Source organism: Labeo rohita, chromosome 3 (assembly GCF_022985175.1).
Source record: "Labeo rohita strain BAU-BD-2019 chromosome 3, IGBB_LRoh.1.0, whole genome shotgun sequence".
Lineage (NCBI taxonomy): Eukaryota > Metazoa > Chordata > Actinopteri > Cypriniformes > Cyprinidae > Labeo > Labeo rohita.
In genome coordinates, this window is record NC_066871.1 from 38,780,169 (window position 1) to 38,852,257 (window position 72,089).

General features: G+C 34.6%; 4 protein-coding genes across 10 annotated transcripts in view; 2 read left to right on the forward strand and 2 right to left on the reverse strand.

Annotated features, from left to right (window-relative positions):
- Positions 1-4,668, forward strand: part of LOC127163409 (GTPase IMAP family member 9) — an 11,345-nt gene extending 6,677 nt beyond the window's left edge. For 5 of the 6 annotated variants that reach the window (XM_051106627.1, XM_051106629.1, XM_051106630.1 and 2 more), the window contains 2 exons: positions 340-1,898; positions 2,062-4,668. In XM_051106627.1, the coding sequence (XP_050962584.1) occupies positions 340-1,271 (932 nt within the window). In that variant the 3' untranslated portion in view covers positions 1,272-1,898; positions 2,062-4,668. Of the gene's footprint in view, positions 1-339; positions 1,899-2,061 lie in introns of those variants that run through there. The other variant, XM_051106626.1, reaches the window with a different exon arrangement.
- Positions 4,669-8,713: 4,045 nt separating this feature from the next.
- ubn2b (ubinuclein 2b) lies at positions 8,714-28,802 on the forward strand. The gene is given in 16 exon segments (XM_051106581.1): positions 8,714-9,132; positions 9,134-9,275; positions 10,407-10,523; positions 10,689-10,790; positions 11,339-11,470; positions 12,350-12,447; positions 14,842-15,307; positions 17,323-17,393; positions 17,480-17,716; positions 18,910-19,020; positions 20,171-20,314; positions 20,436-20,486; positions 22,569-23,724; positions 25,499-25,694; positions 28,070-28,138; positions 28,267-28,802. Coding segments are annotated over 16 exon segments (3,270 nt in total). The 5' UTR covers positions 8,714-9,001; the 3' UTR covers positions 28,314-28,802.
- A 1,259-nt stretch (positions 28,803-30,061) lies between these two features.
- Positions 30,062-33,663, reverse strand: trir (telomerase RNA component interacting RNase). Of its 2 annotated transcripts, none has more exons than XM_051106658.1 (3): positions 32,952-33,663; positions 32,696-32,773; positions 30,062-30,440 (listed from the first exon to the last, which is right to left on the reverse strand). In XM_051106658.1, the coding sequence occupies exons 1-3, from the start codon at positions 33,243-33,245 to the stop codon at positions 30,333-30,335; spliced, it is 480 nt and encodes a 159-aa protein (XP_050962615.1). In that variant the 5' UTR covers positions 33,246-33,663; the 3' UTR covers positions 30,062-30,332. The 2 variants fall into 2 exon arrangements, with proteins under 2 accessions (XP_050962615.1, XP_050962614.1); XM_051106657.1 differs by having other exon boundaries at positions 32,940-33,660.
- Positions 33,664-35,677: 2,014 nt separating this feature from the next.
- hook2 (hook microtubule-tethering protein 2) lies at positions 35,678-54,529 on the reverse strand. Its single transcript, XM_051106594.1, has 22 exons — positions 54,421-54,529; positions 52,326-52,408; positions 51,957-52,029; positions 51,805-51,855; positions 50,483-50,615; positions 48,732-48,799; positions 46,374-46,436; positions 46,211-46,291; positions 45,966-46,129; positions 44,565-44,705; positions 44,279-44,480; positions 43,127-43,237; positions 42,961-43,042; positions 42,803-42,869; positions 40,590-40,727; positions 40,414-40,501; positions 38,802-38,836; positions 38,646-38,728; positions 37,481-37,584; positions 37,295-37,402; positions 37,124-37,195; positions 35,678-36,411 (listed from the first exon to the last, which is right to left on the reverse strand). Exons 1-22 carry the CDS (start codon positions 54,463-54,465, stop codon positions 36,280-36,282), a joined length of 2,124 nt encoding a protein of 707 aa, XP_050962551.1. The 5' UTR covers positions 54,466-54,529; the 3' UTR covers positions 35,678-36,279.
- Between the last annotated feature and the right edge of the window lie 17,560 nt (positions 54,530-72,089).

Below are 72,089 nucleotides of genomic sequence, written 5' to 3' on the forward strand. Positions count from 1 at the left end.
ATATAACAAATGAAAGGATTACAGTTTAAACGATTATTATTGTGTATATAAATATAAAATGCCAACATGTCATAATCTATAGTCAATCGCTTTCTTATGCGAGCTGATTTTTGTTTTCACTTTCGCTTTAGAAAATGATCACGTTCAGCAAGTGGTCCATGAATGCCCAGCCCCAAACCCCGCGTCTGCCTGTTTGTAATACATAAAAAATGATCACATAAATAGTTATTAGGTCAAAAGACATGATATCTTTAGTGTAAACACTCATTGGTCCTGATCTGTCTACTGCTCTAAAACAAGACTTTTAAAACGTTTTAAGACTGATGCACTTTTTTTTAGGTTCAGTAGAGACTAAAGATGAAGTGAGGATTGTGCTGCTGGGAAAAACTGGAGTTTGGAAAAGTGCAACAGGAAACACAATCTTAGGAAGAAATGCATTTAAAGCAGAAGAATCTTTTCATTCAGTGACCAATGAGACTCAGAGAGAAACTGCTGAAATCAATGGCCGTCTTATTACTTTGATTGACACTCCAGGACTGTTTGATACTGAACTTACTAATGAGGAGATACAGAGGGAAATCACCAGCTGTATCTCCATGATCCTGCCTGGACCACACGTGTTTCTCTTACTGATACCACTGGGACGATTCACTCCAGAAGAAGCAAAATCAGTGAAGATCATCCAAGAAACATTTGGTGAAAACTCCTTAATGTACACCATGGTGCTCTTCACCAGAGGAGATGGTCTGAAGAACAAATCCATTGAACAGTGTTTGGGAAAACCTGGTTCTGCTTTAATGAATACAATTGAGGCATGTGGAAACAGATACCATGTGTTCAATAATAATCAGACTGAAGACCGAACACAGGTGTTTGATCTACTGGAGAAGATTGACGCCATGGTGAAAGCAAATGGTGGGAGTTTCTACTCATGTAAAATGTTCAGAAAGATGGAAAGAGAAAAACAAGCACAACAAATTAAGTTCCTGATGGAGACAGTGGAGCAACTGAACAGAGAAAGAGAAGAGCTGATGAAGAAACATAAAGAAGAGATTAAAAGAGAACGAGAGACATTTACAACTGAAATTGAGCAAATGAAACAAGAAAATGTAACACTTCAGATTGAATACCACACAGAAATAGACAGACTGATGAACAGTGTCGAGAATGATAGGAAGAAAAGAGAAGATGAATATACAGAAAGAGAAGAACAATATAGAGCACAAATAAAAGAGAAAAAGATAAAGACAGAGAGATTTGTAAGGAGATGAAGAGAGAACGAGAGGAATGGGAGAGACAAACTAAATATGAGAAGAGAAATAGAGGATGAGAAAAGAAAAGAACAGATGATTTGTGATGAATTTAATGAGAGAATGAAACAAGAATTAGAGAGACTAAAACGAGAGAAAGAAGATCTTCAATTAAAATTTGATGCAGAAAAAGAGAGATTGATGAAGATTATAGAAGAAAAACAAAATTATGACATAGGTGAAATCTGTGAGAGAGAAGAAAAATATGAAATAAAGGTCAAAGAGACAGAGGCAAAAGAGAGAAAGATCTGTGGAGATATGAGGAGAGAACAAGGGGAATGGGAGAAACAGAAAGTAGAGGAAAGACAAAGAAAAAAAGATGATGAAAGTAGAGAGAAAGAAAAACATGTTTCTGATGAACCATATCAGAGAGAGAAAAGTACAATTCATGAAATAATCGAAACAGAGAAACAGCCGGAGAATTCAAATAAGAAGCTGAAAGAAGAAGTAAACATTAGAGAAGACTCAGCTTCTGAAGATGAACTAAAGAGAGGACCTGTGGAGTGGAATGAGGGATATGAAAGAAAGAAGACAGAGATGTACCACAGATCTACTATGATCTCCTACAAAACTGATGATTCACTACAGGTGAGTGTTTATGACTTTTGATCTTTCAAAGAATGTTAGTATAAGAATATCCGCTAATACTAATTACCCATGAAAACCTACCAAACTCAGAAAATGAAGGTCTTAAGTTTTTCCTATGTCTTTGCTTACACTGAATGATTTGTGTTGGTTTCAACTCCAACAGGTCACAGCTTACAGAGAACTGATGTCACAGTACAACAAATGGTCTTGGAGTCTTTGCAGCGCCATGATGGAAACTGAGAACAAACTACACAACCAAATAGAGAACGAAGAAATCAATGAGGTTAAGGAATCTGATCTTCAAAGAGAACTGAATGAGATAAGTAAAGAAGTGAACAAATCAATGTCTCAAATCTTTGAGAAAGACGAGTATAAAGATATACTGATTCAGTGCAAAACATTTAAAATAAAAATCAAAGAGCTGCAGGAAAACATTGTGAGAGAAACAAACAGGAAATTAAATGAGATTCTTCAGCAGCGACACCTGAAGAAAAAGATTGACGCTCAGAGGACACATCATGAAAACACTCTCTATGAAAAGAGTAAAGAACTTGCTTTAAAACTCAAAGACAAAACAAATGATGAAGGAAAACTGAAGAAAGAGTTTGGCCTGCTTTGGGAACAGAGTGTGAAGAAGATCAGCAAAGACACTCCTGCAATCAAAGACACTGATATAATGAAGGATGTGAAACTCCTCCTCAGTAATGTCTATGAAACTCACTGGAAGGATAGGAAGAATATTTTCTCTATGCAGAGCTTTTTAGATTATGTAAAGACAGTCTCGGTTACACTCTGTCAAAACAGGATGACATCCAAATAAGATCATTAGTCACAGATGTTGTTCAGCAGACAGACAAAATGATTAAATCATTTAACATTTCAAAGATGGGCTACAACATCAGCTACATACAACAACTGACAGATTATATCAAGAAGAGAGTAACAGATCATGAGGACGGAGTTAAATATAAGCTCAAGAATGAATTCTTCAGGGATGTACTTGTTTTCATCTGTAAGAGAGCAAACAAAATAATTAATGACCAAAACAAACTATTTAGGGAAGCCAGTGATCCTGCGATATATGTTAAGAAAAAGAGAAAAGAGTACTATAGTATTTTCCAGAAATGCTGTAATGGAGCAACATCAGCTGCCATCTGGGGTCACATCATCTGTCAAAAACTTAAAGAGCCCATTGAACAGAGTGTCTACAAGAAGACTGCCAGAGATCTGACAGATGAAATGAGATCAAACTGTGAATCACTGAATGGAAACCGATCAAATCTGGAAAAACACATCCTGAAGAAACTGGCAGAAGAGGAGGATTTTGACAAATACATGAACTACATTTATAATCCCAGAGATCACTTCAAGAGCTTCATCAGAGATGAAGTCAGTCAGTACATCACTGATAAGTTCAGTGTCAGTGTTTTACCCAAGGTGGAGGAAAACATTGAACTCCTGCAGCAGAAGATCATTAAAGCAGCAAATGAATCTACTGAACATGTTCAAGTCAACAGAGAAGATGCTGGTTTGTGGTTGAAGAGTTTCACACAGCAGCTCTCAGATGAGCTGATCTTCTCTGAAAAAGACCTCAGTGGAGTCAATCATGATGATGTTCATGATTTCAACCTCCTACAAGATGTGATAAAAAAAGAACTTGTTCATATAATGCATGACATCAGGAGTGAATTTAACACAGAGACATTTCTTTTGAAGCTGGACTATAAGTTCAGACCAGATGAGCTTCTGATTGATCACTTCTGTCAGTGCTGTTGGGTTCAGTGTGTGTTCTGTGGAGCCACCTGCACCAACGCTATAGAAAACCATGTTGGAGATCACAGTGTTGACTTCCACAGAGTGAGAGGAATTATTGGAGCTAATTATTATTTAACACAGAATCTCTGTGCTGATATTTGCACAAATGTAGTGGCAAGTGATCTGCATTTTTATATACAAGATGAATGGTTTAAATATAGAGAATACAGAAGAGCAGGAGGAGTTTATGCTCAGTGGAGCATCACCCCTGATGTCTCTGAACTGCCACACTGGAAGTGGTTTGTGTGTAGATTCCAGAAGAATCTGGAAAAATACTACAACAAAACATTTGAGGACAGTGGTAAGATTCCAGATGAATGGAGAAAATACTCAAAACAGGAAGCTATTATGAGTTTAAATGAATTTTTCTAGAGAAACAGACAGAGACTCTCACACCCTCTCTTAACTAGCACATAATTAAAGGCATGTTATGTTAAATAGATTTTTTTTTTTTTGCCCAACCAGCTGCTATAGTGGTATGCGGCCAGTGATTCTATTTTAGAATTGGTTTCTATTTCTGTAATGTCATGGCTGGAACAACAGCATACAAACTATGACAAGGATAATCTCAACTACAGATTATGTGCTGTATTTAATGTTAAAAGGGTCTCGTGTTAGTTGAACTTTTTTAATTGGATGATCTGGGTAAATTTTGTCTTCTGGGAAACATCGAAGTATTTTATGAAGCTTCAGAAAGGGCAGTACTAAATGGGGGGGTTGATCTAAAATATTTTTGCAGAACACACATTTTTATAAACTCATTTATTACTCACTTAATGGAGTATATGTAAACATATGTTATGTGAGATTGCTTATTGAGGGCAGTACTAAGTAAATAAAAATAACATGCAATTTATTATTATTAATATTTTTTATATCATTTTGCCTGTAATAGGGCCCCTATTATGGATTTTTGAAAACTGCCTTGAATGTAAATAGTCTGCAAAGTTGTAAAGCTGAAAGTGCATCATAATAAAGTTATTGTGTCTCAAAAAAAACAAAAAAAAAACTGTTGAATTTTTAATCAACTCGTTACAACAGCTTGATCTTGTGGATAATGAAATGTCAAGATGATGCTGTGCTCTGTGCTGTGAAAGTAACTTCTGTTTATTTACAATGTTTTTGTTTGTTTGTTTGTTTGTTTTTTATTTGTTTTTCTCTGTGGATTCCCTGGTTTCTCATACTGTTAATTATCTATTTCATACCTTTGAAGGACTTACGTGCCTCTGTGACGAACTGTTTGTTTGAGTTCTGGATGTTATTGCTGAACAGTGTTGGGGAAAATTACTTTTAAAAGTAATGCATTACAATATTGAGTTACTCCCTAGAAAAGTAACTAATTACGTTACTTAGTTACTCTTTATGGAAAGCAATGCGTTACTTTACTTTTGCGTTACTTTTTAAATCTGGCCAGGGCTTGTTTCTTTTTATTATAAAAAGTTATATTTTTGGCAAATGTAAAAGCCTTTTTTTACACCAGAAGCCTCAGGCTTTGAGAAAAGTAAATTCACATCTGTACAGTAGACCACAGAAGAAAAAAATGTCAACTCTTCAGCAATAAAAAAAAGAAAACATGTTAGATTATCTTGAGTAATTTTTGCTTATTACTATGGTTGAATTGGATCGTCGAAGGTCGGCAGCAAAGACATCGGTTAATAAAATGGGATGAAATGCATAAAGGATATTTGTATTATTTAACATATATTCTGAGTTGAATTTCACTGATTTTATTCGTTTTGAGGAATACTAAATCTGTTTTTTTGTGAGTGAGATGAATTGCATGTTCACATTTATTCTAGAACAAACATCTTACTCCCGATTTCTCTCAACATGGAGACATGAGAGAGAAGTAACATGAGGGGGAAGTAACTCAGATATTTTCTTGTCAATTAAAAAGTAATGCGTTACTTTACTAGTTACTTGGAAAAAGTAATAATATTACAGAACTCGCGTTACTTGTACGTTACCCCCAACACTGTTGCTGAACAGTTTCTGAGGGACATTTTAGTACTGGTATTCATTACTGCTTCTGATCTCAGCACACATCACAGAGCCTTTAAGTTAAGTATAACTGTTATGTTCTTATACTTTACTTGTTATACTAATTTGAGGTCTTGGTGTAAATATTTGCCTGACAGAGACAACTCTGTGAATGTCCTTGAGTGGCCCAGCCACAGCCTGGACTTGAACACAGTCAAACATTTCTGGAGAAACCTGAAAATGTGTGTCTGCCCCCATCCAAGCTGACACAATACATTTAAAAAGTTGTGACAATTCTTTGTCATTATGGTGTATGAAGTATAGACTGACGTGCGTGGAAAAAAGTAATTTAAAGCAATTTATATTAAAAACATAAGGCAGCAGCATAAAACATGAAAAAATGAAGGAGTATGAATACTTTCGCAAGACACTGTAAACCTCTAAAGCGGGCCTGGCTCACCCAATCAGAAGCTTGGCCCACCCTGGGCCCATACTACATAACAGCCAATCACAAAATTGGTGTGATTCGATTTAATTTGAGCTCAATATATTTTTCTTGTTTATTTTCTTACTGCCGCTCCCATGACGTGTGTGTTCCACTCCTACCTACATATGCAAATGTGCTAATATTGTATACAATTTTCATGCTATCAATATGCGTGGCATTGAAATCACTTTTGAATGAGCAGATGCACCATTCACTTTTACTTTCGATTTCACAATCACACGCACTGTGTGTAAAGGGAGCACATCTTACAAATTTGGATATTTTGTCAATGAGCTCAGGATTTGTTGAGCAGCAAATCCAGCAAAACCATGGTCTTGTCAGTCATCTCTTTTTACTCTTGACCTGTGATCAGTCAAATCTGACTCCTGCTGCTCATGCCAAGTCTGCATTTTTTTCCCACTTAAGTGGGCTACTTTAAAATTATTGCCTTGGGTTGATTTTTTGGGTTTGAAATAGGCCTATTGCATGAATTCTGAAATGCTTGTTTTGAAATATTTGATTATATATATTGAATTCTATTTTTTTTATTATTCATTCATTTATTTATTTTTTTTTACTTTTTTTGCCGGATCCGAATCCCAGTGCAGCCCTCTCTTGACCGTGGAATATTACCTAAAGCATTCATTTATTCATTTATAATCATTCATCATTTCATCATTTCATTATTCCATTTAATTTAATAATCATTTATAATAATCATTATTATATAATCATATATTATTATATTATATTATATTATTATAATAATCATTATAGTCATTTATAATATTCTCTAGAGAGCTGAGTTTTGAATGAAAGGTTTTTGCTAATCCACAAAGTAGTGCATGAAACGTAAATATAAAATTAGTACAGAAATACTTGTGTTAGATTGCTGTCTCCATGCCTAGACAATTAAGATCCAGCCCCGGACGCCAGATCACGTCAGAAAATATCAGTTTGTCCAGTATCAGAACAACTCATCAGCAGAGAGGTCTAATACCCAAACCCTGTTAACAGGAGGGTTGTTGTTCTATCAGCCAAGAAGTTGACTGAGGAAAAAGCCAGTGAAAGTGAAGATCAGAAGCAGGAGACGAAGTAATGATGTTAAAAAGGAGCAGAGTTTATTGAACAGTCTTTGCGTATGTCTCAATGCTCAGACTTCGTCTGGAGAACACAAATCCAACAAGTATTGTTATACCAAACTGGTTCACAACAACATCCCATAAACCTTGAGTTTCTATAAACATTCCCTTGTATCTCTTATTCATGAAGACAAACAGCCCTTGAAACCACACAGTCATAAGACTAAACAACAACGGAAAATATATATATAAAAAACAACTATAATATAATATAAATGACTAATCAATCAATTAATCAATAAAATGAATATATAAATGACTATAATGATTATAATAAATGATTATATTATTAAATGGAATAATGAAATGATTAATGATTATAAATGAATGAAGAATAAATGAACACAACACAAATGTATGATTGCTCTGAGGCAAAACACACACAGTTTGCATTTGAGGACTGTCAGATCCTTCACTTGATACAGCTGTTATCTCTCTGTCTCTCTCTCACACACGCAGATGCGTGTTTATGTGCATTTTTGTGTGTTTTATGTGTGTAAAAGGAAAGGGTATGGACATGATAAATTGTCTTTAAATCATGGAAATTATCTAGAATGTTTTTGGTACTGGGCAAAATAGTAAAAACGCTATTTTTCTTTTTTAATGATACAAATAGGATCAAATGAACCTAAAAACAAATGTGATCACTGAATAAAAAAATGTAACACAAAAAAACTGAACTTGCGTATTTAAAATCAATCAGGGCTCCAGGAGTGGAAACTGAATTTGAAAAAGTTTTCAATAGTAAATGTAGTATTTTATAGAAATCCACTTTTAACAATTTAGACAATTAAAGAAAGACATGCAGCCCAATATTCTTAATTTAAGAGAGGTAAGAATAACAATAAAATACCTATAGATGAAAAGAAAATGAACTTGCCTCCGCCCCAATGTGCCACCCTAAATTTTATGTGATAATAGTAAATTTCAATACTATTTAGGGTAGATAGGGTGCATAGTGTGCACATTGGGATTCAAAAGACAGCCACTGGTTGCCACCTGCTGGTGTAATTACTAAAATTACAGAAAGAGTACATATTTACAGTTTCAATTGTTAACATACAATGTTGCTAAACCACCAACGCCCACAATAAAAGCGGTGACGAGGAAAGAGAAAATAAGGTGGGAGAAATTAATAATTAAAAAAAAAAACTATATACAAACACTGAACTGCATCTCTGAATGAGTCTTTTCTGTAAACTGAATCAAAAGATTCGACTCACTGGATGAATCAAACTGCTGTGCGGTTCTGAAACTCCCGCGGTCAGCGTGCACGGAAGTGGCTCCGCCCTCTCCCGCTGGAGTATTGGAAGTGGGCGGGTCTTATGGCGCTGTGAGGTTTCTGATTGGCCACGTTCCAGCCTCGCGCGTATTGCGCATGCTCAGTGACCCCACCGCCTCATCCTGTATTTACTGCTAGTGAAAATGGCCGCTACAGATGCTGCCGAGATTTCACACAGACAAACAAAAACTACTTTCACACTCGACTAAATGAAACGGATGCGACGCGAACGCCGTGAGGGAATATTATATAACGCAAAACGGAGTTCATTTCATCCCGAGCCATCACTGAAGTGTTGTTTAACAGTGTAAGCGCTAATTTTAGCTCAAGCTAACAGTCAGGAGTGCGCGCGTGCACGCGCCCGTGTGTTCGGGCTCGAGCAGAACCGGAGAGTCCAATGGCTGACCCGAGAAAAGTCCCGTTCGTCACGCTCGCCTCGTTCAGCAGCACCACACCGGCGGCGCCCGAGTCGAAGAAACGCCGGCGTGAGGACGAAGAGAATGAACCGAGTCCCGGTGTCACCGGCGGGGGGGCTGTTCGGTACCGGGAAACCGGCATCGGATCCCGGCGAACCCAAACCGACCGTCCGCCTCAACCTGAGCCTGTCAGAACCGAGTGAACAGAGATCAGCCGAGTTCAACTACAGCGAGCTGGTCCAGTCCAACCTGCAGGTGAGTGAACGGTTAAAGATCGGTCTGGAAACGGTTGAGGGCTCGAAACAAGCGAACCGAACCTGTAGTAAAAATACTGAAAGACACTTTGGATGAAACTTTTTACAATTCAATACCTACCGTTAACAACAACAATATCACAGACTAATGTACGTGACGTGTGTGGCTTAGTGGTTATTAAATATCTGAGTTGGAAAGGTTTTAGGTTCAAACCCGGTTTCTCCATTATAACTGAATCTGTCATAAATGTAAACAAAATGCATCAGTTAATTTAGTGTGTAATAGTCATCACAGCAATAGTAATAATGACTGGTGTAATATTTGCATGCTATAGATGCATAATGCTTTCTTTACAATTTTTCTTAGTTTTTAGGTTAAAAACACAAGATAATTTACAAGTTATAACTGTACATTTATTTGTCAGGTGATATTTGTTTATTATCAATATCAGCTTGTCACATCTAGTATTTTTCAGTGCTAAATGTAGTTGCAGCCCTGTCATTATATGTTTTCAGTTTTCAGTTTTTGGTATGTGTTGTGTGAAACAAGTGTTAGCAATTTTGTGAAGATTATTGCATGCACAAAAACTACAATTAGTATGGTAACTTTCACAAAGTAACATAAAACTCTTATATATTACACATGAAATAAGTAGTTTAAACGTTAACCCCCGGTTTCACAGATTAGGTTTTAAACCTAGTCCCAGACTAAAATGTAAGTCTGAGCGGTTTCATCTGAAATAAACTTGCACAGACTAATTGTAAAATATATCAGTGCCTTTGTTTTATTTCAAGATGGACCTGTAGTGTTTTTTTCCCCCAAGGCATATTTTAAAAATTAAATGTCCTAATTGAAATATGGCCTAATCCTGACTTTGTCTAATCCTTGTCTGTGAAACCAGGTCTAAGATTTTAAAAATGGTGAGCTAATAAAAAAATAAAAAGCACACCTAGCCTATATTGCACTTGATAACTGAAACAATTGCTTATATATAAAATTGAACATTAGTGTTACTTAAATATATAAGCTGACTTTATTTGGAATGAATAAACTAAATTGCAGTATCTGTTCACATTGGGACTTTAAATGAGTTGATTGGTTTTATCTAAAATGTTTTATTTGCTCCTAAAGGTGAGGAAGGTTCCTCAGGGTCTCACTCCAGCTCTGGACCCCAGCGACCCGTTTGCAGATGAAGACAAAGAGCGGCAAGAAGTTGAGGCTCTCGCCAGGAAATTTGAAAGCAAATATGTAAGTAATCTTTTACTGACTTCTCATACAAATGCACATCCACCCGCAACCCCCCGTGTTTTTATTTATACAGAAAACTCTTAATCCTAATCATGATATGTTAAAGTAATGTTATAGTTTGTGGGTTGTTTTATTGACTTTACATTGAGTGTGTTATCATTACAGGGAACCACTGTTAAGAAGAAACGACGAGACCGGATGCAGGATCTCATCGATATCGGTTACGGCTATGATGAAACGGATCCGTTTATCGACAACTCTGAGGCCGTGAGTATGAGGGGGAGCTTCACTGATCCTCACCAAGAAATTCATTGCTGAATGTGTCCCGAAATGCTCTCAATTGTCATTGAATGCATAATGAACCTCATGGGAGACAATAAGCAAGTGAATTCAGACATAGCTGTAGATTTGCTTTGTGTTTGATCACATGCACATCATCTCCTAAAATGACGAAAAACGACTTTGAAGTCCACTCTGATGCATCATTCGTCATTTTAGGAGACGACGTGCATGTGATCAAACACAAAGCAAATCTACAGCTGTGTCTGAATTATGCATATGTACAAATATGTATTGTGTTTTTCTGATAAATTTATGACTCTAGATTACATATTTCACTCCACACATTGACGTAGGTCCACTTTAGTGTGTAATTTGGACTAAAAATGATGTAAGTTTTGTAAATTGCATTTAAAAATGTTCCAAAATGATGCATGTTTGCTTAATGTGCATACAGCATAATTTTGTATTTAGAAAAGTTTCTCTGATAAATATATGAATGTATAGATGTCCTTATTTCTGTTGTGTCTCTGCAGTATGATGAGCTTGTTCCTGCGTCTCTGACCACTAAACTGGGCGGTTTCTACATCAACACCGGCACACTGCAGTTCAGGGCCGCGTCTGAATCAGAGGGAGAGGACGGAGGAAAAGACGCCAACCACTTTAAGGTGATCATCTTCTTCATATGCAGCCTCATCCTCACTGTTCCAGCAGGCTGGGCACATGATATGGAGAGCCAGAGTTATGATGGTGTTGTGCATTTAATGAAAAAATCGAATTACAGTGTGACCTGATTATTGAACCACCAAATAATTAAATAGACATACAGTCTTCATGCAGTATTTGCACACATTCTGTTGAGCATGTTTTGATGACATCTTTTAGCTTTAATATCTAAGCAGCAGCAACTGAACTGATTTTTGTTGATTTCTTATTTATTTTATTTATTTATTTTGAGCTGCTGCACCGTATTTCTGGATTTACAAACATTTTCAGTATTTGGTGTGGACGTCTCTCGTCTTTTTGCGAGTCTGATTTCATGCAATAATCACAATAATTAATAGCCGTAGCAATTAGGGATGCACCATTAATTGGTGCAATATCAGTTATTGGCACTTTATTCAGCAATACTGGACATTTAATAATTGGATATTTAATCGACTCATTTTAAGATTCATCTAGCACTAATTTATAAACAGCGGTTTACCCATGAAAAGTGGAAAACCTTTTAATGTGTGCATCTTACAGTAGTGTTTAGTGTTTAAACTAGTTGTTTAACAAAGTATTTTGGACTTGTCCTATTTATTGATTATCTGCTATAATATACATTATCATAGTTTTTTTTTTTGTAATCATATCACAGTTAAAACTGTAGTTTTAGTTGTAGTAATCACAATATGACTTGTTTGACCAAATTATGCTGTAGTCCTTATTACTGGTCAGCAGTTTCTCTCTTTACCAGGTGATTTTTGTGTGATCTCTGAACAGTTTTCTAAATCTGTGATGGTTCGATTGACTGAGATGATGTTCTTGACTCTGACTGACAGAAAGATGGAGAGGAGCGGGTGATAAAGAGAAGGAAGAAGAAGCAGGACGGCGGCTTGGAGGAGAAGAAACCCAGGAAATTTAAAGTACCGAAACCGGGGTGAGTTCAGTCGTGCTTTTGTGTTTCACTGTGTGATTTTGAGTCTGTTTTTTAAGCACTAGATGAACTACTTTGACCGCTATGCTGCGTCTCACTGACAAATTTGTTCAAAGTTTAAGTTTTAAGTTAAGTTTGTTTAAAGAATGTAGGAAATATGTGACCCTGGGTCACATATAATCACATATGTGAAAATTTGCTGAATTTTAGAACTTTTTAAAGGTCAGGGTAAATGTGACTTATTTTGTCTTCTAGGAAACATTCAAGTATATTCTGTAGCCTCTGAAGGGCAGTACTAAATGAAAAAATATGATATTTAGGCAAAATAAGAAAAGTATACACATCTTCATTCTGTTCAAAAGTTTTCTCCCCCAGCTCTTAATGCATTATTTTTGAATGTCACAGAATTTGTCAAAGTTTAAATTATTCAAAAGTAGGTCATTACACTTAAATCAAACCGCAATATGGACTAGTATCTGTAAATGGAGCAGACGAGCAATTTTGTTTACTACACACACTGAAGCGCACTGACAGCTCGTGGTGATTTCAGCGTCTGTCGTCTCACTAAATGGGGACATAAATACATGAACAATATCTGCTGAGAGTCACTTCATGAGCATGTGACCGTTCCATTTTAGAAAAACTAGCGTTATATTAGGGCTGGGCGGTATATCGAGTTCTGGGGATATATCGATATGATTCCCCAACGCGATGCGGGATTATCCAATATCTTTCATATCGATATGGTTTGAGGCCACACATGCTCATGCGCACGCGACATGGAGGAACACGCAGCGCCGGTCAACACAGAAAACGTACTGGGGCCGGTTGCACCAGCTAGACGTAAAAAAGCTGGGTGTAAGCCATACGCTGGGCTTTGGAACGTCCAACTTTACGATAAATATTTACACCTGTTGCACCAGACTACAACCAGGCGCAACTACGCCCGGCGTAGACGATGCGCATCCATGCAAACACATTGTCCTGCAGTGACAGCTGAGACGACACCCACGCTGCAATGCCTACAACTACTAATATAAGACTGAATTGCTCAAGACATCATAACAAGTGAAGCCACCGCGAAATAATTTTATTAACTTAATATATTCTAATGTCCGCGTTTTTGTATCTGAGGTCTCCCTCCACATTCCCATGATATAATTTTTCAGACTAACACTAAAAATAAAGGCGACAGGTTAATATAATGAATGTAATACAAAGCTTCTTTCTATATCTTTTTTTCTTGCTATCGAGTTTATGTACAACGAATCTTTCCTGAGGTAAATGTGAATTTACGTGAAAGTTGTACATTTTAGCCTCTTGACATCTTTCTGTGGCTGAAAAACCACATTTATATATAGTAGAGTTTGTGATAGAATTGACAGAATTTGAAAGCTGATACTTTATTTCTGATTAAAAAGTAAGCACAAAACTTACTGCAGTTATTGGATGGCAGGCACGCGGCAAATGATGAGAGGAATTAATTTGATGAGAGAATTTGATAACAATAAAACACGGTGAGAAAAAATAAAACATTTCATAGGGCCCTAAACATGTCATTTTTGTAAACCTTTATTAAATTGATGTGAAATTGTATAAGTTTCATGATTTTAATTAATTAGACATGCTCTTTGATTAATAAAATTAATTTAACCACTAAAAAGTAGTTGATAAAAATTAAAACAGGGAAAAATGGAATTGGGAAAAAAATAAAACTGATTTCATAGGGCCCTAACTTTTTTAATGATTCTGAAAGGAGGATGCAGACTTTTGACCTCAACTGTATGGCTATTTTAATTTCTTCGTTTTCATAAAATCAGACTTCAAATAAACAATTTCAGTTTTACACCAATTAATCGTGTAGTGCAACTGCGTGAAATGAGCATAACGTGTCTGAAGAAAATTTAGTTTAATAGAAGTTGTATATATTTGTTGATTATTTGTTTTTGGTTGATTTAATTTTTGTTTTGAAATTATTTTGCTCACCAAGGCTGCATTTATTTAATCAAGATACAGTAAAAACAGTAAAAATTGTGAAATATTATTATAACTTAAAATAGCTGTTTTGTATGTGAATACATATTTAAGTGTAATTTATTCCTGTGATGCAAAGCTGAATTTTCAGTGTCACATGATCCTTCAGAAATCATTCAAATATGCTGATTTGCTGCTCAAGAAACATGTTGAAAACAGTGCTGATTTATATTTTTGTAGAAACCATGGTGCATTTTATTTTTAGAGATTCTTTGATGAATAGAAAGTTCAAAAGAACCGCTTTTATTTGAAATCTTTTGTAACATTATAAATGTCTTCACTGTCACTTTTGACAATTTTTATTCTCACCCCAAACTTTTGAGTGGCTGTGTATATGATAACTTTTGTTTCTCTTTCTGATAGTGTTTCGGCTCTGAACCGGCCGGAGAAGAAGAAGAGGAAGAAGCTGATGAAGGACTCTCTGTCTCTGGCCGCCATGATCCGCCGCTTCACCCGCGAGAAAGAGGAGATCCGCAAGAAGAACCCGGCGACCACCGTCAAGCTCGTCCGCGCTCCGCCCAACGCCACCGCCGCCGTCGCCCCCAGCAACGACCTGTCCATGGCTGACTTGACCTCTGACCCGGCGGTGATGTCACTGCTTGGCGGAGCCACGGAGAACGACATGCTGCAGGAGCTGATGGGCGATCTGGACTTCGGTCTACTGGACTCTCCTGGGCCGTCCAGTCCCGGGCAGGGCGAGAACGGCACTGTGGCGGCCCAGAAAGCGGGAGCCGCGGGTCGAGTGCAGAAGACGGGGCTGATGCCACCGCCACCTCTTCCCAACAGCCTTCCTGCTCCACTTATCAAACGAATCGAGGACCTGCGCGCGGTGAGTGCTGACCTTTACATACACGTCATAGGATCTGCATTTAGTTTCATTAAATCGAATTCATTGGCCGTCTTTATTCAAATTCTCATGGGATTATTTCAGAAACGGGAACGTCGTGGAGCAGAGGGCTTGTGAGATGCAGTTTGTGAAGCTGAACTGTTTTTTATTTTTCTGCAGGTGTACATAATTTAATAGTAATACAGCCAAAACAGCACTTGTGTAACACATCCACTGCCTTTCATAATATATTTGTAGATAAAAACTGCTTTAAACTAGGGCTGCACAATTTAGGGAGAAATCGGATTTTGGATTATATCGGTCTAACAATAAGATTATTAGAAAAATAATTATTTACTGTTATACTGTATGTTAATTAACAATAATATTAATAACAGCAATAATAATACATGTAATAATAATAGTAATTATTGAAATAATTATTTTTATAGTGTATTACATAAATGTTACAGTCGTATGGATTTTTTGATTATATTGTTAAAATTTTAAGCAATTGAACAACTGAGTATTTAATAATAATGACAATAGTAATAGTAATGTTTAAAAAGAAAAAAAAAGTTGTGGTTTTTTTGTATGGGTGCATAATTTGTCTAAAAATGGTTGCTATATATCAGTATGACTACAAAAAAAATCATATTTCATTATGAATGCATGTCTACTACTAATAATAAATGTTAATAATAATAGTAAATTATTGTAGTTATTATTGTAGTAATAATTTTTAGTGTATTATATAAAAATTGTATTGTATTATTTATTCATTACATTTTTTAAAAAGCGAAAAGGTTTTTTTTTTGTATGGGTGCATCATTTGACATTATGAATGTATGTTAATTAAAAAGAATAACAATAATAATAATAATAATAATAAATGTTAATAATAATTAAATTAATAATTAATAATAATTATAAAGCTGAGTATTGAATAATAATGGTAACTTAAAAACAAAACAGAAAAATCAAATAGCAATTTTCCAGATTTTGTATGTATGTATATATATATATATATATATATATATATATATATATATATATATATATATATATATATATATATACACACATCTCAATATGCCTATAAAATGATAATCATATTTCATTCTGAATGTATGTTAATATAATAATAATAATAATAATAATAATAATAATATTGTTTTGTTGTTGTTGAAATAGTCATTTTTAATTTTTATTTTATATTTTATAAAATTATTATAATAATAGTGAATGTACAATGTTTAATTGTAGGTAAATATAATTAAATTATTGTATATTGTTTAATTATGATGTATAATTATTATTTTTTAAAAATATAAGCAAATAAAATAAAGTATTTAATAAGATATTAGCAATATTAATACTAATAATGCTAATAATTTATAGCTGTCCTAATTTTTTTTTTTTTTTTAAATATATTCTGTTTGTTTAATTAACTTGCAGTCTTTGTGATGTGATAAACTATACCATATTACAATTTTGTATTTATTTTGATTAATTGTGCAGCCCTACTGTTGATTATCTGCTTTTAATTGACTTTTTTTTTTTTCAAAATTAATTTCAGCATTTTATTTAAAAAAGCACAGACCTGATTGATCACTAATGACTGTCGTTCTCAACCGTTTTCCTCGTTAATCTTTAATCTAGTAATGTTATGAATGTGTAGTTGCTCTGTGTGTGTGTGTATGTCGTCTTTTCTTTCCAGGCAGATTGTGAAGGAGAGAGAGGAGGAAACGAGGTAGAGAGAGGTGTAGGAGGAGCAGGCGATCATGATAGAGAGAGAGAATAGACAGAAAACAGTGAGAGCAGGAGGAGGGAGAGGTTAGAAAGATGGAAAACAGGGTAAAATAGTGTCAGTAAATCAAATCACAAAACTATGGTATCAGTTAACACAGTGAGTAATTATAGCAGACAGGCTTGAAATGCTGCAATATACATGTTTACAAACATAATGGGAACACATTGAAAACAGAGCTGTTGTTAAATGCTTGTTTTCCTCTCAGGCGTCTCGTCAGTTCGATATGGAGGGCAGGAAGAAGTTTTTCACGCTGGACATGAACAACATCCTGCTGGAGTGAGTTCATTCGGCCGTTGTTTTCATTTCTAGAGGCACTCTTTCTCTGGTGTTTATCATCTCACTGGTTCTCTGTGTGTCTGTAGTATCGAGCTGCAGGTGCAGGAACAGCCTGCGACGGTGCGATCGGCCGTCTACTCTCATCTGGAGGCGTTTGTGCCGTGCAATAAAGAGGCTCTGCTGAAGCGGCTGAAGAAACTCAGTCTGAACATTCAGGACGACCGGCTGCGGACGCCGCTGCTCAAGCTCAAGCTGGCCGTGTGCAGCGTCATGCCGGAGCAGATCGCGCGATACAACATGGACTGCATGGCCAAAGTCGCCAAGTAAGAGCCTGGACTGACATAATTATGATTGAAATTAACACCTACATTTCAGGATTGTACAAGTTTTAAGAGCTCGTTATTTTTATGGATTTTTAATGATTTAAAAAGTGATTAGTCAAAGAGCTCACAATATTTAATTTTAATTCAGAATTTTTTTATTTATTTTTTCTCCCCAATCTTTTTTCTTAATTTTTTCTTTGTTTTTAATATGCTTAATATAGATATAAATTTTGTATTTAAATATTTATTCAATTTTTATAATTTACAATTTCATAACTGTAAAGTTATGTACTGTAAAGCTTGATATACTTAGAAAAGAAGAATTTTAAAAAATAATAATTTAAGAAATATAGAATTTAAAATGATTTATTTATAAAAAAAATGACAAATCAGTTTTAAGTTTTATTTTTGTTTATTTGTTAAAATTGTCTAGATTTTTTTTTAAATGCATTTAGCTTTTATCCAAAATTTTAATTTAAAGTCTAGAAATCATATTTTTAAATGAATTTTCCAGTTGTGTATCATTTTAAATTATATATTTATACATTTAGCAAATAATTATTATTACAAAAAGGAACAAAAACGATTAGTCAAAGAACTAACAATATTCATAATATTTATTTGTAATTCAGAACTTTTATTTTTTTTTTTTTTTTTCTCCAACATTTTTTTCTTAATTTTTGTCTTGAAGTTTTTAATAAAATAATAATTTAAGAATTTAAAATTATTTAATTATAAAAATGTCCATTCGGTTTTAAGGTTTATAAATTTGCATGACTTTTCAATGTCTAGAATTTATATATTTAAAAAAAAATATATATATATATATATATATATAATTTTTTTTAAATCAGTTTCTAATGTTTAAATCATTTTTCTTTAATATACATATCATTTTGTTTAATATACAGAATTTTTTTTTTTTTTTTTTTTTTAATTTACAATTTCTACCAGAAAGAAAATTGTAGAGCTTGGCATAAGTAGATAAAAAAAAAGTTTGGAGATCTCATTTAAATGAACTTTTTAGTTGTTTGTGTTTTAAATTTATTTATTTATTTATTTATTTATTAAATAAGGCTTCCTCATATATCTAAGTTTTTCAAGACTGTGAAAATCCTGGTTCTTCAGAGAGAAAAAAATAATAGAAATAAGAAATATCTTGATTTTGTCTTATTTTATTGCTTGTTTCTCAGGCAGCAGACGGAGGACGGTGACAGAAACGGCTCAGAGGACGATGATGAAGAAAAGCCAGGAAAAAGAGTGATGGGACCCAGGAAGAAATTTTTGTGGGATGACAAACTCAGGTGAAGCTCAGAGATCACACCCAGATCAGGAACGGTCAGTAATGCGAGACTCAGGATCGTCCTCAGGGAACATCTCGAGACAAACCAACAGTTCAAGGATGTGGCACTGACAGGCATTCTCAACCTTTTTGACTCCAAGATGGTTTTCAAAGACAAAAGTTCTTGTTTTATAGACTCAAAGAGCAGCAATATATTCATGTGATTAGTTGAAATTATTCAAACAAATTTAATTCCATAATTGCAGATGTTTCAAGAATTAAATGTTCTTCAGGATTCATACCAGGGTTATTATCTTTAACTAGAATGAAAACTGTATTTTTAACCATTTTCATTCTAACTTCAAAATGAAGTGCTAAAACTAAAATTAAAATTATAAAACAAAACAAAAATTATAAAATTTTAAAAGGAATCAAAAAATTCAAAATAATATTGAATTGTTTAAATTAATAAAATGTAGTATTACATAATTTAATATTTATAGTATAATATAAATAATTTAATAGAATTTAATATACTTTTCTAGTTTAGGGTTAGGGTTTTTTAATACATGATTGTAAGATAAGGGTTTTTTAATACCTGCTAAAATATTTTAGAGCTCAATATAAAATGAAAAAAAAAAATATATTTTCAAAAAACATTTTAAGATTTTAGAAATTACACTTACATTCAGAAGTTTTAGATTTAGAAATTACCATTTTCCTCATATGTGACCCTGGACCACAAAACCAGTCATAAGGGTAATTTTTTAAAAATTGAGATTTATACATCACGAATAAATAAGCTTTCCATTGATGTGTGGTTAGGATATGAAAATATTTGGCTATACAACAATTTGAAAATATGGAATCTGAGGGTGCAAAAAAATCTAAATATTCAGAAAAACGCCTTTAAAGTTGTCCAAATGAAGTTCTTAGCAATGCATATTACTAATCAGAAATTCTGTTTTGATATATTTACAGTAGGAAATTTACAAAATATCTTCATGGAACATGATGTTTACATAAAATGATTTTTGGCATAAAATAAAAATCTATGATTTTGTCCTATACAATGCATTTTTGGCTATTGCTACAAATATCCAGGGTCACATATGTCATCTAGGGGTTGACTGCAGCTGATGTGAGATGTGGTTGTGTGTTTGTTTGCGCAGGTCTCTGCTGTGTAATCTGGTGCGGGTGAAGCTGGGCTGTTATGAGCTGGAGGGTCAGGGTGCAGTCTCCCCTGAAGATTACCTGAAGGTCTTCATGGAGACGGAGGTCAAACCGCTCTGGCCCAAAGGATGGATGCAGGCCAGGTGGGTTTCAGCACCAAAACACCAGCACTGCTGATGTCTGTGCTGGTAAATAATGTTGAGATGTACAGAATCGCCAAACATCCTGTGTGATTGACTTTCAGTTTCTCTCTCTGTTTTTCAGGATGTTGATTAAAGAGAGCCGTATGGCTCACAGTCACCTCACAGGAAATACGTGAGTATTTTCCCCTTGGTTATTTTTAAACACAAACAAGCTGCTTTGACCTATTTACTTTGCTCAGATCTAATTATGAGCACTGTTCATTTACTCACCCTCATGTCTTCCAATATATAAGTGGCTCTTTTTCTTCAGTAGAACAGTAAAGAAGATGTTTAGCTGATGGCTTGGTGCTTGGTGGTTCAATAAATGCAAGTCAATGGGTGCTGTCACTTTAAGAGTCAAAAAATATATCGTCAGAGCCGCAGGTATTCATTTTGTCTTGCCTGTGTATGCTTTTTAGCTCTTAAAGGGATGGCACCCAAGGACCACAGTTTCTGCCATAAATCTACAGTTCTACTGAAGAAACAAGTCACCAACAGTTTGGATGGCCTGAGAGTGCCTAAATTTAAAGCTAAATTTTCAGTTTTGAGTGAACTGTCCCTTTACATTTTTCTTTTTCAAATTCTCCAATTGAAGAATGACCTAAATATTGGTTTATTCGTTGTTTTCATTTGCAGTTATATATACTACAACTCAGAGGTGTTTTTTTTTTTTAAGATTTTTAATTTTTTTTTTTTTTGTTTGTTTGTTTTTTTTTAAGTATCTTCTGCTCACCAAGCCTGCATTTATTTCACCAAATGTGCAGCAAAAACAGTACATTTTGCAATATGAATGCCCCTTTTAAGTTTGAGATTTGGGCTTTTTGGTTTTTCATAAAGTGTTTTTTCACATTATTTGAAAAATGTCCAAATAACACTGTTAAGTGTTTCTTTTATAGCACTTTGTCCATTTGTGTCAATAGATTTTAATTACAATACATATTTTTTTAAAGGGGTGCAATTATGCTTTTGCACTTTTTGAACTTCAGTCAGTGTGTGGTGGTGTATCTTTGGGCATAAAAAAAGATCTACAAAGTTGCAAATCTCAAAGTCCACTCCAAAAGGTGATATTTCATTTTTAAAAAATCTCTTTTCAAGAACTACAATGAACAGCACCTTTGGACTACAACATTTTTTTTCCGCATGCAATGATGTCACAACGCGATCCATTAGTATATAATTAAAATATATCCAGCATATGGAAATTCAAATTGTTGGGGGGTGGGTAGGGATGAGGTGGGGGATTAGCCTGACTTTAGTGATGCAGTGCAGAGGCACATTTCAATGAACAGCAGCGCAGCGGGTATAAACACAAGCATTGACTAAAGTGGCCACTTTAGAGCTGTAACACGCCGCAGACGTGTGCAGTACAGGGGGTTGAAACACATGCCGAAACCACAATCTACTCCGGTTGCTGCGTCGGAGCCGTAACATGCTGCAGAGGCGTGCAGTGTGTGGTAAGAGCTTTATTCATCATACAGTGCAGATAACGTTAGCTTCACTTATAACGCAAGTTTTTTTTTTTTAAAATGCATAAACTTGCACTAGAATAGGCCAGGCTAATTGCAACGCAGTGGGACAGCTAACAATCATAACACATTTCCTTTTTTTGGAAGACGGTTCTTCATTCAACCCGGAACTAATCGAGCCTTTAGTGCCAGGCTGGGAGAAATGTATTGTAATAATGTAAATTGTGTGGAAAAATAATGCGTTTTTGAACCACCAAACTTGAAAGCGTGTTCTAGTACACCTTCAAAACAAAATCAAGACTTTGAAAAGAGTATAATTTAAAGGCCATTTTCTCAAAATGAGGTTTGTTTGTTTGTTTTTGTTTGTTTTTTTACCCATGCACCTGCAGTGTCTCTCCTTAAAATATATTCAAATAGAAAGCAGTTATTTTAAATGGTAAAAATATTTCAAAATTTTACTGTTTCTGCTGTACTTTGGATCAAATAAATGCAGGCTTGGTGAGCAGAAGTGACTTATTTATTTAAAAATCTTATGTCCAAAAACTTTTGACTGGTAGTGTATGTCTGCATTATTTTTTGCATTTAATTGTGTTTGTTGTTGAATATTGTCATGTTACAGATACAGATAGCCTTAGATGCTGAAGTGGCAATAAAAAAATGGCTACTACTACCATTGTCACATTACAGAAATAAACCGGCTGATGGTGTTTCATGTTCTTCTTGATTAAACTGCACCTTTCTGTTTCCAGAGTAAAGAAAAGGATGTTACCAACTCCGAAAGCGAAGCCCAAGCCTCAGGACAGCGGTGTGCTCCAGCGAACATCCGTCTCAGTGGACTCCACACCACCTCCAGCCATCCAGCGTCCGGCCGTCTCAGTGGAGGCCACGCCTACTGCTACTGTCCAGCGAACGCTGTCCCCACCGGAGCCCATCTGCCTGTCGGACTCTCTAGATGAGGACCTGACGGCCCCGTCGCTGGACTCCATCTCTCACGCTCTGGCAATGCTGAGCAGTGCTGCGAAAGACCTGGTCCAGTCCGACAGCCCGCCGACTGTCGAAGCACCCAAACCGTCGCAATCACTGCACGCGTCTCCACACTTGGCCAAAAAGAGCACTAGCACCCCACCTCCTCCTGCTCCTGCTAGCATCCTCAGCTCCTCGACCTCGTCTCCGGCAGTTAAAAGCGTGAGCGTCTTGTCGCCGGTTCAGAGACACTCGGTTATTCCTGCTCAGAGACCAGCCGTGACTCCGGCCACCAAAATGGGCGTGTCTCCGGCAAAGCCCCGCCCTCCACCGACAGCGTCGCCTCTTCACGCCCCTCAGAAGATTCCGGCGGGAAAAACGGTGGTTGCCATGCCAACAGGCCTCATCAAAACCAGCAATAACAGCTCGTCTCCGGCGCAGTCGCGCACGCTTCCCACCGCTTCCTCGCCGTCGCTTTTAAACGTCAAATCCGCGCAGTCTTTCCACGTGACGCCGCAAGTCAAAAACCACGAGTCGCCCAAACCCGGCTTCATCACGCCCATGCAGGCCACGCTCACCAAATCGCCACACAACCCCAGCTCGCCCATTATTAAGCTCACGCCCACCGCCTCGCCTGTCGTCTCCAGAACGCCTACGATACCCAGCATGCACCAGCACGCCTCTAAGAGCCCGGGCTTCCACACGGGGTTCGTCGCCGGGGGTTACAGCTCCCCCGTGGGGCAGAAAAATTCGTCTCAGGGCAACAGCATCTCCGGACTCGCCACGACAACCGCATCTGTCGCCAAGCAAACGGCCACTAGTGTATCACCAGTGGTGGGGACGGCCAATCACAGTCAGAGACACAGACAAGTGGGTGGAGCTAATCAGGGGGTGAAGACAATCACATCTGTGTCCACGGCCACAGCGTCTCCACTCGCACAGGTCTGTTTTTGGCTTTTTAGATTTACAGTTAATCTTTATTACAAGAATTTACTTCAAATTATTTTGCAGTGCTTTACATTAAGGTTCCATTAAATATATTGTTCCATTTATATATTAACTAACATGAACAAGCAATGATTAGTATATTTATTACACTCTATTAATCTTTGTTAACGTTAGGTAATAAAAATACAGTCGTTCATTGCTAGTTCATGTCAGTTTAATTATTTTTATTTTGTTTATTATAATAATAATAGTATTATAATAGTAAAAATATTATTATTACTATTATTATTATTTTGATTAAACATTTATTTATGTTTACTACATTCACACTCTAGGCCAATTTTTAGCACCAAATCTCTTCACTTTCTCAGAGAAGTTTATTAGCATAATTATAATTTTATTTGTCGAAACATCTTAGTCCTTGGTTACAAAAAACAAAAACAAACAAAAAAAACAATATCATCTGATTTAAATATTACATTTTTAATTCAGCAGTGGAATTATTTTTAATATTTTAAAATGTGCATTAAATAATTATAATTGTAGTAATGTTTAGTTTATTATTTTTTAAAAAAGTTAATTAACAGATTTAAATTAGTTAAATTAGAATAAAATGAAAATAATTGTAATGTTTAATGAACATTTTAAAATAATTTAAATGTTATTACAAAAATGAAAATAATGAAATATAATAATGAAATATTTTATTTCATTTAAACATTTTTTTTAATTACAAAAAAATGAAAGCAGTTGTTAAATATAATAATAATAATAATAATAATAATAATAATAATAATAATAATTTTTTAATTTAATTTAAACATTTGAATTCTTTCTAAATTCTAATTTTAAAAATTAGTGTTTTCTTTTAATATTTTCAAAATGTGTAATATTTTTATTTTAAAATTTTAATTAACTTAAGGCTGTCAATTAATTTAAATTCTTTTTTTCCCCTAAAATTAATCACGATTAATCCCACCTAACATTAAAATTTTTAAATATACTTTTATTTTGCGATAATTCCACATTTGATCAGATTAATGTAGAAACAATATAAAGACAGTATATTTTTAATATTTGTTAATTTTTTAATTAAACCTCACTGATACCAGTACTACAGATATCGCTAAGAAAAATGTAATTTTTTTTCCCCAATATTTAATCACTGACTATAGCTATTCAGCATTACAGTATAATTGAGATTTAACATTTATTAGGCTTTAAAAAATAATCTAATTCAAGTGAATTTATCAAGTGAACAATCTTCACAAAAACCCAAACCACCTGTGCCCTTCAGCAAGTAGAAAATATACAGAAATTAAGTAAATTTGTCAAACACTAAATACTAAATTAAATATAAATGAATCCGTAAAGCTACAAAAGTTATTGATTTCTTCTTTTGTTCTTTGATTAATAGACAGCAGCTGGGTTATTACCTTATTTGGCTGCTATTACTTTAAGAGCTGCCACTGCTGAACGTGACATGGATATTTATAATGCTGTTAAACTGGAAACAATGAATCACCTGTGTTAATGCACTTATGTTGACAGTACTGTTTTTATTATTCTTATTATCATTATTATTAATTCTTTTTTTTTGACTTATTTTATTAGTATTTTATTAGTTTACAAAACAAAGTCATCAGACTCTATAGGGATGAGTTGCTTTACCACATGAGGAGGCCTTTATAAATGTCTGCTGTGTGCTTTTGGCTCTGATGATGATGATGATGATGATGATGATGATGATTTTCTTCCTCGTCTACAGGTGTCGTCCTCCAGCGCTCTGCTGGGCTCGGCCGGTCCATCTCTGCCGCTGGGTTACGGGATGTTGGGTGGTCTGGTTCCCGTCTCTCTCCCGTTCCAGTTTCCAAACCTGCTGAATCTTCCTTCCTCTGTGGTTTCCACGGCGACCACCGGCGTCTCGACCAATCCCAGCAGCTCAGGGTTCAACCTTTCCCAGAGTGAGTCCATGTGATCCGTAAATATGGAGTCATTTATAATTCTTGTTTACTTATTTATCTATGGAAAAGTGAATTCTGCATAATCTTGCATTTTTAAATTCCCCAACATATTTAGCACTGCTGTGATGTTCCTGATACACATTTGTGCCACAAGCATTTATTGGTGGACTTAATATATGTGACCCTGGACCACAAAACCAGTCATAAGCAGCAGGGTTTTTTTAGCAGTAGCCAACAAAACATTGTATGGGTCAAAATGATCAATTTTTCTTTAATGCCAAAAATCATTAGGATATTAAGTAAAGATCATGTCCTAAAATTTCCTGTCATAAATATATCAAAACTTAGTAATATGCATTGCTAAGAACTTCATTTGGACAACTTTAAAGGTGATATTTCTCAAAATATATATATTTTTTTGCACCCTTCAGATTTTGTAATAGTTGTATTACAGCGATCAATGCTGATTTATTCGCAGTGTATAAATCTCAATTTGAAAAAATTGACCCTTATGACTGGTTTTGTGGTCCAGGGTCACATATGTGTGTATTTATTGAAACATGAAGACTATAAATCAGATTTATGTTTTTACTGTATTTTAATGATTTTAATGATATTAAGCAACAGATCCATAGATGGATTCATAAATCTCATTAGTGGACATTTAAAAAATGAATATATACATATTTCTCCGGGAATTTCTTTAAGATGTTCAATCAAATAGCAAACTGCTTAAAAGCTTTTATAATTTCTATATATTATAGAATTATTGTGAGAAAATGTTGTTGAATTATTTTCTTTATTTATTGAAGTTTTATTGTTGTTATGATCATTATAATTTTTCTACTTAGTTTGCCATGAAAAAAAAACCTTTCTGCTATGACATTAAATAATAAACAGAAAATAATAGTTTATAAAATATTATAAAATTTAATTTGTAAGTTATTTATATTAATTTATAAAATTATAAAAATGCAATTTTCTGCTCACCAAGTCTGCATTTATTTGATCCAAAGTACAGCAAAAACAGTAAAAAAAAAAAAAAAAAATATTTAGCTATTTAAAATAACTGTTTTCTATTTGAATATATTTTAAATTGTAATTTGTTCCTTTGATCAAACTGATTTTTCAGCGTCATTACTCCAGTCACATACTGCTTCAGAAATCATTCTAATATTCTGATTTGATGAAAAAACATTATTATTATCAACATTTAAAACAGTTTTTTTAAGGATTCAATCAATAGAAAGATACAAAAATCACCATTTATCTGAAATAAAAAGCTTTTGTAACATTATGCACTATACCATTCAAAAAAATATACTTTTTTCTTTTTTGGGAAAGAAATGATAGAAATTAGTACTTTTTATTTAGCAAGGATGCTTTAAATTGATCAAAAGTGATGATAAACATTTATAATGGTACAAAATATTTCTATTCTATTTCTGTTCTTCAAAGAAACCTGAAAAAATTCTACTCAGCTATTTAATAATATTATTAACAATACTGTTTTGAGCATCAAATCAGCATATTATAATGATTTCTGAAGGATCATGTGACACTGAAGACTGGAGTATTGATGCTGAAAATGTATCTTTGATCACAGGAATAAATCGCATTTTAAAACATATTCACAGAAAACAGTTATTTTAAATAGTAAAAATATTTCAAAATTTTACGTTTTTTTTCTGTACTTCAGATCAAATAAATACAGGCTTGGTGAGCAGAAAAAAACATTAACAATCTTACTGTTAAACGTTTGACTGGTAGTGTATATAAATAATTTTTTATTAAATGAAATTAAAGAAAGTATAAATGTGCATTAGTGGACTTTAAGTGACAAATGTGTATCAGGAATAATCTGGAATATTTCTAAATATGTATTATAATAAAGGAATGAGAATATAGGAATAATTCTAAATGTTCAGAAGCAAAACTTTTATTACTATTATTTTTTTAGTCAGCTGATTATCAAGAGTTTCTTTAGACTGTAAATGTAAAGTTTTATCTTCAGTTTGGTCCTTCAGTCATTTACATGCACTTGTGTGCTTAAAATGGATAAAATGTCTATCTTTCAGATTTATTTTAAATGATTTCTTAGGCTTTCTACTCGACAGGCCCTCATTATCTGCTGTCATGTGTGTTTTTGTGTGTGTGTACGGCTGCAGTAACTTATTAGTATTTACTTTAGCACATAATTTAGTATTGAAATCATGAAACTTATTAAACATTGTTGCAGCTGTGTGTGTTTTGTTACTCATCTTCTGCTCTTCATCACATGGCTCATCATGAATCTGCTTCCTCTCATGAATCTGTGAGTCTCATGTGGCGTCTCATGCGTGTGGTGTGTGTCTCTCTGTCCCGTCTCTCCTCAGATGTGTTAAAGGGTCTCATGTCAGGGGCTCAGGCCGCTCTGCCGCCACACTTACAGCTGGCTTTCTCAGGTAATCGCTGAGCGAGCGACGCTGCCTGCATGCGTGCGTTTGCTGCTTTCTTCATCATCTTCAGTCGAGACGAGTCGCTGAGCTTCGTTACTCACACACTTTCTCTTTCTTTCTCTCTCTGTGTGCAGATGTCAATCAAACGCAGGGCGGAGACATAAAGAGGAAGACCTTATGACATCACGGACTGACCCCGCCCACTTTTATGCATGATCTGCTGGCCGTCCAATGAGACGGAACCATTTTTATACGCATTTGAATATTGATGCTGATGAATAATGTTATTTGTTTAAATGATGATCCGTAGGTTGTACATATGTATCAATGTTTACACAGACAGACCTGATCACTGTGACGGGGAGGGAAACACTTGCGTGCGTGCGTGTGTGTGTGTTTGCATGTCAATTAGCGCGCAGCTTCTGTAAATGATTTTTTTAAAGTGTGTGTGAATATTGGTGAGCGGGCGAGTGAAGGTGTTCCTCCCTCTCTGGTGTGGGTCGGTGTCTCCGGTGCTGTTCACCAACAAACGCCCCTTTAAAATGATGAAATAAACTGAAAACCAAATGACGAAGGGCAGGAGGGCGGCCATTGTAATATACTTGAACTTTCAGGATTTGTTTACTTGCGTTTCAGGACACGAGCAAAATAAAAATGCAGAAGCCTTAGTCAAAACTTTGTGTCTGTGATGATTCTGCTGTTTGTTCACAGAATTCCCGGTAAAAAATTAACAATTTAGAATAAGGAACGACCTTTCTTTCAGAGCAAATTTTTTTTGTAGCGTATACAAACATGTTAATTTTGTTACACTACCAGTCAAAAGTTTTTGAACAGCAAGATTTTCAATGCACACCAAGCCTGCATTTATTTGATCCAAAATACAGCAAAAACAGTATAATTTTGAAATATTTTTGCTATTTAAAGTAACACTTTTCTGTTTGAATATATTTTAAAATTTTATATATTTTTGAAATCAAACCTGAATTATAGAAATTAATTTTTTATTTAGCAAGGATGCTTTACATTGATCAAAAGTGATAAAGACATTCATAATGCTACAAAAGATTTTTATTTCAGAAAATGCTGCTCTTCTGAACTTTCTATTCATCAAAGAAACTTGAAAAAATTCTATGCGGCTGATTTCATTATGACATCAGCAAATCTATTAGATTAGATGCTAAAAATTTTGCTTTAAAATCACAGGAATAAATTACATTTAGCATATATTCAGTTAAAAAGTGGTTATTTTAAATAGTAAAAATATTTCAAAACTTGCATTGTTTTTGCTGTATTGTGGATCAAATAAATAAATCTTACTGTTCAAAAACTTTTGATGGGTAGTGCATTTACTTAATTTTTATTATGCTCCAAGTATAAATATATTTCACAGTTTATGGGTTTTTTTTTTTTTTAATGCAGATCATAAATCCAAATTATCACCCCCTTAAATTTAACCCACAACTCAAAAAAAAAATCATACATAAAGTAGTCAACGTTTGAAGTGGATCAAAAAAAGTTAAAGTTGTCCTAAGACAACTGGTTTTAAGACAAATTTAATGAAGGGTTTTGATCCACTTCAAATGTTGATACATTAATATATATATATATACATACACACATTTTATTTTTCATTTCTCCTGCTTTAAAATTAAGTATAACAAAAGCTTGAAATGCTGGGAAAGGTTGCATCTTGAGTCAAATATGGAGAGTCATTCAGAATGAATGAGAACCATGAAGAGTTAAAGCACACTATTAAACTACTGCAAGCCATTTGAAAAATATGCAATGTTTTTAATAAAGCAGTATGTAAAGACAAAGCATGGCATCCTAACTGAGGTAAAGTGTGTAACATGAAAGCTGACAAATGAATTTTTAATCTCAGAAACATGGGATCTTGTGCGATACGTTCAAACAACACAGCAGGACAGATAGTGTGGTACTGTGAGTTTAATTCATCATCGTCAATCTTCATCAGGTGACATTCAAGTACCAAACATGTCGAGTACAAAATATCAACAAGGTGAACGAGATGGGGTCTAATGCCACGGACTAAATCATAGCGTCTCAAAAAGAACCAGAATCCAACAAACGGGCAAATACGGCGCACAGGATAAAACTCAACCTGGAAACAAAGAGCTGAAGGAGAAGAACAGACAGCGTGAATGGCAGTGACGCCCGTCTCCACAGGAAGCAGTTCAGTCTATTTGACCAGTGGTCTGGTTTTATCGTCGTCGCCACACTGATGCGCTTTATACTTTTTCACTTCTGCCATGTATTTAGTCCAGGCGTCTCCTTTCCCAGCCTCCCCCTGCATTCACACACACAAAGACATGTGTCATGGTTTCCACAAAAAATGTTTTTGACAATGATAATCATAAATGTTTCTTGAGCAGCAAATCAGCATATTAAAATGAAGGATCATGTGACACTGAGAAATGGAGGAATGATGCTAAAAATACATCTTTGATCACAGGAATAAATTACATTTTAAAATATATTTATATAGAAAAGAGTTATTTTAAATTGTAATAATATTTCACTGTTTTTACTGTATTTTTGATTAAATAAATGCAGCCCTGGTAAGCAGAAGAGAATTTATACCAAAACCTGAAAAAAGGTCTTCCAAAAATTTGAACACTAGTGTACATGTAAATTCATCTTGATTTACATATAGATGTCTTAAAGGGAAAGTTGCAACAGTAGAAAATGATAAATGGGGTATTGGGGATTATAATTCATTATTTTTTGGAAATGGGTTCTTTAATACTGTTAGACTGATGAAATAATATGTTTTAAAAAAATTTAATTGAAATTAACAAAAGCTACGTTTGTACAGTATTATAAAACATATGGAAAATTTTAAAACGCCTCAAGGAATATTGCTATGGAGAAAATGCGATACACAAAGAGCAAATTATTTCTCAATGCTTTGTTCGCCAACAAACATTTGCTCGTTGGGGAACGAGAATATTTTTCAATGAACATTAACTCAGCTCTCATGTTTTAGTGTAGCTTTTCATTCAGTTTTTTATGTTTTTTTTTTTTTTCTGTATTGGGATGCACAATTTTCGCCATCCCTGAGAAACTTGCAAAACTTTTCGCAAGTCAATGCAAAAACAGCGAATTTTTCCCATAAAAGCAGTCATGAATATTTGTACATTTTTTGCGTCTGGCTTCCGGGCTCATCCACGTCCAACTATTTTTAGCTGTACAAAATAGAAAATAGATGAGGTGGATAGAAGCCTATTTGCACTACCAAGTAAAAATAAAATAGGTAATTGTGGCCAATTCCAAAGGAAAATAAAAAGCTATTTTTCTTTAGAAATGGACTTATAACTTGCAATTGCAATTTTATAGCCAGCAATTCTGACTTTTCAACTCACAATTGTGAGTTTATATCTCAAAATTCTGAGGGAATAAAGTCTGATTTGAGAAATAAAAAGCCTTTTATTACTTTCATTACTTTTTATTCAGGAGCTGAAACAGTCTCCAACTTCAACAGAACAGCAATTCTGACTTTTTAACTCACAATTGTGAGTTTATATCTCAAAATTCTAAGCGGGGGAAAAGCTAGAATTGCAGGCAAAAAGACTTTTATTAACTTTCACACTTTTTATTTATTCAGTAGCGGAAACGGTCTTCCATTAAACACTCCGCTGACCGTTGGTTTGTTGTGTAGCAACTGCCTTTTAAATCCAGAGCCCTCAAAAGATTTAAATCCGCAGAATAAAGTTAGCATTTGCGATTTTATAGTCAGCAATTCGGACTTTTCATCTCACAATTACGTTTATATCTCCAAATTCTGAGGGGAAAGTCAGAATTGCGAGATAAAAACCCTTCCATTACTTTCATTAATTTTATTGAGTAGCGGGAACGACCTTACATAAAATACAAAGCTGACCGTTGGTTTGTCGCATAGCAACAGCCTTTTAAATTCAGAGCCGTTAAAAGATTTAAATCCGTAGAAAGTAACTGGCAATTGCGATTTTATAGGCAGCAATTCCGGCTTTTCATCTCACAATTACGAGTTTATATCTCGAAATTCTGAGGGGAAAGTCAGAATTGCCAGATAAAAACCCTTCTATTACTTTCATTAATTTTTATTGAGTAGCCGAAACGATCTTACATAAAATACAAAGCTGACCGTTGGTTTGTGCATAGCAACAGCCTTTTAAATGCAGAGCCGTTAAAAGATTTAAATCCGCAGAATGTAACTCGCAATTGCGATTTTATAGGCAGCAATTCGGACATTTCAACTCACAGTTAACGTACGATTTTATATTTTGAAATTCTGAGGGGAAAGTCAGAATTGCGAGATAAAAACCCTTCTATTACTTTCATTACTTTTTATTCAATAGCAGAATCGCCTTCCATAAAATACTGACCGTTGGTTTGTTGCATAGCAACAGCCTTTTAAATCCAGAGCCGTTAAAAGCAGCGAATAGGTATTTTGGCGGAGTTATGACGGATGTTGTACGAATTTGATTAATGAAATAAAAATTACAATGATTTTTTCCTCCTCATTATTACATTATGTATAGTATATAATAGCATTTGTCTCACCTCAGAGTCGAGTTTCTGTTTTTTGGCCACCATCCCGGTCTTGAGGGCCAGTCTCGCGCCTCCTCTCCGCTTGCCCACCTGAGTTAAACAGGAACAGACTGACAGCGTTACACGGGCTTTAGGAAGCGGCAGGGACCCGAACAGAGCCCGAATCTACTGACACCCCTCTTTCTCTGTCTATATGTAAGTGTGTGTGTGTGAGTGTGAACGTTACGCTAAAGTAAAGCGCGTCCACTGTTCTTACAAAGCTGCTCACGCTTAACGGCTTCTTGTCCTGAGCCGCTTGACCTGCTGCAGCAGAACTCTTCGTCTTCTCCTCCTCCTCGGTCTCTCTCTTCCTCCTCTCCTCCTCCTCCATCTTCTTCTTGAACAGCTCCATGAAGCTGCCGTCGTTGGCGAAGGCGTTGGCCGCTTTGGGCGCCCCGTGAGCCGGGCTGCTGCCGCCGGACTCCCCGCTGCTGCTGCTGGAGGACTGGTGGTGGTGATGATGATGATGGTGGTGGTGATGATGGCGGTGATGTTTGTCTGATTTATGCTGCTTTTTCTCCATCGTTCGGTGAAATAATAAATAAAGCCTTTACATTCACTTCTGCGGTGTTTTGATTTCTGCACTGGCCTGACGATTTGTCGGCACACACGGTTTATGAACAGTCAATCGTATTTAAATGCGTATAAACGCAATAAAGGTAAAAAATGAAAGAAAAATACGTTAGTTTGTCTTGTTATGAGACCGTAAAGTGTCGCGGGATCTCGCGACGAAACAAAAACACCGTCAACAACAGACATAAAAAGTGCGATTATCGAGCCGCCGGTCCGTTTGTGATTATAATCGCAGATCGGCCGGACTGTGAGATGAATCGGCAGGATTTCGGGGCTTTATCCCGATGTTTTCCGCACAGGTTTGTTGTATTTCAACGTCGCTCCGCCATACTGGTTTTCATCTGCAGTCAGTGCTCGTGCGCGTGAGAGGCGCCCCGCTGCCGCCTGCAGGCCGGAGGAAGAACCGCAGCGCCTTCAGTGTACATACTCTGTGAAAAATAAAACGAACAAATAAATAAAACAAAGAATTATTTTATTAGTTTGTTTGTTTGAGCGCGTTTTACAAGAAAATGCTGCTTTAGTGTTTCTGCTTCAAAATTTCACGTTTAATTCAATGTTACTTGCAATGTTACTCGTTTGTAATCACTTGCGACATTTTCTGAGTGAAAAGTGTTTATGCAACCATTTTTTTAGTGAAGTTGTTTATTTTACTTATTTCAATTTTATTATCCATGAAAACATACAATAATTACCACAGCAAAAGACGTATGTTTAAAAAAAATGGTAAGTATATATGATATGATGTTATATTATATAAACCACTAATGTGATTTTCTCATTGAATGAGATTTTAAGCCCTCACATTTAATAGATGAAAAGATTTGTTCAATATGTTAAAATATATAAATGATAAAATGAGATTTAACTAACCAATAACCAATCTAACTTAGTTACAAAAATAATTAAAAATATGAACTAAAATAAATACAATTTGATTTTTTAGCTTATTATACATATATATATATCTATATATATATATTGTATCTTATGTTAGATTAGTAAAAGTTTACTTACATTTCAGGTAGACATTTTTTAATCCTCATTTAACAGATGAAAAGATTTGTTTAAAGAAAAAGTGCAAAAGATGTAACAACATTAATGATAAAATAATATTTAACTAATATAATTAAATTTCATTAAAATAAATAAATAAAAATAATAAAAAAATATTAAATAAAATAAATACAATTTGATTAAAATAAAAAAATAAATTCCGTTAAAATAGATAATTATAATTATTTAAACAAAATTAGGTAGAGGTAGAGATTTTTTAATCCTCACATTTAACAGATGAAAAGATTTGTTTAGAGGAAAAGTGTAAAAGATGTAAAAATATATAAATGATAAAATAAGATTTAATTTTACACTTTGTTTTACTTGCATCTCAGGTAAATAAATAAATTTAGATCAAATAAATAGACAAACTATAAATGATAAAATTAGGTTACATTAACTCATCTTACTAAATTTGATTAAAATAAATAAAAAATGATTAAAATAATTACAAATAATAATAATATATATATATATATATATATATATATAATTTATATTTAAATCAAACTGTACTTAAAATTAAATAGATTAAATTATAAAATCACATTAATACAGTTCAATGCTATAAACGATAAAATAAGACACTCATCTAGCTAAATCTGATAAAGAAGAAATAAAATTTGATCAAAATAATATATACAATTTGATGTAAATAATGTTCAAATTAATAATTAAAATAAACTGATTTAAATAATACATCTGACAATACAGTGCTATAGTGAACAAAATAGTGTAATAATTGAAATTTTGTATTTTCTACAGACACATTTATAATACTAATTTAACAACAATGCAATATTTTATGCGTTAGCCGTCTTGCGTGATTACTTTTATTTGGCATCTGAAATAATAAAACAGTCATTAGCATCTTTTTCCATATTTGTCAGCAAATATTTCATTTCTCATTTATAAATTCTACAATTTCAGCATTAAGGCAAACACTGAGTCACTACAAATCTAACAATAAAATTACTTATCGGACTGATTTCAAGTAGTGAATATGGATTATGTTCAATAATAATACACCGTTTCTCAGTGGTGTCACATCATTTATTGCAACACAAACCCAGCTCTGATATTTCGTACCAATAACGTCTTTTATTGTAGTGCAAAGAGAAGAACAGTGAGACTAAAGTGATTTATTTCCGTACCGACCCCATCAGTCCAGACCGAACGACGCAAACACTGTGAGCAAACACACGAACGTAACTCATGAACATCAGCACAGTGAAAAAAAAAAAAAAAAAAACTAAAACGAACGAACAAACCCAGCGTCCGGACTGACGAGGGCCAGAACACAGTGACTCGTGTTCACAGTCAGTAGTGTTTCCACATCTATAAATACCAGCCACAGACTTTGGTGACGCTACATCAAAACAACAACCGTATGAAAACGGTCCAGCAGCAGCCGGCGGAAAATCCTCTTCCAGCAGTTCATCCATGATTAGTGTCATAAAAACAGCAGCTCTTGTTTAATCCCATTTGGAAAAATGATTAAAATAGCACTTCACTTGTTCGTCGCTATTAAAGGCTTCCAGCATTCAGAGTTTGGTTTGTGTACAGCAGACGACTGACGGATGGCTGAAGGCACCGAGTGTGTAAAGTGCGTTCACATGCACCGTAACCCTGATCAACACCCCTATAACATACAGCATTTAAAAAAAAAAAAAAAACATTAAAACAATTAGTTTGATCAACAAAGGTTGATCGATTTCATTAAACACAATGATTTCTTGTGACTCTCTGTCGCTAATTAATGCTAAACTAAAACTGAACTACATACGGATGCTCTGCTCAACTAAAAATAACACAAACTTCATCTAAAAGACATTGATAAAACACATCCTCTCTCCGTTCTCAGCAGGACGATCACAGACAGACAGAAAGTGCTGAAAGTAAAGCATTTGTCCAGGGCTGTGAGTGTGGCTTTATCTGGGCTGCAGGCGGGACAGTCCTCTGCGGGCTTGTGTCCACTGTCTCTGCTGGGCCAGGAAAGACTGAGCCGGACCAGAACCGGATCCCGATCTCTCTCCGGCGACCTTCTGATGAAGAGCCATTCCCTGAGACACACACACACAGAGACTCAAATCCAGCTCTACATGTTGATTTTACAGAAAATCACCTTAACTCAGCCCTCAGTTTGTATAAACGAATTTAAAATTACATATAAAACATTAACAATTTATAATAATTTGCATTCATAATTGTCCCTTCTGGATTCTGTCTTCTTCTACTCTTATTTTTTTCCATTCCATTTTAACGGATAATTTAAAATCAGTAAAATCAGCAACAGCATGTCTAATTAACTGTAGTTATGAAACTAGAATTTAAATATATAATATAATTTTTAGAGCTCTATGAAATACATAGTTTTATTAATTAACTTTTTTTTTTTTTTTGGTATTCCATTTTAATGGTTATAATAAATTTTAGCAATCAAACAGCATGTATAATTAACTAATTATGAAACTTGGGAAACTAGAATTTAATTATAATTTATTTGAAAGAGCCTTATGAAATACACTTAATTTTTCTTAATTTTTTGTATTATTCCATTTTAATGTTTGAATTAAATTTTAGCAATTAAAAAAAAAAAAATCAAATTAATTATCATTCTAAAATAAATATAATTTAATTATTATTTAATTATTATTATTTAGTAGTAGTAGTAGTAGTAGTAGTAGTAGTATTAGTATTATTAGTATTAGTATTAGTATTGGTATTACAGCATGTAGTTCAGGCTGATCTGACATGTTCCTGTGGTTTTCTTACCATGTTGTACCAGGCTGAGATGATGAGTTTCTCCTCCTGGTCGTGTCTGGAGCGCGTTCTCTCGAAATCATGCTGAAACACACAGAGATGAGCACAAGATCATCATCAGCACAGTCAGACAGTCACAGACAAACACCAGCCTGTGTGTGTGTGTTAGTGTGTGTTTCTGACCTCCATATGCTGAATCTTTCTGTCCTTCTCCGTCAGCTGGTTCTTCAGCGCCTGAACCTCAGCAGGAACAACATTAGACTTCTGCTTCGGGTCCAGAGTCTTTATGACCTGAAACACACATGTGATGTTCATGCAGGACTGTTGTATGACTGTATATCTATAGATCTGTCTGCAGTCTGTACTGACGGTGCGAGCTTTCTCCACGTATCTCTTGTATCTCTCCTCCATTCGTCTCATGTCTTCATCCTTCTTCTTCAGGATCCCCTGCAGCTCGTCGATCTTCTTCGCCACTGACACACACAGGCAGACAGAGTAAGTCTTTACTACTCACTAGTATAGTATAGGACTAGTTTTCACTGTAACAACCAGACTCTTCCAGTTCAATTCATCTGAAAGAACTGTTTCATTTAAATGAATCATATATATATATATATATATATATATATATATATATATATATATATATTTATATATTTTAATTATAAAATATTAAAATGTTCTTGTTACTGATAAGTAAATGAACAGGTACTAATAATATTTAATAAATAATTTAAATAATTAAATTTTAATAAATAGTGTACTTACAGTTAACTTGAAATAGCTCAAATAACCCACAAAAAAAAAAAAAATTGAAAAAAAGAAAAAGAAAAAAAAAAAAAAAAAATATATATATATATATATATATATATATATATATATATATATAATTGAATTAACTAAGCTGAAATTAAAAATAAATTAAATCTAAATAGAATTTTTTTTTTTTTTTACAAATGACAAACATATTACTAAAACTAATACTTAACACTTAATGTTATATAATAAATAAATAAGAATATATAAATAAAATAAATACATATACAAAATCATAATTATAAACTAAAATTACTAATACTAAAGAAAAAGCAAAAAATAAAGCTAAAAAGGAAGAAAAAAAAAAGCTAATAAAATTTACAAAAGCACTTAAAAAAAAAAAAAAAAAAAAAAAAAACACTAAAAAAAATCCTAAAATTACAATAAAACTGGAAACTGAAAATATAATTAATATTACATTATACAAATCTGATGAATGTTTTAATTTACATAAAAAGCACAAGACAAAATATTGTGCTTTTTTTTTTTTTGTTACCAAAAAGCATTTGAAATTACTAAAATTGAAATAAAAAAAAAATTAAAGCTAAATAGAAAAAAAAACTATTACAAATGACAAAAACTTAAAATATAAAAAGAAAATTTAATATTAATACTTACTATAACAGCACATAATACATAAATGAAATAATTGTCTGTGGAATCAGAATGACCTTTGACCTGCGGCTGGTCTTGTGTGTGTGTGTGTGTTGTGACTCACTGTTACTGTCCACAGGCGGCTCTAGATCATCAATCACCTCCCGTTTCTTTTGAAGGTCAGAATGAGCCTCATGGAGTTTCTCTCTGAACAAACACATACAACATTAACATCACTTCTAATGAACATACTGGTTCAGAGAGACAGAGAGACACTCACAGATGCTCCTCCAGCTTCTTCTTTAACAGCGACGACTGTCGGAAAAGAAACAGAGCAGTGAGACGCTGACAGATCAGACTTTGTGTTCATCACACACCATCAGTGATCACAACACATTAACAATCACTGTCCAATCAGAAAGCAGACAGGCCGGTGGGCGGTACTTACAATGACCTGAGGCGGCAGATGATTGGTCGATTAGGAGAGGTGGGCGGATAAAAACAGACGAGCAGGCGTTAATTTCAGCACCGCAAACAAAACAGTTACAGATTTCACACATCAATCAACCAGACAGAGACAGAGAGATCGTTTATGAGATATTGTGTGGTTTAACACCACGATCAGATGATCAGGTGAGTCATATTAAATCAATCACAAACACATGGAAATCACTCAGTCGCTGCTGTCTGAGGAGATATACCATTCACTACACATTTAACATCCAATTTAATTCAGATTTGACTGGAATTGACTGGAATATGCATGATATGAATCTCACAACAATAGCCCAAATTTCACTCCAAAATGAAAGTAAAAACAATTACATGATCTAAAAAAAAATAAATAAATAAAAATAAATAATCTATAAAAAAAAATAAAAATATATTTTGATTTTAACCTGATTTTTTTTTACATAACTTACAAAAATTAAAGATTTTTTTTTTCAACATTTTAATTTCATTACTTGTTTAAATACTAAAATTACTAAAACTGAAGTGAAAGATAAGTTACAGCCAAGTAGAAATGTATTTAAATAAATAAATAAATAAAATAAACACATAAAAAAAACTAACAGCTCAAATTTCACTCCAAAATGAACAGAAAAACAATTATAATAAATAAATAAATACATTTTATTTTGATTAGATTTGTTTTTAAATTTACAAAAATTAAAAAATAAATTATGTTATTGCTTTTATCAGTTATCAAGGCAACATTTACCATTTTCATAAATTTGTAAGTACTAAAATTACTAAAACTAAAATTAAAGGAAAATTAAAGCTAAGTAGAAATATGAAAATAAAAAAGATAAAAGCACACTAACTCTACAATAAAACTGAAAACTATATGAAAACATAAACATCTTCGTTGAGCTTGTTCTATATGCATGATATGAATCTAGCAAAAAAAGTCCAAACTGCACTCCTAAAAGACTTACACAAATATGTATTTTTATTTTTTAATTAATTGTTAATTTTTTAAAATATTCTAAAACTAAAAATGTGAATTATTAAAAAGCAAAAAACGTGCAATAAAACGTACAAAACTAAAAGGAACAAAAGCACAAATTGCAATTGAAAATACATAAATACTACTATTGAAAAATATAAATACTAAAAAAACTCTAATAAAATATATTCATAAAATAGATAATCATTTAAGAGGCGGAGCAAGTTATTACATTACAAGAAAAATAAATTTGACATGAATTAAGAAATTAGTCATTCTGACATCAAGCTGTCTTAAACGAGTGCAGATCATCCATCAGACAGCAACACTGAGTGTTTGTGGACTGAGTGATTTTAGCTCAGACACAATCAGGATGTGAGGAATCAGTTCTCAGTGAATGTGGATGTGTGTTCAGTGATTCAGGTGTGTGTGTGTTACTGACATCCTCGGTCTTGCTGTCCTGCTCCTGTAAAGCTCTCTGCAGCTCCTCCACCTGAGAACTCAGCTCTGATATCTGCTGCTGACTCAACCTGACACACACAAACACAGAGAGCGAGCACGTCACACTCCATACGCTGATGTATCTGAGACACATCACACACACAGTCACAGACAGACCGGTTCTGAGTCTCGAGTGTGTTCTGGCAGCGCTGCGAATCCTCCAGCTGCGTCTGGAGCTCCTCCAGTCTGTGTCTGTACGAGTCCTCCTGAACACACAGCATCTTATTCTCCTGCTGCAGACGCACAACCGTATCCCTGACGCACACAGAAAACACATTCACATGTCATGACTTATCTTCTGTACACAAATAAACACCAACATAATGATTTCTGAAGGATCTTGTGACAGTGAAGACTGGAGTAACGATGCTGAAAATTCAGCTTTGATCACAGAAATAAATTACATTTTACTATATATTCATGTAGAAAATGGTTATTTTAAATTGTAATAATATTTTACAATTTCACAATTTTTACTGCATTTTTGAGCGCTATAGTGTGTTACTAGTATTAAGTTTTTTAGCAAATGTTTAACTAGTAAAGTCCAGATAAACTACAAACTACTACCCATATTATAGTCAGTCAGTCTTTATTTATAATTTATTGCAGTGGTTCTCAATCCTGGTCCTGGGGGTCCACTGCTCTGCACATTTTGCATGTCTCCCTTATTTAACACACCTGATTGAGATCATCAAAAAAGGGAGACATGCAAAATGTGCAGAGCAGTGGACCCCCCGGACCAGGATTGAGAACCACTGATTTAGCGTATAATAAAAACAGATTGTATAATTTATGTAATATATCAAATTTATAACATAAATCATAAATCAAAGCCATATTTATCTGGCAAAAAAATAAAAAAAATCCAGATCACGAAAAGAAAATCTAGCATTTGTTTTCTGTTGTAAATGCATATTAACATGAATATCACAATGTTTTTAATTTTTTATATTCAATTTATAATAAAAAATTAAAACAAAAACTTTTACTCAAAACAATATATGGATAAATACTATACATTATATATATAAAATTGTGTATTTTATTTGTATTTATTGCATGTATGTAAGAAAAAGAAAATGTTAGACAATATTAATGATGCATCAGAAACCTGAAGCTGAAACTAAAGATGTCATTTAACTGAAAAACTACAACCAAAAAAATTTATTTGATAATAAATAAATGAATAAATGTAATAATTTTCACATTTATTTAACAACACTCAAGTAAAAACTGAGTTGCACATAAGCATTTAATCTGCACATTTTTTATATCAAATTTTAAATGATAAAAATCAAAAAACATTTTAGACCAAATATTTTCAAATAGAAAAAAAACAGCTTATTTATATGATGGACTAAAAGCAGCAGTATTTAATTAAATTATTCTAAAACAAAAGATAATGATTAAAAACCCAACACAGGCAGGCTTATACTTAATTACAACTAAAACCATCAAAAAAAAAAAAAATGTGTTACCTGAAATTAAACTTAAAGAAATTTAATGAAATAAAAAAAATGAGTTTAATAATAATAAAAAAAAAACTTGAACTTATTTTATTTCAGCTAATTGGCAAGTCAAGATTACTCATTTTAATTTAGTTTACTAAAATAACTGCAACTGAAATGAAAATAAATTAAAAAATGCATTTTTAAAATTGAAGAAAAAAAAAGACAAAAACAAAACAAAAAAAGGCTAAAACTAACTGAAATTAAAATGAAAACAGACAATATAAAAATAAACTAATTCAGAAAATTAATAATCACTATAACAGTATCTCAAACAATACTAAAATATGGACTTCTGCAAAGCTTAACAAATTAGCATTTTTTTTTCTTTTTAAATATATGACCCTGGATCATGAAACCAATCATAAGGGCCAATTTAAAAGTTTCCACTGATGTATGGTTTGTTAGGATAAGACAAAGTTTGGCTGAAATACAACTATTTGAATACAACACCCTGGAATCTGAGGGTGATAAAAAAAAAATTGTTTTTAAATTGTCTAAATGAAGCTCTTAGCTATGCATATTCCTAATCAAAAAAAAGTTTTGATATATTTACGGTAGGAAACTTACAAAATATCTTCATGGAACATGATCTTTACTTAATATGCTAATGATTTTTGGCATAAAAGAAAAATCAATCATTTTGCCCCATACAATGTATTTTTGGCTATTGCTACAAATATTCCTGTGCTACTTAACACTGGTTTTGTGGTCCAGGGTCACATATAAGAAGTTTCTTAAATAATTAGTAAATCATGTAAATAAAACAAACAAGTACTCTCAAGTTAGCAGCATCACTATTTCTGATGTTTTAACACCGACCTGAGCTCTGTAGGCATGATTTCTGCTGCCAGGCTGCCGACGGCTCCTGAATCAGCACTCAGAGAATCTACAAACACACGAGGAGAGAGAGCTGATTGGACAACAGTGTGAGAGAAGGTGGGGCTTATGTTTCTGTCTGTAGATATGCTGTGTGTGACCTGTTAGGCACTGCTGCTGGACCTGAGCACATCTCAGCTCTTCAGTCGTCTCTCTCAGCGTGTCGCGCTCACATATCAGCTTCTGCAGCACACACACACGCTCAAAGTCATTCACGTTTACAATCACATAGTTAATTTGGTCTGATGTGAGGGGTCAGTGTCGTACCTCTCTCTCCTTCAGAAGCGTCTCATATTTGTCGTTGAGGTTCTTGTACTCAAACTGCCATTTCTCGGCTTTCATGGCCTCCGCCGAATGTTTTGCGCTCATCTCGTGAGCCTGAGGAACACAAACATCCATCATTCAATCATCTGAACGTACGGCTTCAGAGTCCACCTGACTTTTCTGAACTCTAGTAGACATTAGTAAATCAATGAATCAGGTTGTTGAACCCAGAATTGGTATGAAAGCAACCTGGTCTAATTTGTGGAACAATACTGATGACATTATTTATACACATCTCTTTGCTGCATGAATTGTCTTGGGTGAGTAGTTTGCATCAGTGTCTTTTAACACAGCAGACAGATACAAGTTCTGTGGTAAATGCATGTTAGAGTGACTTTTACAAAAATAAACAGCCCATTTCTCAATCCAAAATAAAAAGAAAATTAAAAATCAATTACATTTTTTTAAAATTAAAAAAAAAAAAAACACACAAAAAGTACTAAAATAAAAAACAATTAAAATATTAATAAAACATTATTAATAGTATAAATTAATGTAAAAAAAAGTGTAAAAATTATATTTATTATATTTATTTATAATATATATTATCTTATATATAATAACAATTATATAGGCATATTAAAATACTAATCCTCTTACTAATAACAGACAAAGGTCTTTAGCAAACTTGCTAAACAACATTCAAAACATTCATAAAAATAGTACCATGGTGCCAAAAAAGCACACCAGTCTAACAAATCAGTAGGTTTTCAAAAAAAAAAAAAAAAAAAAAAAAAAAAAAAAAAATAAAATAAAATAAAATTATAATAATAATAATAATAGATAATAAACACTAAAATTAATAGATAAATATATTAAATAAATATATAAATATAAATAATAAAAAATAAGAAATGAAACAAACTAAAAAAAATAAAGAATTAAAATGTGAAAATTAAAACTAAACTCAAAAACAAATAATAAAAAAAAAAAAAAAAAAAAAAAAAAAAAAAAACAATGACTAAAAAGCAATTTCTGGCATCTTGATTTTCTGGATTGTTATTTAGTGATAAACAGTTTTGCAAGTGCTCATGTTGATTGTGTAAACATAACTCACACTCAGACCCGTGATCAGTATAATCAGTGTTTGTTCACCTGTCTCTTGTAGGTGTCAAGCTGCGAGCGGATGGCGTTTGCTCTGCGCAGCTCCTCCTCCAGCTCACAGGTGCGCTGCATGTACACGTGGTTCCTCTCCTCCAGCAGACGCACCTGCCTGCGCAGATCGCCCAGATCCTCCAGCTTACGCTTGTACGTCTCCACCATGGCCTCCAGCCGACTCACACGGTCAGACGAGTGCCTGAAACAAGGGTAAAATTGAAAGAAAATGTGTTAAACAGCTGTCTGTGTGGATGTCGGCAGAAAGCCATCTATCGGCTCTGACCTGAGGATGTCCATCTCGTCTTTGAGGGACTGGGCCTCCTGAGCGAGGCTGGTGAGCTCCTCGTTCCTCAGCTGCAGATCGGTCACCTCTCGCTCCAGAACATCCGCTCGCACACGCAGGTCGTCTCGACTGCTCTCCAGCCTGAAACACACACAGACAAATACATTATTCAGTTTGTGAGATTTGGTAAAAATCATTCTGTAATAATTTTGCCAAATGCAATATGCAATTTAAACATCACTGGAGCACTGAAATCTCTTTCTGATTCATTTTAGTGATGATAAACTTTAAACACATATGGGTTCATTTTCACATTCACGTACAGAATACAGTAGCACAGCTAAAAGAAAATTACACAGGGGAGTCGTTTTTTTTTTTCTTTTGTTTAAAAATAAATATAGAAATAATGTTAATACCGTACTCTCATATTAATTATATAATATTAAATATAAATTGTGTTTTGTTTTTTTGGAATGGAAACAACCCAGATTTATTTATTTACTTATTTATTTTTTCTAATTAATTACAATTATTTTCATTTATAATATAATATACAAATAACATTGATAACATATAATGTTAACATAACAGTACATAAATATACCACTGTTTATAATACTATATAGAAATATAATATTGTATTTGTATGAATTGATATATGCAGAATTTAGTAAATAATAGCAATTAATTATATTAATTTATTTTATAACAATAATATTACATTTATATACACTATATTATATTTTTGTTTTAAATTAAAAATAAATAATATAAAAACAGCAGTATCACATTAAGCTAATACTCCATAAATATTATGCTAATACTACAATTATTTATATAATATTATAAAGTAATATTTATTCTATAACAATTTTATATTATTAATATACACTATAATATTACACTTTTGTTTAAAATCAATTACAAATAATATAGAAATAACAGTATGCTGCCATAACACTAGTTATTTATATAATATTATAAAATAATATAATTTTGTATTTGTACAAGCCAGCAATCAACTAGCAATAAACTAATAATTATTTACTATTAACTTTATTTATAATAAAATATATAAATTATATTACCAAATATGACAAATATTTGGTAATATATAAATATAATTATTTATTATTATAAATAATATTACACAAATATAGTGCTATAATATTACAATTATTTATATTACATAGAAGCATGATATTTTATTTGTATGAAATGATATAGGAAGAATTTAAGTAATAATTAGTGACAAATGACATAATTTTCATTTATAATATTATGATGTTCTCATTATAACACTGCATACATATAATACTATAATAATATAATCGTTTATATAATATTACATAGAAATATAATTTTGGGTCCCGTGGTGGAGCTGCGCAAAGGGCCTCACACCTGTAGTTCTCCTCCTGCAGCTGCTCCATCTGACTCTGCAGCAGCAGCAGCTTCTTGTTGGTGATGGTGGAGGACACGTCAGGCGTCTCGCAGTGATTCAGACGCTCCCGCAGAGACTGAAGCTCCACCTGCAGCGAGGACTTCTCCTCCATCAGAACGGACATCTGAAAACATACACCAACGTATCTCACTTACTACTCAAGTCAATCTTCCTGCATTTCTCATCACTTTAGTTCAATAGTCACCTGCTGCTGGAGCTCTCGGCAGCGCTGGGACGTGTAGTCTCTATCGTCCGTCTCCTCGCTCAGAAAATAATACTTCCTGGACTGAGAAACAACAGGATAAACAAAACATAAGATGATAAAGAAAACTCAAGCCTGTCTGATCCTAAACACTGCATACACTTACCTGACTGTCGAAGTCTCCAAATGTCTCTGGAGTTCCTGCCTCCACAGGCTCTTTAGTGAGCAACTACAAGACAAAGTAAGGTCTCCATTAGATCAACAGCACAGCAGTCACATGTTCAACATGCTGCTCTTTATATATCTACACGCGGCATTCTGGGAGAACAGAACGAGTTCTCACAGATACAGAGACGCCGTTTCACACAGATCAATGGTGAGACTGTCCTCATCATTTTTTGAACGTGAAAAAGCAGCCCGAGGGAGGAAGTTACACAGAAAACATTTGAATAAAGCCTGAAAGTGACAACAGTGACCCAAGATCTGAAGTACTTCACATTCACTTCCTCCACAGAGACTTCAGACAAGTTACAAAACCATTTTTAATAAAGCAAAATATTAAAACACTTGATTTAAAGCAAACAAATAAATAAATAAATACATAAATAAACACAATGCATCTTCTCATCAGAAAACAAACACACACAGATTGATTTAAATGTTTTTGCATTATCAGTAAAAATCAATTTCGCTCTGGTGATTTTGAGTGGGATTTGACCTGTTGAACTTGTATATAACAGTCATGCAAAATAAATGGAGCATACAAACACGTATTTATGTATTTAGGAGCATGTGTGTGAAAGAGCTTTTCAAAAGAGCTTTTCAGCTGTTTCAGAGCAGAATTATTAAAGTGTTCACTTTATGATGCTCATACTGTAATGTGTTGTAGATGGTTGTACGAGTGCTTCTTTTATCTCCATCTTTTGAATGAGCAGCTGGCAATAATAAAGCATATACATTTCAAAATAAGAGTCCCTGGGCATTTTGGGCTTGTTAACATTTAAACGTCCTGCACTGTGTATCCACCTTTTCTTCCCAAAATAGCAGGTGCAGACATTTGTAAATTTTATGGGTCTGGCTTCTAGTCTCATCCGCATACAGTTATATTTCGCTGTACAAAACATCTCGTTTTGCTACTTTATATTGCAAATTGGTGTGTCTTACCATCAGTGATGGGAATAACGGCGTTATAAATAAACGGCGTTACTAACAGCGTTATTTTTTCAGTAACGAGTAATCAAACGAATTACTGTTTCCTACGTTACAACGCCGTTACCATTACTGCCAATAAAATACGGCGTTACTATCATTTATTATAATATTATTATAATTTTATTTTTCAGTTCATCTGAATGGATGCGCAGCGTACCTGTATTTGACGAGCTGTAAACTCTAGTGTGAAGGCACACGACTAGCCGTCACTTTGTCTCACACACCCAAAGAAAGATACAGAGCGACAGAGTCTTATACCATGCAGAACTGACGCGCTACGTGTAAACGATATTCTTTGTTGTATTTTCCTCTCAAAACAACGGAGCTGCTTTGGAATATTTCAGCTTTTAAGAACTGCTGGTTTCTCCGGTAGTAGGCGGAACTAATGTGCAAACAGCAATCTCACTGGCTGGCGCTCACCTATTATCGTCCCTGTTTTGATTACAGCAAATCAGTTAGAGCGAACGCAGACAACGTGATTAATATTCATGAACCCAGCAGCTCATTAAACCTTAGTGTGTTCAATATTGTTATTAATAGTAGAATTTGTGGTAGTAACAAGACGTTCATAGAAACACTAAATTACAAACAATATCACCACCAGTCCTAAGTTCAGTCAACATGACAAACATGCATTCATACATGGTTATTCTAATTACTAAAGTTCTAATGGCTAAAGTTGAATGCTAATTATAATTATAATATTATATCAGATATTTAATATTAGTCTGGTGAGTAAACTAAAAATGTAATTAATTTCATTAAAATTTCATTCATTTAACATATTTAATATTGGGGTCCTCCAAGTTATTTAATATATCTATTTTTTTTTTTTTTTAAAAAAAAACACAATAGTTACTTTCCCTGGTAATTAGTTACTTTTATAATGATATAACTCTGTTACTAACTCAGTTACTATTTGTGAGAAGTAACTAGTAACTATAACTAATTACTTTTCAAAGTAACATTCCCAACACTGCTTACCATATTATTTTCATGTATTTTCTTAATAATGAACACACTGGTTTGCAGTGCAAACAGTTTTACCATTTACTACACGCTGTTATTCCTCTGGTTCTCTCCTTATAGCAGCTAATGAACCAGAAGTCTTGCCCATAGGTTTACTTTCACATTAAAGAAACAACAAAAAGTTTACTGTTGTTGTTGTTGTTGTTTCCCCTGGCTATTATTGGTATTTTGGTTTCATATTAAACTGTATCTGGCATTTAATATGAATTAATATAAATTTTTTCAACTTAAAAGCACATGTGCTTCTTGGGAAGTAAGTGTGTAATGGAGGTGTGTTTTGTACCTCTTGTATAGCCGTCATCACAACATGCTGCACTGATTCCTCCAGCGTCATGATCTGCTGAATGTGCTCTGAGAAAGAAAAGTAAATCATATCATAATTAGGGCTGTCAGTTTAACGCGTTAACTTAATTAGTTACAAGAAATAACATGATTAAAATATTTTAAACGCAGTTAATGGGCTGGCCCTGCCCCACACCTGTACATCATCTTATATTTCATACAGTTATGCCCTAAAATGAAAGATATTGATGCAAAAAATCCCCCGTATGTGTTTTGACTCATTTTTATATACAGCACGTATCACACGATATCACACGGGCAGCAAGAGCAATACGACATGAGTGCTGATTTTGTCCCGACCTATCACAACTTCACAAGCTTAAATGCGATTTTAAATGGGAAGTTCAGTTCAGTAAATAAGAAATTGATAGTGTTATATTTTAAACACTATATTATGTGTTTTTGCTCAATTTTGCAGAGAACATATTACCTTTGAAGCCATAGCAGAATTGTTGCGCATCTCCAAGCAACACAACGATGTTTAGTTTCTGAATGAATCTGTGTTTTAAATGAATCATGTGAGTCAATGACTTAAAGTCCCATTCACAAAGAGAGCCGTTTACTTCATACCTGATTAAATCAGTCATTTGAAATAATTGAATGAATGACTCAAAGACATTTACCACCACCTGCTGGCAGATTTAGTTGCTTATCTAAAGTATCATTTAATAAAAAAAAAAAATTCTAATAATGATTAAAATAAAAACATTCAAACGACCGTTCACCCCAAAAAATGTAATTCTGTCATCATTTACTCACCTTCATGTCATTTCAAACCTCTCTTTTGTGGAACATTAAAGAAAGTATTTTAAAGACTGTTGGTAACAAAGCTGTTTTGGTTACCAATGACAAAAAAAAAAATACTGAGATGTTTCTCAAATTATCTTCTTTCATGTTCTATAGTTTACGTTAGTTTACGTCGCAGCCTAAATGTTTATATGTAATAAATTCCACAATTTGTAACGTCTACTTGATGCTTTCTCATTTAACACAAAAATAGCTTTAAATAATCTTTTGTGGGTATTTTCGAGGTCAAATTTGTTTTGCGATTAATAAGATTAAAAATTTTAAATCGACTGACAGCCCTAATTTAGATATGCAAATATTTACACAATGTATATTGTAAAATATTTTAGAATTTAAAATATTCGTTTTAATAATATAAGTATATTTAACTGTTTCTTATATGCAAGTATATAAACTACTAATAAAATGTAATCACATAGTTTTGTTCCTCTGTGTACAATATAACAATTTCATATAATATAATGCAAAACCTCAAAAACTTTAAATGGCAAAAATCTGAAGGAGATGTTGATTATCGGTTTGGCTTTAATGGTGTGTTCACATGTGTTTCTGATTACTTCTAAATGTCATCAGATTATAAAATGTTTCAGACTCCATTAACACTGTATCTACCCATCAGATCACTTAAGAGGATGTTGATAACAGGTCTTAATGGCGTCTCACACACTGTGGGAACTTCCTCCCTCTGGTTTTTCCCATCACTCCCATCTAGTGATTTCTCTCATTGTGCTCGTCTCTCTCTGTCCCTCCATTCACGCGGTCAGCGGGGGTCGCTCTAATCTCAGCTCAGTTTGTGTTCTCTTTTCTAGTCATTCTATCAGACCGTAACACAATGAGGTCACATGACTGATTATGTGACTCAGGGTTTTTTCATCTCTTCTGTACCTTGTTTCTGATCACAGCTGACGGCACAGCCCAGAACCAGCTGCAGCAGACGACCCAGTTCAGTCACATCCCCCATCTCACCGATCAGACACACATCGGGAACGTGCTCGTCAGACACCTGCTGACTCAACACCTGACACACACACACACACACACACACACAACACAACACGTTACTAGCCAATAACAGTGTCTTTATTAGGTTAACATAACTAATTAATACTTTATTAGTGATTGAACTGAACATATTGTGAAGAGTTTAGAATAACAGGCTCATTGTGGGCATATAAAGATACACATACACACACCAATTTCCACATGTGTATGTATTGATAAATATGTGTACAATATTTTAGTATCACTGATATATTACTAAATATTTTAATATTTTGAGTTAGATTTTTTGTGTGTTTTAATGTAAAAAAAATTATATCTATATAGTAGTTTTTTTATTTACATTTTATTCCTTTACATAGTTTACGTTGTTGATTTTTAACGTAGTTTGTTATTTTACACAAATAACTAATTCTTAGAGGTTATTTTTATATTTTCTCTTCTCACTATAATTTTAATTAATATTAATTAATATGTATTTATTTATTTTTTTATACATCTGTATAGGATTTATTTTTATTTATTTACATTTTATTCCTTTATATAGTTTTTTTTATGTTGTTGAATTATGTAGTTTGTTATTTTACACAAATAACTATAATAATAATAAATAATAATATTAAATAATATTAATAAATAAAATAATATTACACATAAAATATATAATTTATATATAAATAAAATAATTTACTTTATATTAAATAATATTAAATAAAATAATTGTGTTATTTTACTACTATATATGCACTATAGTTTAAATATTTTTGAACTAGATTTCAATTTTATATTTTCCCTTTTTACTGTCATTTTAATTAAGTAAATTTGTTGTGCATTTTCTGTTAGTAATTCCTACCAGTATTTTTTTTTTATGTATTAATAGCATTTGTTAGTCTTTATTTGCCAGTTTCATTCGTTTATGTAGTTTTGTTTTTTTTAGTTAGTTTATTAATTCATTCATTCATGTGGTTTTAGTTATTGTAATATTCAAAGTCAAATAAACAAAAATATGAAAAGCTGCGTTGGTATTATTGTTATATATATATATATATATTTTTTTTTTTTTTTTTAATGCATTGTATTTTTATATATTTTAATGTATTTTTATGTATTTATTGTACAAATGAAATATATTTAATATTTTAGAACACAGTTAATGTCTAAAGGAAAGCAGCTTTAATTGACTTTAACCACACAAAAACATAACTTACGTCATGATAATACTCCATCATGCTCTGAAGGATCTTCTTGAGGTTGCTGACCTGTCAGGGCACATGTGTGTTTACTCAGACATGAGCATATTGTATGCTGGACAGAAAACATCTTTACTAGAGAAAAATGCAATGAAACTACAGTAAATTACCTTCAGCCTCCAGTTTGTGCCACCATCCTCTTTTATCCTGCTGAGCCACGTCTCATTAAACCAGGACGAATCTCTGACAGAAACACACAGAACAGAAAGGCTCTTTCAGAATCAGAAAAAGACGGAGCCAACACAATTTTAACATGCATCATGAAGGAAAAGATCTGTTAGTGATCTTGAGAGCCAGTGAATGAAAACTATTCACTATCAGCTGTCATATTTGGCATTGTCAGATAAGCACATGCATGTGCGCTGGTGGTTTAGCGGTGTTTCAGACATTCGGCACAACTGTCAGATCAGCTTTCATGTGAATAGTTGACGTTCCTTCATAAACATTTGCAGAAAGTCACTCCCACACGTTACACTCACATTTTGTTGAGCACATGTGCGATGGCCACGCCGCTGGTCAGCTCATGTTTGCTCGCGCACGACGGCACCTGAAACGTCTGCAGCTGAAACACGAGATAAGAAAGTGACAGAAAATTAGACAAAACAGCCATGGAAAGTGTGTACAAAAACAGGACAAAGTTTAAAACTAATGTTGGTCCAAGACACATTTTTTTTATATTATTAAATTAATAAAAAAAAAAAAAAAAAAAAAAAATTAAGTTTCAAATAAACAAATGCAAAAAAAAAAAGAAATAATATATTAAAATCAATAAAATAAAAGTACATTTACATAAAAAAGGTAATACAATTAAATAAACTACAAAAATCAATTAATATAAACACATAAACAATACATACTACAGTATTATCGTGAATAGAACAAATAACTCAAGCAATAAAAATAAGAAAGATATTTTAAAAAAGCATTAAAATAAAGAAAAATATATTAAAATAAATAAAACAAATAAATAAAAATGTAATGCAATTAAATAAACAATAAAAATAAGATTAAAAATAAATACATTAAAATAAAGAAAATATATTAAAATAAATAAAATACCAAAAAATATATTTAAACAAAAAATGTAATACCATTCAATAAACAATAAAAAGCTATTAATATATACACAATACATAGTACAGTATTGCTGTGAACAGAATAAAAATAACTCAATAAAAAACAATAAAATGCATTAAAATAAAGAAAAATATATTAAAATAACCAAAATAATAATAATAATAATAATAATAATAATAATAATAATAATATATTTAAACAAATACACAAAAATGTAATACAATACAATAAATAATAAAAATATGATTCAGAATAAATACATTAAAATGTAATACAATTAAATAAGCAATAAAAATAAGATTTAAAATAAATACATTAAAATATAGAAAAATTTATTAAAATACAGTACAATAATAAAAAAATTCTACAATTAAATAAACTATCAATGAAATCGATTAACATAAACACATAAATAATATATAATAAAACATTATTGCAAATAGAAAGAGATTTAAAGAGATTTAATAAGATTTAAAAAGATAAATTAAAATAAAGAACAATATATTAAAATATATAAAATAATAAAAAATATATTTAAATAAAATTGCAATTCAATTAAATAAAAATAAGATTAATAATAAATATATTAAATTAAAGAAAAATTCAAATAAATAAAAACATAAAAATATATTTAAACCAAAAATGTAATACAATCCAATTAACAATAATATATATATATATATATATATATATATATAGTAAAGTAAAAATAATAAAGACTTAATTAAACAAATAAATACAAAATGTAATACAATTAAATAAACAATAAAAATGTATTAATATAAACACATAAATAATACATACTATCGTAAATAGGAAACAAAAATAACTCAAAAGAAACGAAATATTTTTCAGATAAATCTTTAGACATTTATAATACAAATATTTTGTATGAATTTGGTCTATGCACATAAAAATATTACTATGGGCTTATGAAAACCCCTGCATACTGAACAATAATCCCATTTCTGAAATGTTCATGCCTATGTTGTGATTTATTATAAACGGTTTCGCTCAAAGAATTATCGTAATACGGAGTAATCGTTACAGCAAAACATATTCTTATTATTCTGGCACATTTACAGAAAAAAGGGTCTCAATAGTGAAATCACAAACAATGAGTTTACTGTTGTAAACAAACACATGGTTTGAGGAGGATATATTGATTTCATCGAAGGTTAAGTTGTTTTGAACTCTTATAATCTGTCTGAACTCATTTTAAGATCTTGGATCAGTTACATAATGAGTTTAACACACCAAACACACACACATGCTGAGCACCAATAAAATTGTCTGAGTAATATACGAGCGCATAATCAACAGAAAAAAGGGCAAATCACTCAATAACAGTCATAAACTCGGTGAAATGTGCGGAGATTCCACCTGCTGCTAACAGGCTAGCGCGCTCCACACAAACAAACTACCTCATTCTCGCTAAATACAGACGAACACGCTCTAAATATGACTGTAAGCGAACGGAACACGTTTATATCTTACCCAAATAAATAAAGAATCACTCAGTTGATGTTTATTGAGGCTCATGGTGCCGGTTCGTGCTGCTACACAAACACTAGCAGCGCTGCTAAATGCGCGCACACGAACTGGACGCGTCACCGACGCACATATTTGCGCCGCGAGAACGCCATAGCAACAAAACGACGCGCGCTCTACATATTTAACTGACATTTATTTAAGAAAGTTCTTTTTTATTATTATTATTATATTAAAATGTTCATTTTAACAAAGAAATTAAAGGGATAGTATACCCAGAAATTAAAATTGTGTCATAATTCTCTCACCGTCAAATTGTCTTAAATGTAGAGAATTAATTAAAACTAGATAGTAAAGTTCGTAGACAAACTTTAAATTGGCTTGAAAAAGCCTAGCCAGAAAGTTCTAAAAGTTTTAAGTTAAGTTTGACTGTTTTCAGTTTAAAATAGTTTGAAAGATTAAAGTCTGAATGTTTTGAAGGCAATACAGTCTATTAGAAAAACAGATAGATATGGTGTTGCTGTGTGGTTGCTAGGTTACTCAGGGTGGTTGCTAGGGTACCTGGGGTGGTTGCTAGAGTGTTGCTATGTGGTTGCTAGGGTATCCAGGGTGGTTGCTAGGCAGTTGCTAGGGTACCTGGGGTGGTTGCTAAGGTGTCGCTAGGCGGTGCTAGGGTACTCAGGGTGATTGCTATGGTGTTACTATCATGTTGTTACCATGATTAGCAAGTTATTAGCATGTTGCTAGCATGTTTAACATGTTAATAGCATGTTACTAGGATGATTAGCATGTTACTAGCATGATTAGCAAGATACTAGCATGTTTCTAGCATCATTTGCATGTTACTAGCATGATTATCAAGTTATTAACATGTTTCTAGCATGATTAACATGTTACTAGCATGTTGCTGGCATGATTAGCATACTGCTAACATGATTTAAATAGATTAGAAATATTAGATGAGTTTGAATGAGTCTAAATGGATTAGTAATAGTACATAGAAGTGAAGCTTGATTGAGTCTCAAAGGATTCTTGGAGTTTAGATTTGAATTTTGACAGTTGGAGTTGGCTTATCTGAACATTCTGTCAATGTAAGTCTACGGGATTTTGTGATGGTTTTGACGGTCTGGTTTACGAAAACCGTAAGCCGGATCAGTTAGAAAAAATATAGCAACCCGAGTCAGACCAGTTTACAGGTCTGGGCCGAGTTTGGTGGTTGTAGCTTAAAAGCTCTAGTAGGAGATACGTTTTAAAAAATGGTCTCAGAAGAAGAAGAAGAAGAAGAAGAAGAAGAAGTTTAAACACAACATCAGTAAGTTGGCTTTTTCAAGCCAACTTAATAATAATAACTTAACGCGTTTTCAAGACAGGCTTTTAAAAATCATACATCTAAAACAAAACCAGTGTGAAGCAGATTTATTGCGTGACCACTAGATGGCAGAAGCCAACAGCCAAAGTCAACAGATTTAGTGTTATTTAAGGTTTCTTGATTAATTATGCATTCCTTGTCGTCATCAGTCGGAATAAATATGAGAGAGAATTAAAATTAATTAAAATTACGTCTTTATTATTGCAATCAGTACAAAATATCAACAATAATAATAATAATAATAAAACATAACGGTGGAAATCTCAAAAGGCGTCTAGACTGTAAATAAACATTGCGAATTACTGATTTATAACTGTCTGACACGTGTTTATAGAACATATATTATATAGTCACATATCGATTTCTACACGTTTGTACAAACAGCACTTGACAAATTACAGGAAGCGTAATTAATTTTTTATCATGACTAATAAGTGTTGAAGGTCCCTCAGTTCAATCATGACACTTCACACGTAAACCTGTTTATATTACTTGACATCTCTAGAACGCTTTCTGTTTTTGACACGTTCACACGCACACGCGTGCTTACGTCACTTCCTGCTACTCCCATCCGGCCCGTCAATCACCTGTGGTTACCCAATACCTGTACATACTGGAATAAACCAGGTAAAAACTGCATAAAGACATTTATTTTGACTGGTCCGGAGCTGTGAGTCAGAGCGCGTCGTAAATCTGGTCCGCACCGGAAGCGCTTCGTCTCGGACGCTCTCAGACGGTGGAGTACTACAGGAAACTGCAGGGTCACTGGTTTACATACTGCTCTCTGGGTATGGTTAGTCACCCTCCAGGACTTCATGACTAACAAGCTGGCAAAAGACAGGAAGGGGATTTTCACAAGAACCGACGAACGGCTATTTTCATCCAGGAACCTTCCTCTTCTCTGCGCTCGACCCGTCTGCCCATCCAGATGTGCTTCCTAAAACTACTTCCGTTAAACTGTGACACACTATTTTTCTTTCCCTTGCTCTCTTCTCTATGAGCATTTTACATACCGTGTTGTCAAAGCAGCAAGACACAAACACACAGAAATAATGAAAATCACAATAAAAAAGAGACAATAAATGACAATAATTTAAGATAGACAAACAAACATGAAAATAAAATACACTACACTTTCAATAAGTCACAGTAATGACTTACTGTCTTGTAACAAGTCAAAAAAAAAATTAATAATACATTTTATAACAATAAATGTATTAAAAAAATAAAATAAATAAAAAATGGACAATAAATGTTAATAATAATTTAAAATAAACAGTAAAATAAAATACTCTAAATGTTCAATAAGTCACAGTAATGATGTATTGTCTTTGTAACAAGTCCATTTTTTTTATAATAGTACATTTTATAATAATACATATACACTTAGATCGTTCTTATTGTAATTAAAATATAATTTAAAAATAAAGTAAACGACACATTTCCTTCTTTTTTATAGGAAATGGTGATGTGGTATAGTGGCAGTTAAAAACAATTCATTTAAAAATGTCAAACGATAAAATAGACAAAGTTTTTTTAGAAAAATAATGAATATTTTCCTTTGAAACGTTAAAACAAACACAGTGACAGAGGAGGAAAAAAGGAAATAATGTAGAGTCAGTAATGGTAATTAAAATATAAATAGCTAAATATAAATTTTAAAAAAGACAAACAATAAAATACATTTTCGAAAAATGCATAGTAATACATTTTATAATAACAAATAAAGTAATAAATAATTATCCTTTTATCTAATAATATTTTAATATAATTAAAATGTAATTATTTTAAAGTATATAAAACAAATTGTGTACATTATTCTTTATAAATACTGCATCTGATACATTTTTAAAGTTTAAATCCTCAACAATATACATGATTTGAGGAATCATTCACGTTTGGAGCACAAAAGTACACCAAGCAATAAAATGAAATGATACTTCATTCAGAAGAGCTCTCTGTAGATTCTGGATGCTGGTAGAGTGACGTTTTCAGACTAATTTAGGGTTACACACCCACATCTGACGTCAGAACAGACTAAACAGACTCCGTTTTAAACACAGCTTCTGATGCAGATTGAATATGGAAGGCTAACAGGGCCAAAAATCTTTAAATGTGTAAAATTTGACAACGTCAACACACACTGTTTGGCCGTGTTAACGTTTCAACACACGGCAGCCAATGAAACTGCTGTATTTGAGACTTTATTTGCATATGTGACACAATGGTAATTTAGTATTTGTGTAAACAAACATCTGATATTATGTTCATTAATGAGGGATGTCATAATGGTACACTGGTTTGCATGTATGCAAACATCAGATGTTATATTTGTTAATGCAATGATGTGATGTCAAGTCTTATTTCATGATTTTCTCATGTTCTTTTCAGTTGTTTAGTTCAAAGTTCTTTCTCAGGCAGAAAAGTCTTAATTTACATTGTAACATTCATTCATTTACTGTAGTGCAGTAGATATCACTAAAGTATGGAAGGCCATTTCTGCCACTGAATATAAAAAAAAAGGTAATTGCAACTTTTTATCTCACAATTCTGACTTTTTTTTTCTCACCAATTTTGCAATTCAGATTTTTTTTCTTCTCAGAATTGTGATATAAACTCGCAATTGCAAGTTATAACGTCAGAATTAGACAATATAAACTCACAATTCTGACCTTTTTTTCAGAATTGAGAGATATAAACTCTTTATAAACAATTTAGAATTTTTGTTAGAATTGAGTATCTCGCAATTGTGAGTTTTTTTTCTCAGAATCGCAGATTTGTAACTCATAATTCTGACTTTATAACACGTAATTGCGAGTTAAGTCAGAATTGTGTGTCTACACATGCAAAAGAAACGCAGACAAATAGTGCATGTTGACATTTAAAGACTTTTGGCCCTGTCGGCCTTCCATACCTCTGAGGCAGATTGAATGCATGACAGTCTCGTGGGTGTCCTGCGTCTTTAAGGCAGGAATGTGGGTTATGTGTGGCCAGTGCCAGCTCTGACTGACAGACAGGCGAGAGTGTTGGCACATCGCAGCAGAGCGCCAGGTGCAGGAAAAACAAGACGGGAATTGCTGAATGTGAGGAAAAGAGCGGGCAGGGCAGGTGGATTTACATACCCACAACTCCAGACGTGAACTCATGAAGGCTGGGCGACACTACAGGTGTGTTTTCACCCCATTTTCACTCCGCAGATGAAGATTTACAGCTTCGTCAAGGGTGGATCTGATACAAGAGAGCAAAAAGCCTGCAGATGTGGCCCTAACTCAGACGAAGACCATTAAATGAGGCTTTAATGAGGCGCTGTGTTGACTCACTGAGTGCAGGTGCTGCTGGAAGACCTGAGAAGAAAATAAACATCGTAAATATTCCCTGCATCTTTCATCTGAGGAAACTCCAGGAGAAACGAGCGGCTGCTACAGCAACATAAAAGTCAGGCAGCTTTTAGCCAAATGGGTTTGAATTATTAGTCTTTTTGAACAAACCCCTGACCTTCAGTATCAAACTTCTGCATGCACTTATCCATTTACAAGATTTCACATGAAGGACGATAAATTGAGCAAAACAAATCCATAGTGCAACCATCCAGAATAACCTAGCATCTTAGCAACTGCAGAACAACTGCCCAGCACCATGTAGTAACATTAAAAAGCATGTTGAAAACATTGAAAAACATGATAAAAACATGACTTTTACAATTCTGTAAAGAATTGTAAATGAAGACCATGTTAACCATGTTAAATACCTTGCAACATCGTGCTGGCAACCACCCAAAACACCTTGGCAACTGCATGGCAACCACCTGAAACTCCCTAGCAACCACTTAGTAACATTAAAAACCATGCTTAAAACCATGTGAAATTCCTTGCAGTTGGCACCCTAGCAAGTTGGCATATCTTAACTGCATAGTAACACCCTGGCAACAACCTAAACTACTCTAGCAACCACATAGTAATGTTAAAACTATGTTATAAACATTCTTAATAAGTTGGAATTGCACAATGTCGCCCTGATGTCCGCCCATGAGACCTAGCAAGTTGGCATATCTTGTCAACTGCATAGCAACGCCCTAGATACCACCCAAACTCCTTAGCAACCACATATTAACATTAAAACTATATTCAAAACATACTAAATACCTTGAAATTGCAGTGTCACACTGACGATTGCCCATGACGCCTTAGCAACTTATATTGTCTTAACAATTGCATAGCAACACCTTGGAAACCACAAAACCTCTTTAGCAATTACATAGTAATGTTAAAAACATGTTTAAATAAACATACTACATACCTTCAAATTGCACAATATCAGCCTGGCAACCACCCATAACTGATATTATCTTAACAACTGCATAGCAACAGCCTGGAAATAACCTGAAACTCCCTAGCAGCCATAGAGTAACATTGAAAACCATGTTAAATACCTTGCAATTGTACAACACTGTCCTGGTGACCACTCAAAACACCCTAGCAACTTCTTAGTTACACCCTAAAAACCACCCAACTTCCTAGCAGCCACATGGTAATGTGTTCAAAATCTGACAAAACATGTTACATACTTTTCAATTGTACATCATAATGGTGCCCACCCAAAACACCTTAGCAACTTGAAATATCTTAGCAGCTGCATAGCAACACCCTGGAAACCACCTGAAACTCCCAAGCAACCATAGTAACATTAAAAACCATGTTAAACACCTTGCAGTTCTACAGTATTGTCCTGTCCTAGCAACCACCTAAAACACCCAAGAAACTTATCTTAGCAAAACCACACATCTTCCTAGCAACCACACAGTAATATGCTGAAAACCTGTAAAAACATGTTACATACTTTCACCACCTGAAACACCTTAGCAATGTAGAATATCTTAGCAACTGGACAGCAACACCCTGGAAACCACTCAAACTCCCTAGCAACCCCATAGTAACATGTTAAATACTTTCCAGTTGTACAACGTCACCCTGGCAACCACCTGAAAAACTTGAGAAGTGTAGAATATGTTAGTAACTGCATAGCAACGCCCTGGAAACCACCCAATATCCCTAGCAACCAAATACTGTCAAATTGTACAATGTCACCTTGGCAACTACCCAAAACACCTTAACAATGTAGAATATCTTTGCAACCGCATAGCAACACCCAAACTTCCTAGCAACCCCATAGTAACATGATAAATACTGTCCAATTGTACAATGCCACCTTGGCAACCACCCAAAAAACTTGAGAAGTGTAGAATATGTTAGTAACTGCATAGCAACACCCTGGAAACCACCCAAGCTCCCTAGAAACCAAATACTGTCAAATTGTACAATGTCACCTTGGCAACCACCCAAAACACCTTAACAATGTAGAATATTTTAGCAACTGCAAAGCAACACCCTAGCAACAACCCAAACTCCCTAGCAACCACATAGTAACATGTTAAATACTGTCTAATTGTAGACAACGCCCTGGAAACCACCCAAACTTCCTAGCAACCCCATGATAACATGATAAATACTGTCCAATTGTACAATGTAACCCTGTCAACCACCCGAAACACTTGATAAATGTAGAATATGTTAGTAACTGCATAGCAACACCATGGTAACAACCCAAACTCCCTAACAACCACATAGTGACATGTTAAGTACTGTCTAATTGTACAATGTCACCCTGGCAACCATCTTAAACACCTTAGCGATACAGAACATCTTAGCAACTGCATAGCAACACCCTGAAAACCACCCAGCTCCCTAGCAACCACGCAGTAACATGTTAAAAACCATTAATACTCTGCAAACCTCAGCAAGCAGTGGAGAATATTAAAAAAAAAATGTGTTTATTTTAATTGATTTGTAGGTTTAAAATGAATTATAAATTCAAAATGTGTGACGGAAGCGATGATGATGCAGCTACTGAAATAGCACTAAATAAACCAATTTATTTAGGGCTGCTCTAACACAACTCAAGCGTCCAAGATTCACAGCCGCAGAGATTACGACTGGTTGTTTGTTTTGGATCTTATCAGGCACAGAAGAGCCCTCAGATGAAATAATTCAAAAATATGATTCATCGTGAGTCACAAAGCGATAGATGGCGAGCTCATGTGCCGAGTTTACCGGCATGAGGAGATGAGACAGGTGTGTCAGACGGGCCAGGTGAGCTTCATTCCTCAAGCATTATTTATTGGGCTTCGCTCATATCGACTCCTGCGGTGGCATCTGCGCCAACCGCACATCTAAACACACGGTTACACAAGGCCTGCGGTGAGTCAGCTCTCACCGGCCATGTGCTGCCACCGCATGGGCGGATGAATGTGTGCATGTGTGTGCGTGTTTTCTGGGAGACTCCCAACACGTGTCTCTGTCATTGCAGCCAATGCGGTGCTCAGATGGGACTGTAGGCCGTGGTGACATGACACTGCTGCTATTGTTCACATATGAAAACACACACACACAATAAACAAGATTCAAGCATCTGGTGACCCACTTCACATATGTAGCATGTGCACATGACAGCCGCGCCGTGTGTCGTGAGCAGCACGGGATTGTGGGTGCACGTTTCGTGAATTTAATGCAATTCAATGCATTCTTGCTGAAAAAATGCATGATCTTCTATTTTCATTTTTTAAAAATAAAAATCGACATTTTGTCTGCTGTTCTGCAATTAAGTAAAACAAAAGCCGCAATATTTTGTTATTAATAAATTCATTTAAAAAAATAAAATAAAATGAGTCCAGACACGATCACACCACTACCTGAAAAACTGGCTTTGTTAAATCACTGAATGCACTCTTGACCCTGTAAGGTCAGTTAGATTGGATTATAAACTAAGACTGCAAAAAAAATCTAGCAAAGCTTTTAATTCCTCATATACATCTGTGTTGATGCTTCCACACCCAAACTAACACACAAACACACTTTATATAAAGGCCTATCAACACAAATTAGCCTCCAAACAGCATATGCTGCTCTAATCTCATAATTATTATGTGCTTTAAGAGCCGCGACAGTGGATTGAGTTGGTGCCAGTGTTCTTGGCGCTTCTGGAAATTACAATTAGCTTAACAAACTACACTGTCATTCTTCTGCATAGCAATTGGCAATGGTTCAAGCTACTAATGCAAAGGTGCAACATGCATTTAAACTACTTAAATATCAATATATCACTTTTTAATGTAACAGATTGCTGTTTCATTTAATCAAATCTGTATCTGTAGCCACAAAAAAGGTATTAAAGTGACAACATCAAACTTAAACAGAGACATTCACGCTAAATACCATTTTAAGGAAATAGTTCAGTCCAAAATTAAAATTTGCTGAAACTTTATTCACCCTCAGGAGTTTGTTTTTTCATCATATTTGGAAAAATGTAGCATTACATCACCTGCTCACCAGTGGATTCTGTGCAGTGAATGGGTGCCGTCAAAATAAGAGTTCAAACATGTTTTTATCAGCTGTTTGGACTCTCTGACGGCACCCATTCACTGCAGAGGATCCATTGGCGAGCAAGTTATGTAATGCTACGTTTCTCCAAATCTGTTCCCATGAAGAAACCAACTCATCTACATCTTGGATGGCCTGAGGGTGAGTAGATTATTAGTAGATTTTCGGTTTTGGGTGGACTACTCCTTTAAAGACCTGATGCAGCGCTTTCTGTGCTTCTTTCACTCAGACATGTAGAAATGTGACTCAGCAAGTCAGATAATCCTCCAATCTGCTAGTTAAACATTACATCTATCAGATCTGATTATATAAAATCTTATGATATTCACCCAATTTCATACTCCTGAAATTCAAGTAAGACTAGACTAGATCTTGATTTCAGCCTGCAAGATTCATTATGCATTCAGCATCAACTTAATATACGCACATTAAAAAGGCACTCACAACTGTGCTTTTGACTCATGCTGTCATGTTATCACCCGCCTGCGCTGCTGTTGTCCAGCTGTGTTTGTGAGTTTGGACACAGAAGTGCTTGGTCAGGAAAAGCCGCAGCAGAACCCTGACCTACTTGGACACAGAAGCATCAGAAAGACACAAAAACATGAGAAAAGCTGCTGAGAGCCGCACATCTGCAGTTCAGCCGAGAGCTAAACATCACAGCACATTATTCAAAACATTCACACGCGACGAGCTCCTGAACGTCTGCGCACATCAACAGAACTGTAAGTGCAGTCGTGTGAACCGAGGCTATAATCAAAAACGTGCTTCTAAACAGCACTGGCAGCACTTTTAAGGAAATCGGTTTGTTCAAAGAAAAACATTATTCACTGGTTCAGGGTCTCTGCATGTATTTGGCATTTTGTAGAGCTGCTGTTTGCCATGTTTTCACATTTACATTTAAAGGCTAAACAAAGGTTTTAATGTTAAAACTGTGTCAATAACTAGAAAGAATGGGACATTTCATCAGAACTTCTGATGTTTTATGTAATGTTCCAGACAGGGCCTGTAAGTAAGGGAGAAACTCACCCTAGCAACAGTCATTATAGTAAACACAGTGCAGTGTTACATGACAGTCTGCGTCGGGCATCGCACACCTGTGTGTGTGTGTGTGTGTGTGTGTAATTACAGACTGCAGTTAAGACCAGGTGACACACACACACACCTGTGACTGATCAGTACTGCTGTGACCTCTGAGTAAAAGTTCAAGCGGAGGTTAATCTATCTGTAGGTTAATTGTCTATCTGTCTGTCTGTCTATCTATCTATCTATCTATCTATCTATCTATCTGTCTGTCTGTCTGTCTGTCTGTCTGTCTGTCAGTCTGTATATCTGTCTGGCGGTCTGTCTGTCTATATATATATATATATATGTGTGTGTGTGTGTCTGTTGATCTGTCTGTCTATCTATCTATCTATCTATCTATCTATCTATCTATCTGTCTGTCTGTCTGTCTGTGTTACGGGATGAACGAGACGAGAGGCAAGCGGATCCAATTGCGAACTTTTATTTAATGGACGAGGCAAAGACATGGTCAGACAGGCAGGGTCAAAATCACAGCAAACAGGTATGTTGGGGCGATGCACAATAGAAGTCCGTGAGTCAGGCGTGGGTCGATCCGTGGCGAACATAATCCATAAAGGGGCTGAGCGAAGGGAATAATCCGTAAACACGAGCGAGGGTACAAAAGGCAGGCGGCTAGACAGACGAGAACGAGAAGACCAGGCGATAGAACTAAACACTAGGAACTTGGAACCGGGAACTAGGAAACACAACAATAACAACAACAATACTCCGTGAGTGCACTGAGGGGGAGCGGGGTTTTTAAGGATGCCTGATTGGTCACGGGGACTGACGCAATAAGAGCGGTGGAGGATGGGAGATGCAGTCCGAGATTGATAGTGACAGTCAGAGTGTGTAAGTGATGCGAGAGTGACATCTGGTGGTTGGTGGACAACGAGACACAGACCAGATTCGTGACATAGCCCCCCCAAGGAGCGGCTTCCAGACGCTCGAGGGAAACAACAGTCCAGGGAGCGGTGGGGTGGGAGCGAGACAGGGCGAGGGCTGGAGGACCAGGTCCATGAGGGAAGCCCAGAGATTGAGGCAGGACCGACAGAGCAGGTACCCTCCAGGGTGGGGCCGGAGGCGGAGCAAGAGCCCTCCAGAGCGGAGGTGGAGCAGGAGCCTTCCAGGGCGGAGCCGGAGGCAGAGCAGGAGACCCCGGGACCTTCCAGGACAGCACCGGAGGCAGAGCCGAGGCCCTCCAGGGCGGAACAGGAGGCGCCGAGGCCCTCCAGGGCGGAACAGGAGGCGCCAGGGCCCACCAGGGCTGAGCAGGAACCCGCATAATAGACTGGGACCTGGGGAGAACAGTGACAGAGGAGGCAGACAGAATGAGGGAAGAAGCAGAGAGTTTGTAGGGGGGCGCCACCTTCAAGGGAGGATCCACAGCCACGGCTGACACCTCAGGAGGCATTGGCGCGGCTTCTCCAACTGACGGGACCTCTGGAGCAGACTTGGGACCAGACGGGGCGTGACTTGAGTCTGGGCCGTCAGGCGGGGCGTGACTTGAGTCTGGGCCGTCAGGCGGGGCGTGACTTGAGTCTGGGCCGTCAGGCGGGGCGTGACTTGAGTCTGGGCCGTCAGGCGGGGCGTGACTTGAGTCTGAAACCGCTTCGGGAAGACCGGCCATGATGGGTGCCGACTCAGGAGCAGAAAACATGACGTGACCAGGCTGTGGCTTGACTGAGATGGCCTGAGCAGGCTGTGGCTTGACTGAGATGGCCTGAGCAGGCTGTGGCTTGACTGAGATGGCCTGAGCAGGCTGTGGCTTGACTGAGATGGCCTGAGCAGGCTGTGGCTTGACTGAGATGGCCTGAGCAGGCTGTGGCTTGACTGAGATGGCCTGAGCAGGCTGTGGCTTGACTGAGATGGCCTGAGCAGGCTGTGGCTTGACTGAGATGGCCTGAGCAGGCTGTGGCTTGACTGAGATGGCCTGAGCAGGCTGTGGCTTGACTGACGGGGCTTTAGCAGGCTCTGACGTGGCGGCCATCTTGTGCGGTGGCTCTGGCGTGGCGGCCATCTTGTGCGGTGGCTCTGGCGTGGCAGCCATCTTGTGCGGTGGCTCTGTAACTTCACTTGAGACAGGAAACACAGTTTTAACCCGACTTGACACAGGAACAACAGTTCTAACTTCACTTGCCTTAGGAAGAGCAGCTCTGACTTGACTTAACACAGGAAACACAGCTCCAGCTTGATTTGACACAGGAACAGCAGCTGTAGCTTGACTTGACTTGGAAACTTGACTTGAATCAGGAAACGCAGCTGCAACTTCATATGGCTCAGGTATAGCAGCTGTGACGTGACGAAGCTCCGTTCTCGCCGCCATTTTGCGAATGAGCTCCAAGTTCGCCATCATTTCGAGAAGCCGATCCAACGCGGCCACCCCTGCTTGAGCGTGCTCCAGCAGAGCCGCCGTGTCGTGAGCAGGCCAGGCGGCCGGCGTGTTCGTGGCGTCGCGCTCGGCGCGGCCGCCATTTTGCGAGCCGGCTCCACAGTAGCCGCCATTATATGACCGCGCTCCGACGCGCCCGCCACTCCGCGAGCGGGTTGCGCGACCGGCATCACTGGGGTATCGCGTTCCTCATTAGCGACCCCCACCGTGAAAGACGAGCCCACAGTCAAATAAGTACAGTCCATACCTGGATGATGTCCGTGAAAAAAAGTTGCTGGATCCTTGTATGTCGGAGTATTCTGTTACGGGATGAACGAGACGAGAGGCAAGCGGATCCAATTGCGAACTTTTATTTAATGGACGAGGCAAAGACATGGTCAGACAGGCAGGGTCAAAATCACAGCAAACAGGTATGTTGGGGCGATGCACAATAGAAGTCCGTGAGTCAGGCGTGGGTCGATCCGTGGCGAACATAATCCATAAAGGGGCTGAGCGAAGGGAATAATCCGTAAACACGAGCGAGGGTACAAAAGGCAGGCGGCTAGACAGACGAGAACGAGAAGACCAGGCGATAGAACTAAACACTAGGAACTTGGAACCGGGAACTAGGAAACACAACAATAACAACAACAATACTCCGTGAGTGCACTGAGGGGGAGCGGGGTTTTTAAGGATGCCTGATTGGTCACGGGGACTGACGCAATAAGAGCGGTGGAGGATGGGAGATGCAGTCCGAGATTGATAGTGACAGTCAGAGTGTGTAAGTGATGCGAGAGTGACATCTGGTGGTTGGTGGACAACGAGACACAGACCAGATTCGTGACAGTCTGTCTGTCAGTATGTATATTTGTCTGTCTGTCTGTCTTATCTGTTTGTCTGTCTATATGTGTCTGTTGATCTGTCAATATGTATGTCTTTCTGTCTGTCTATCGATCTGTCTGTCTGTCCATATCTGTCCATGTCTGTCAATCTATCTATCTGTTGATCTGTCTATCTATCCATCTGTCTGTCTCTCTGTCTGTCTATATATATATTTATCAATTTATCTGTCTGTCTGTCAGTCTGTATATCTGTCTGGCGGTCTGTCCGTCTATATATATATATACATATATATATATATGTGTGTGTGTGTGTGTGTGTGTCTGTTGATCTGTCTGTCTATCTATCTATCTATCTATCTATCTATCTATCTATCTATCTGTCTGTCTGTCTGTCTGTCTGTCAGTATGTATATTTGTCTGTCTGTCTGTCTTATCTGTTTGTCTGTCTATATGTGTCTGTTGATCTGTCAATATGTATGTCTTTCTGTCTGTCTATCGATCTGTCTGTCTGTCCATATCTGTCCATGTCTGTCGATCTATCTATCTGTTGATCTGTCTATCTATCCATCTGTCTGTCTCTCTGTCTGTCTATATATATATTTATCAATTTATCTGTCTGTCTGTCAGTCTGTATATCTGTCTGGCGGTCTGTCCGTCTATATATATATATACATATATATATATATGTGTGTGTGTGTGTGTGTCTGTTGATCTGTCTGTCTGTCAGTCTGTCTGTCTATATATATGTTTATCAATTTATCTGTCTGTCTGTCAGTCTGTATATCTGTCTGGCGGTCTGTCTGTCTGTCTGTCTAATATATATATATATATATATATATATATATATATGTGTGTGTGTCTGTTGATCTGACTGTCTATCATCTATCTGTCTGTCTGTCTATCTGTCTGTCTATATATATGTTTATCAATTTATCTGTTTGTCTGTCTGTCTATATATGTGTCTGTTGATCTGTCTGTCTGTTAAATTCAAGACATGATTTAGAACTTGAAATTTCAAATGCATTCTCAATTAAATCCTAAATGATGCAGAACTCTTGTTTTGTTGTGTCATATTGTGTATTGTATTGTGTTATTATGCATCCCCTTCATAACAGATTCACCCACAAACCCTCATTCTCAGTGTCTGGTGACTTTATCTCACTGTGATATGAAAATAAAGCTACATAACATTCTGTCAGCTTCTGTTACCTTCACACATTCTGCTCGAACGGGCACAGACTAGTTCAAACGGCAGGTTAACCTCCTGACCTGATGACTAACCCCAGCTGATATCAGTCACTGACGCTCCAGGTGAGGTTCACTGCATATGCTGCTGTACTGTCATGTATCATCTCATGTTTTCTTCTGCATTTTAGTTCATTATCTAAGCTCAGACTAGCAGTTGTGTGTCTGTTCTGGGATCTGTGTTTACATGAGCCGCCAGATCTCATTGGCTGCCGTCCTGCATCATGGCTCAGAAACGCGGGTGAAATCCCCTAAGTTTCCCCGTTATAAAACACGCAGTCTCCCGCGGGACGAGCACTCTCAGGAGTTGAACGGATTTAATTAAACCCAGTTAAACAACAGGCTGCCAAACAAACTGACTTCAAACGGAAAGTCCGAGTGTCGGGCGACTGCTGAGGGTTATTTATGACAGAACCACCGTCCCGCCTCTGAAGAGGAGCGCTAATTAGATCTGTTAGCATACTAGCAGCCCGAGTCACTAAACAAGACTTTATTCAACAAGCAGCTGCGTTCACTGGCAATATAAACACACAACTGACACAGAAACGCTCTTTAGTATCTCTGCTGTTTCTCCTAGACAGCTATGAGATTAAATAAGGACATTTGTTTAGGGTTTCCTTATCTATTTTTCCAGAGAAAGAGTCTATAATCTCCTTTAGAAAGATTTTATGAGTTCAAACATTTCTTGTGCAATTCAATAAGACTTTTTATATCTTCTGTTTTATTTAGATTTATTTTTCTCATAAGGAGTTTGAGGAGAAACATCTGAGACATGAGGTGATAAATAAAAGTAACATACCTGTACCTGGGAACTCCATTAGGTCTCGTGAGCTACGGATAACATCTGAGCCTGGGGTCCAAAGTTTAGAGAAAAATTGTTAATAAAAAAAAAAGTAAAAATACATAATTAAAATAAAAATGTTTTTAAACGTATACTAATTAAATAATTACATTTTAATTGATTTAAATAAACTTACATTTTCTTAAATTATTACATTTTTAAATGCAAAGTAAAAAAAAAATATATATTTTAAATAATAGAATTAAATAAAATACAAAACGATTTAAAGAAATAAGCAAAGTTTATTATTTACAAACTAAATAAAATAAAAAGTATACTAATTAAATAGTTCCATTTTAATTGATTTAAATAAACCTACATTGATTTAAATAATTACATTTTTAATGCAAAGTAAATAAATAAGTAAATATAATTTTAAATAATAAAATTAAATACATTAAATACAATTAAATACAAGTTTATAACGTAAAGAAAATTAACTAAAATTAATACATAAAAATAAGCAAATAAGATTAAAGTAAATACATAAATAAATATGATTAAACTACCTATTTAACTACATTTAATTGAAATACATAAAATTTGACAAAAAAATATTTACAAAGTAAATAAATTAAAAATTAAGGTTGCTATCTACCATAAATCAATCAAATTTGACTTAAATAAATAAAATATAAGTAAAGTAAATGAATAATACAACAATTAAAACAAATAAATAATAAGAATATGATTAAAGTAGCTATCTACCTAACTAAATTGGATTAAATAAAAAAAATAATTTTGATTTAAATAAATTAAATTTCATTAAATAGACAATTAATAAAAACAATTAAATAAATCATAAGATTATTTAACTTGATCTGAATAAAAAGAATGTTTAAAAAATGTTTAAAAATAAAATAAAATTATACTAAATAAATAATTCAATCTTAATTGATTTAAATAAACATGTTGATTTAAATAATTATTTATGCAAAGTAAATGCATACATTTTTTAAAATAATAAATTAAATTTTTAAATAAATGTCATTAAAAAGAAAATTTAAAAACCTTAATGAATAAATAAATAAATAATTAGATTATTTAACTTAATTTAAATTAAAAATAAATGTTTATTTTTATTTTTTTTAAATAATGTTTTACATTTTTTTTAACTAAAGTAGATGAACTGGATTTAAAAAAAAACACAATTTCATTAAATAAATAATATTTTTTAACGTAATTTGACTAAAAAAAGAACAAAATTGATTTTACTAAATAAAATTTGATCAAAAAGTAATGAATAAAAAGGTAAAAAATAAATTTGAAACTTTTATTTTTAGGATCATATTTGTGGTCCTATGGCATCTAAAACATTGAAAGCCCTTGCAGTAAGCAATGCACACACACAACACTGTTCTTCACAGTTAACGGCCCCCAACCGTTAAGGCCCCGGACCCCCACAGCGGCAGAGAGACGACGGTCCCACACACAAACGCTCGGCCAGCGCGTGACCCCGGCGCCTGTCAAAAGAGTTTTTCTCCCTGTGAAGGAGCGAGAGGGAAAAAAAAGGAAAACATTCCGTTTCCCGTAAGGCGGGAAGGGAGGAGGGGGGTTTTGGGAAGCTTGGTGAGTCATCAGTTTTTCTGTTTCAAAGCCCGTCTCTCTCTCGCGCGCTCTCTCACTCTGCCCTGTCATGTTCACAATCAAGCCCGAATCACTTTCTCACCGCTTCAGTGACTTTCAAACACACATGTCGTTTTTAATGTCTGTGTTTGTCGGTCTGCACCTGCTCTGATCTAGTTACTGTAGTAAAGCACTCCACACACACTCGCACACACACATTTGTTAGCGCTATTAGTGCTTCTATATTTAGACGTTTTATAATCTGGGCTGTATCTGATGGAATATGGACATGTCAGGACAGAAAGACACTCTAAACAAGTACAGTACAGTAACACAGACATGAATGCTTGACCAGCACATCGCAAACACGCAGGGCATACAAATTAGGACATACATTTGCATACGCCTTACATGTTGTGTTAATAACTATATTAAAAATTAAATAAAATAAAAATAATAATATTAATAATTTGGTCTTTTTTTGGTTCTCTGCAAAACATATATATCCTATGTGGCTTCTGAAGGGCAGAGCTTAATGAAAAAATAACATTTTTAAACAAAATAAGAACAGTTTACACACCTTCATCCTGTGCAAAAGTTTTCACCCCCAGGGTCTTCATGCATCACATTTTGCATACCTTGTACTTACATTTACGCATTTGATTACTAAATAAATAAATAATAAAAATAAGATAATTAAGTGAGTGAAAGATTGATATATAAAACATTGAAAGCTATCAAGCTAAATTTGATCAAAATTGATTTAAAGTAAAACTTGATAACAAAGTAAATAAAAACATTTTAATAAATAAATAATAAAAATAAATTTGATTTGAATAAACTTAATTAAAATGTAAAGGAAATGAATATAAATATATAAATAATTAGCATTTTTTGAATTTCTACAATTAAATTAATTTAAACAAATTAAAAGTAAATATTTTAT

Bases quoted from the DNA above. Each gene is read 5' to 3' on its own strand.
- trir (XM_051106657.1), bottom strand. From the start codon at position 33,245: ATGGAGAAAAAGCAGCATAAATCAGACAAACATCACCGCCATCATCAC. The intron at 32,774-32,939 runs GTAAGAACAGTG...TGTTTAACTCAG, and splicing joins CGTTAAGCGTGAGCAGCTTT to GTGGGCAAGCGGAGAGGAGG. The intron at 30,441-32,695 runs GTGAGACAAATG...GTGTGAATGCAG, and splicing joins AACAGAAACTCGACTCTGAG to GGGGAGGCTGGGAAAGGAGA.
- hook2 (XM_051106594.1), bottom strand. From the start codon at position 54,465: ATGAGCCTCAATAAACATCAACTGAGTGATTCTTTATTTATTTGG. The intron at 52,409-54,420 runs GTAAGATATAAA...CTCGTGTTTCAG, and splicing joins GTGATTCTTTATTTATTTGG to CTGCAGACGTTTCAGGTGCC. The intron at 48,800-50,482 runs GTACAGAAGAGA...TTTCTTTCTCAG, and splicing joins CAGCTGTGATCAGAAACAAG to AGCACATTCAGCAGATCATG.